This window comes from Sceloporus occidentalis, unplaced genomic scaffold (genome assembly GCF_023333645.1).
Source record: "Sceloporus occidentalis isolate IW3139 unplaced genomic scaffold, rSceOcc1.0.p SCAF_6, whole genome shotgun sequence".
NCBI classification, from domain to species: Eukaryota; Metazoa; Chordata; class Lepidosauria; order Squamata; family Phrynosomatidae; genus Sceloporus; species Sceloporus occidentalis.
Genome location: NW_028316986.1, coordinates 95,249,551 through 95,318,089, shown reverse-complemented (window position 1 = coordinate 95,318,089; position 68,539 = coordinate 95,249,551). Strand labels below are relative to the sequence as shown.

At 41.6% G+C, this 68,539-nt stretch overlaps 2 protein-coding genes across 5 annotated transcripts; both read right to left on the bottom strand.

The window, feature by feature from the left end:
- Window positions 1-1,053: 1,053 nt before the first annotated feature.
- KIAA0408 (KIAA0408 ortholog) lies at window positions 1,054-26,627 on the bottom strand. Of its 3 annotated transcripts, none has more exons than XM_089530416.1 (6): window positions 26,505-26,627; window positions 22,173-22,407; window positions 18,375-18,683; window positions 16,520-16,599; window positions 10,336-11,656; window positions 1,057-3,947 (listed from the first exon to the last, which is right to left on the bottom strand). In XM_089530416.1, exons 2-6 carry the CDS (start codon window positions 22,308-22,310, stop codon window positions 3,801-3,803), a joined length of 1,995 nt encoding a protein of 664 aa, XP_089386542.1. In that variant the 5' UTR covers window positions 22,311-22,407; window positions 26,505-26,627; the 3' UTR covers window positions 1,057-3,800. The 3 variants fall into 3 exon arrangements, with proteins under 3 accessions (XP_089386545.1, XP_089386542.1, XP_089386543.1); XM_089530417.1 differs by lacking the exon at window positions 26,505-26,627 and adding an exon at window positions 23,512-23,639; XM_089530419.1 differs by lacking the exon at window positions 26,505-26,627 and having other exon boundaries at window positions 1,054-3,947; window positions 18,375-18,580; window positions 22,173-22,305.
- An 11,975-nt stretch (window positions 26,628-38,602) lies between these two features.
- Window positions 38,603-68,260, bottom strand: MTCL3 (MTCL family member 3). Of its 2 annotated transcripts, none has more exons than XM_089530414.1 (7): window positions 68,178-68,260; window positions 64,256-65,140; window positions 61,889-62,113; window positions 57,426-57,584; window positions 45,283-45,354; window positions 42,543-43,718; window positions 38,603-38,875 (listed from the first exon to the last, which is right to left on the bottom strand). In XM_089530414.1, the coding sequence occupies exons 1-7, from the start codon at window positions 68,178-68,180 to the stop codon at window positions 38,765-38,767; spliced, it is 2,631 nt and encodes an 876-aa protein (XP_089386540.1). In that variant the 5' UTR covers window positions 68,181-68,260; the 3' UTR covers window positions 38,603-38,764. The 2 variants fall into 2 exon arrangements, with proteins under 2 accessions (XP_089386540.1, XP_089386541.1); XM_089530415.1 differs by having other exon boundaries at window positions 42,552-43,718.
- Window positions 68,261-68,539: the final 279 nt, after the last annotated feature.

Sequence of the window (68,539 nt, the reverse complement as noted above, 5' to 3'; positions counted from 1 at the left end):
TACAGTGCAGTTCTATTTGTGCTTATTCAAGAGAAACTCCTATTGATTTCAGCAGGGATTACTCTCCAAGGAAGTTCTGATCTCCTGTCAGTCGTTCAAGGGAAAGTAGCGATATATTAGATATAAAATGAAGAATTTAATTACGAGATTGTTTTAAATAAGCTAATCAAAACATATTGCAAAAAATATGAGGCAATGAGGAAGGGGAGGAGGAAGGGGAAGGAAAGGGGAAGAGGAGAGGAAGGATGAACATTTAAGGAGATGAATAAGGAGAAAATAAGGAGTAGAGAATGAAAGAAGGTTGAAGGAGGCTGAGGAAGGTAGGGAGAAGAAAGGGGAAGTGAGAAAGAAGGAAGGAGAAAGAGAAATGTAAAGAATAAGTTAAGCAAAGTAAATAAAGTGTGATGGTATGAAGTAGGATTATTATTATTAATGATTTAGTAAGATATAATATGGTAAGAGTAATATGTGAATGATTATCTTTAAAAGTTTTTTAAATATATTAGAGTGTAATTGCATGTGGATATCTAGTTGTATATACTGTATGTATTTTTTTATTTATGTGCGTTTAAATTAAATAAACATAGTAAAAAAAAGTCAGTGTACTGAAAGATTTTACATACCTTGGCTCAGTCATAAATCGGTATGAAGACTGCACTCAAGAAATCAGAAGATGAGTAGGACTTGGAATGGCAGCTATGAAAGTAGTAGATAACATCCTGAACACCAAAGCCAGGATTATCAGTATCATCATGGATTTTTCCAATTTCTATGCATAGGTGTGAAAGCCAGGGAGTGATGAAAGCGAATAGGAAGAAAATCAACTCCTGTGAAATGTGGTGCAGAAGGAGAGTTCTATGGATAGCATGGATTGCCAAAAAGGGAAATAAATGGATCCAACAGGAAATCAAACCTGAAATCTCACTAAAAGTCAAGACGACTAAACTGAAACATTTATACTTTGGAATATAAGACATAACTTTTTTAAAAAAAAAGACAGCAATTTTTCATAAAGTAGAAAGCAGAAGCAAAGGAGGAAGACCACCTTACAGCTGGGCAGACTCAATCAATGAAGCCACAGCTCTGAGTTTGCAAGACACAAGTAGGGCTGTTGATAAAAAAAAAAAAGGTGATTTGAAGGTCTCTTATTCATAAGGTTGTCATAAGTTGAAATTGACTTTATGACAATTAACAACAAATCAAGGAAGGATTATAGTCTTAGAGAGCAATCCTATCAGAGGTGTGTGTGTGTGTGCTGAAGAGGGTGAAATACCACAAGAGAGCTATGACATCTTCCCATGCCCTGATGGATCTCTGAAGGCACGGTGAGTAGCAGCATAGGTGAGGTATTTTAAATGTCCTTTCCCACTGACTCCAATGGAAGGGAAATTGCTATACAATTCCTAAAGATGGCTATACTAAGGGAATGAAGACTCCACAGATGTGTAGAATCCTGCAGATATTTCACCATTCTTGACACACTAGATTTGGCCCTCACCAGCAAAATAAAATGTGCAAACCTTGCGGGGCAGCGGGGAGCAGAGTTTGAGGGTGTTCAAATTATGAAGGTTCACAGCTTCTCATCACCATCAGAAGCAGAATAAAATAAAAACATACACAAAGTTATTTGTTACATAATCTACACATCTTTCAGAATGCAGCTTTTGTTGGCATCAAATACAAGTTACTGTGGCACAGAATATTGATTTTTTTTCTCCCATTTTAATCATCTACTGCAGCATATACAAAGATCTATTCTCTGGCTTATATCAATGCAAAGGGTATTAGAATCAAGATTTCCTCTCAAGGGCATTACAATCACCTTACAAAACAAAACAGCAGACACTCTGTCTTTCTCTTTTTCCTTGCATCTATTAAAGAAAGAGTTATGGGAGAAGGAAAATGTAAGTGACAAAGCTGAGGCACCCAAATTGCCTCTTTGTTCATTGTACGCCTGGTAACTGATGTTCCATCCTCTCCTAAGCAATTCTAAGAGGAATGAAGATTCACAGAGAGGAAGAAGGCATTTTTATGACCCTTAACAAGGCAGCACAGCAAGATCTGTATTTCTTTCATTCAGACTGTTGGGAAGGGAAATAAGCCAGGCTACACACATAGCATACTAACAGCCAACAACACAGAGACAGATGAGGGTAAATACATACTTCTAATGCCATCCGTCTAGGATTTCTGGCACCATAGCAATCCTATCCTGATGCAATATTTATGTACTGTATGTCAGGTTTGTGCCAGAATGCAAGCAAACTTCATAACTGAGAGCCACTTGTATCATTCACAGGAGCAGAATGACTTGGATAGCCTTGGCTATCCAAATAGCAAGCAAGTTTACTTCAGAGGACTACACTTATTCTTTTGCTGTCTTCTGAAAAACAAACTGGTGAACAGTGTCTTGCCAGGCTGAAGCCTCTGACTGCAACAATTATAACAGGTGAGGAAAACTGATCAAATCTATACACATTAGCTCAAGACCTGACACTTGGAAAGCTCTCATATTAGTTTGGTATATATCCCATTTACTTCTCTAAAGACAGTAATGTTGAGAAAGGAAAAGGAAAAAATGCTTAAAGGTGGAATGAAACATTACAAAAACCATGAGGTTGGCATCCCCATTAAGTTACCACCTTACCTCCATATTATGTAGCTCATCTTATTTCAGAACTGGATACATCACTACAATGCATTTCTCCACCCCAGCTATAGATAGCAGTGTAAACGGCAGACAGAGAAAGAAGTGGGAAACTTGTATAAGATGTGTTGTGCATCTTGTCAGGTTTAGTTCATCTTAAAGGCATCTGTACCACTTTTTCCCTTCTACACAAGACATAAAGCTGATTAGAAGTCTATTGAATGCCTATCTCTAAGCTATGTTTCAATGAACAGAACACACACACTCATTTTAAGACCATTAAAATGAGCTGACTATTTTAAGGAATGTCTGTACACTGTGAAAAAGACTAATGCAGTTATAAATTGTAAATATTTAATTCAAAAAAAATTATGTCCAGTTTGTTGGACCTAGCATTGTAAAGTTTAGAGTAATGAACAAAGAAAGAGAGAATATCAAGCTTGAATATGGAATCAGTCCACTAAGCTTTTGGTACATAGGTGCAAATGCCTTTTATCTATCATAGTTCCCCCCAAAAATGCCTATGTTAGTCTTTGTATATCAAATACTAGACCAGTGAAACCTGTAAAAGATATACAAAATATAATTATTACCAGAGCTATATATTTTCAAACCTTCGAATAAACCACAACAGTGTGTGTTTATGCATGTATATAGACATATGTTATAATTTCAGTGTCAACACTAGTATTGAATTTGCCTCTTCTAAATACAGACTGATATACATCCTATTCCAACACATGCATCTATAAACACATGATCATGCATACAGCATTTTTTTCCTGCTGTTTGCGGGAAAAGTCAGAATATAAAGAACATTTATGTGATTTAAATATAGGAAAAAAGTTTGGGGAGATGAATATTGGCATGTGTTATTCAAAGGAAAAATGCTACGAGCATTAACAAAATATATGTATATATGTACATGCACAAAAAAACATATTGGGGTTGGGAGGAGTCATCCTTTTCTAATTTATAAAAACACTGAAGACTGTAACAATGACCTAAGGATCAAAACTGTTTTTCCTGCAAGTCAAAAACAACAGGGTATTATTGACCAACATACAATTGGTTCTTGTCAGGAACATAGAAAAGAGAGTTCAGAGGAGATATAGTGCATTTGCAACACCACCAAATGCACCTCAACAGAAGTTCAAGAGAGTTCATTCTGAGTTGTTCCTTTCACTACAGGTGGTGCTGAGGGTGACCTGGAGGCCCATCTGGAAGGTAAACGTCTGTTTGCTGGTCGAGCTGGCCGAGAGAAGCCTTTTCCATTTGACTGTTTTGCTGGCACAGAGACCTACAATACAAATGGGGCTGCTTGGGTTAAACAGTCAGAACAAAAACTCTCAAAAAAGCATCCATGGTATTTCAAGAGAATGGCATAATATACACTGGTTAGCCTGACAACAGGTGGCCGTGGCTATTAAAAAGGCCCTGAGAATATTATTTACTGCTGACATAGCAATGTAAAGATGTAATAGGAAAAGAAGTCTTGCATGTGTTGAAGAAATATGTGGTATGTAAGTATGACATAAAATGCCAAAGAGACATGGCCTCTTGTGCTGTCACATGGGTGGGAGTTCTGGTGATGAGGCAGCTCACCATTTCCCAATGCTTCATTTTTCAGAGGCCTGGTGAGAACTGCAATTTGAGGAGGAGGAGGAGAGGTGTCCAGGCAGACCCCTAGCAAATCTACAGTAGCTGCTCCAAAGCAACCCACAGCCATTGGTTTTAGTATACTGCTTTTAAAAAATAAAATAAAATCCAATTCAGTGTCTTGCCATGAGATTGCTCTCCTCACCCTGAGGTCTGTAAAAGAGGAATCTGGCCCTGAGGGTAACCCTGAAATCTGGAATCTTTAGCTGTTGAACATCTGGAATTAATAACTAGAATTTAAATTTGTATATTCAAAGAAAAACGTAAATCTACCATTGTGATGCTGATATGCCATTCTCGAGTGGCAATAACCAGTTAAAACTATTTTAAAAAATCCAATTATTGCATGCACTCTGAATCCAAAAGGCCTCTAGACTCTAAATGCATCTGAGAAAGTAGACTTAAGTCTACAAAAGCTCCTGCTGCCAATTTCTTTCTTTCAGCTAGTCTCAAAGGTGCTGCAAGATCTCTTCATATCTGGACGCCACTGGAGTCCTAAGAGAGTGCTTGAAACCTCCTAACTGCATGCTTCATTGCTACCCTTTCCCCCTGGCTTATCAAGATCGCTATTAGCAAGGACTCATGGAAACCTTCACTCTAGGGGCCTCAAGCTTCAGGTAGGGGAATGCTAAGAATGCTTGGAAGTGTATTTCCCTACAATTCCTGGCACCAAGCATGAAGCCCTACCACCTCAATACTATGCTGCTTGGAAGCAAAGAGGAGACTTTGGAACATTTTGTGGGCTGAACCAGATCCATTTCTCAATAATAATAATAATAATAATAATGCAGTGCGAGCTTTACAGCCACTTTGATTGCTCCTGTAGCAGAAAAGCAAGATATTATTATTATTATTATTATTATTATTTAAAAATAAAAATAGTAACATTTATTTTGATCTCAACCCTCTATGCAAGGCAATCAGGGCAGCGTACAGCCTTAAAATATACATTCCATATCCCTAACCCCCCCCCCCCCCAAAAAAAAACCCACTATTAAAGAGTTTACAATATAAAATATATTTTTAAAAAATAATAAAACATCGGCAACAGTGGCTGCAGCAAAAATCAGGGCCCAACAATTTAGATATTCTTTCTGGTGGCTGGGTATCTATTCTGGGAAGGCCTGCCAGAAGTGATCCGTCTTAACAGCTTTTTTAAAGCTGTTTAAGGTGGTTATGTGACGGATCTCATCTGGCAGGCCGTTCCATAATCTGGCAGTGGTAGCCAAAAATATCCTCCGGGCCGTCGCAGATAGCCTAGTTTTTAAAGGTTGCAGCAGACTCCTCCCAGAGGACCTGAGTGTGTGGATTGTATGGAAGGAGGCGGTCCTGAAGATAGGTTGGGCCCAGCCCATTTAGGGCTTTAAAGGTGATAAGCAACACCTTGTACTGGGCCCGGAAACTAATGAGCAGCCAGTGTAGTGATCTTAAGATCAGTTTTATATGGTCTCTTCTGGTTGTACCTGAGACCAATCTGGCTGCCATATTCTGAACTAGTTGAAGTTTCCGGACCAAGCACGAGAGTAGCCCCATATAAAGTGCAATACAGAAATCCAGACGAGAGGTTACCAGCGTGTGTACCATGATTTCAAGATCCCTGACTTTCAGGAAAGGACACAGCTGGTGTATCAGCCAAAGCTGACTGTTGCATTTACCTAGTTCGTCATCTGAAGCGATGGGTCCAGGAGCACCCCCAGATTGCGAACACAGTCCTTGGAGCAGAATGTGACCCCTTCCAGGACTGGAGTTTGTATCCCAATACCTGGGTTTGGAGCTGCTACCGTGAGTACCTCCGTTTTGTCTGGATTAGGTTTTAATCTGTTTTCCCTCATCCAGTCCATTATTGCTTTAAGACAATCATTGAGAGGAGAGACGCCATCTGAAGTCAAAGCCGAAGACCAAGACATGGAGAAATATATCTAGGCATCATCAGCGCACTGATAACACCCCACCCCATGTGTTATCAATAGCTCCAGCCTTCAAGCAGTCTAAAATGGAAATGGAAGTGAATACGAGAAATCTGGTGTGTAAACTCTTCCATTCTTCAGAATGTATGATTTCAGTATTTACAAAGTCAGTTGTTACAGGGACTGAAATTATTACTCTCCTTTGTTTATGTACCTTTGGGGCTGTACAAACAACCCATAAGGGGTGGCTCTATGCCTCGCCTTGAAGCGCGGTGATGGGGACATGGCAACTGCATGCCATGAACCCAACCTAGTCTGTACACCCTTTGTGAACAATCTGTATCAGTTGCTGCAAATATCATTCACAAACAAAACAGTAATTATGTAGTTAGATCCTATTCATTTTACTACTTGCCTGCATCGTACTATCTTAGGAGATTGTACTGCAAAGATTTTAAGTGGCATATAAAAGTGTCTTGGCTTTATCTAACTGATTTATGACTACAAAGCCATGTAAAACAACACCTGTACAAAGTACTTGAAAAAGTATGAGCACATGCAAAGGCAGACTGTGTTTTGAGTATCTATTGTACAGCCAAATTCAGATTAAGTTAAATTTAGGCCTTTCACCACTTAAGGTTAAACTATGTTACATGCAAAAGCATATAATGGTAGCCTGATTCATCTCCCTAAGGCAACCCTATCATGGGGTTTTCTTGGAAAGATTTGTTCAGAAAGGGTGGCCTTTGCTTTCTTCTGAATCTGAGGGAGTGCGATTTACCCAAGGTCAACCAGTACACTTCCATGGCTGAGTAAGGATTCGAACTCTGGTGTCCAGAGTCACAGTGCTCATACAATCATAGAATCATAGAGTTGGAAGAGACTGCAAGGGCCATCCAGTCCAACCCCCTGCCATGCAGGAAATTTAAATCAAAGCATCCCCGACAGATGGCCATCCAGCCTCTGTTTAAAGACATCTAAGGAAGGAGTCTCCACTACACTCCGAGAGAGTGTGTTCTACTGTCGAACAGCCCTCACTGTCAGGAAGTTCCTCCTAATGTTGAGGTGGAATCTCTTTTCCTGGAGCTTGCATCCATTGCTCCTGGTCCTAGCCTCTGGAGCAGCAGAAAACAAGCAAGCTCCCTCCTCAATGTGACATACCTTCAAGTATTTAAACAGGGCTATCATTTCATCCCTTAACCTTCTCTTCTCCAGGCTAAACATCCCCAGCTCCCTTAGTCGTTCCTCATAAGACATGGTTTCCAGACCCTTTACCATTTTAATTGCCCTCCTTTGGACATGCTCCAGTTTCTCCACATCCTTTTAAAATTGTGGTGACCAGAACTGGACACAGTATTCCAGGTGGGGCCTGACCAGAGCAGAATATAGTGGCACTGTTACTTCTCTTGATCTAGACACTATACTTCTATCGATGCAGCCTAAAATCGCATTGGCCTTGTTAGCTGCCGCATCACACTGAACTCATGTTCAATTTGTGGTCTACTTGGACTCCCAGATCCCATTCACATGTAGTCTCATTCAGCCAGGTGTCCCCCATCCTATATCTGTGCATTTTGTTTTTCCGCCCTAAGTGCAGTACCTTACATTTCTCTGTGTTGAAATTCATTTTGTTAGCTTTGGCCCAGCTTTCTAATCTATTAAGGTCATTCTGCTGAAACCATTACACCACACTGACACTCGTATGCAGTGTGTGATATGTATGTATGTATGCATGCATGCATATACAGTCTAGCTTGGCCCTGTCTAATTTGGCACTAAAAATCTTATGTGCAATATGCCTGGTAGCCTGACTATTGTAGAAGCTCATTTTTCTCCTCAGAAGCCCAGACTTCTGAAAAGGTGATACACTGGAATACAACCAAAGCAATACAGCAAATACACTGCACACTGGGAATCCTCTTTCCTCTCCTCCCACCTGTACCATCACTCCCCTGTCATCCGATGCCACTGTTCCAGACGATTCAGAGTAAATTTTGGAAATAGGCAGGAAAGGCAAGGAAAATGTCAACAGCCCAACTACCACCCCTGAAATGTAAATATGAAGGAAGAGAGTAGAGAGTTGAAAGAAAGGATGGATATTTGACAACTGGAATCAGCCTCATATGCCTATGTCATGTGCAGACCTGTGCCCTGTTTCCTACTGTGCTGCCACCTCCCCTAATCTTCAATGGCTTCTGATAGCAATTTGGCTGTACTGGGTTTTCAGGCCCTAAGACAGGCCTTCACATGAGGCCTTCTGCAAAGGAGAAAATCTCCATAATGATAATTGGTTAATTTATAAATTACTTTTGAAAAAAGAAAAGGATTTTTTTTCTAAAATCGAGAGAAGAATTGGTCATTGAAAATATAATTGTTATTGGTATATGCATTATCAAACAGTACAGATTTTTTTAGAAGACAAAAAGCTGTGACTAGAGAATACCAAGACCAAATTGGACAAATTACAGTGTACCCTTGTTTTACACTGGGGTTTGGTTCCAAGATTCCCCCGTGTATAACAAAATCCGTGTATGCTCAAATCCCATTGAATATAATGACATAGCAAAAAGGTGTCCTTTATAAAAAATGGAAAATCAAGGTTTGATATTTGAAATGTATACTTTTTTTGAACATTTTCAAACCGTGGATGCTTGAATCCGTGTATAAAAAATCAGTGTATAAGAAGGGTCGACTGTACTCAGTTCAGGTAACAAAAAATGTAATATCTAAATTCTATAAGTTATTAATGGAAATCGAAACAGAAGACAAAGTAGTTAAATCAAATATGGTCTTATGTGCTCAAAATATAGGCGAAGTAATAACAATGGACCAATGGGAGAGAGTTTGGAGGAAAATTTAAAGTTTAAGGAACATTTTTATAAATTATTTTGTAGGTGCTTCTTAACACCGGCTAAGATAGCCAAATTCAGAAAAAATCTGCAAGATACATTAGGAAATGTAAAACAATGACAGGCACATTCTACCACATGTGATGGCAATGCCCCAAAGCAAGAAGAATCCTGGGAATTGTGATTTATTATGGCACCAAAGCTCTCTGACAGAGAAGGCTAAGTGTCTCACAAAACTACAAATCCCAGAATCCCAATGTTGAGACATGGCAAAGTGGCATCACACTGGCTTATTTCTGCAGTGTGGATGCAGCCTATGTGCTTCTTCAAGCTGCCTGGAAGGAAGGAGAGATAAAAATATGAATTTTTAAAAAGTGAATGGCCAAGATCCTGTATCAGGAGATGTATGGGTATTATGGCCCGTTACAAACGGGCAACCTAGTACGCGACGAGCACGTACTAGGGTTAGAAAGGGGCGTCACTTCTTGATGCCCCTAACCCTACAATGGACCCAGTCCGTACAAAATGGTGGCGCCCTATACAGATTGGCGCCGCCATGATTATGTCACCACTGCGCCGCCTCCAAATGAGGCAGCACGGTTGTGACGTCGCCACACGAGGGCACCTACAGCACCCTTTCCGCGGCGCGAGAAGGAGCTCCGAAACGGAGCTCCTTCTGCGGTTTGCGTCACTGGCGCAGCCTTTAGACAGCTGCGCCAGGGACGCAAGGGAGAAAGGGGCCGAGCGGCCCCTTTCTCCTCCTCCCCACTGCCATCGGGTGTCCTTGGGGCATGAAGCCCCAAGGACACCCCTTTCCAGGCTGCGGGGAAGTGATCTTTTGCTGCTTCCCCGCGGCCTGGAAAGTGGAGGATTGGGGCCTCAGAGGCTGCTGTTGTGTCAGCTGAGGCTCCGATACAGCGGGGAAAGGGCCGGTTACAGGCCTCCCAAAGGGGCGGTCTGTAACACGCCTATGTCGACTTGCAACATCTCTCATTGCTCTCCCTACCACCGCAAAAGCCCACATGTAAGCAGTGCAGCCTTCCCCTTTCTGTGTTGTTGGAGAACAGGGACATCAGCATGTACATGTTCAGACCTTTTTTCATGACTACTGTTCCAGCATATCCAGCAACAGAAAAAGAGCAGAATGTCCCTTCGTATCTCCCTGCTCTTCCATAACACAGCAATAGCCATGTTGGGAGGACTGCAGATAAGCTCTGGGGGAGCAATGATTCACTAATATGGTGCCAACTGATGATCATTTTAAAATGATTACCTCAGGAATCTGTTTCTCCTTGCCATATTTGGTGTAAAGTCCAATGGGCTTGACTGTCTTCTGCAGCTCCTGCTTTCCTTGGTCAGTCTGAAGCATTTCAAAATAATGGCTCAATTTTTCACAGCCACCCTCAGTAAATTCAGCTTTTGATGGCACCCACTGCTCTTGATGGAACTTTGAGTTCCACAAGGAGGCCGATCTCTCATAGTTCTTCAGAAGCTTTTCAACAACACCATAGTTGGACCGAGAATCAGCTGATCGTGGGCGACCAGACAAATTACTTGGCCTCCAGTCATGCTCATGAAGCATATGATGGTAGCCACTGAGAAGCCCATTCAGTTGCTTTTGTTGCTCTGTTGTTTTGACATTTTTCCTGGGTTTGCATGGCTTTTCTTCTTTCTTGGAAGACAGTCTGGGATTCAGAACACCTGCTGACTCTTCATTTTGTGTTCTGCAGGGCTGACCATCTTGCAGGAGACAATGAGGTTTGGGATCCCCAGGTGGTACTGAAAGCATCTGGTTCGGTTGCAGGCACTTTTGACCTTTATCTGTATGAAACACAGTTCTGTTGAACTCATCAATTTTTGCTTCCAGCGTTTCATTGCGCTGAGTTTTTCCAGTTCCATATCCAGAATCCCCTAGGGTGTCACATGCAGGGGTGTAAATGTCCCTGGCATAATGTACACTGTTTTGCAATTGAGGATGCTGTTTTGAAGGCCCCATGTTCCCGTCAGAACAGCTTTTCTGGACAGAGTGTGGAGAAGAGTCATTCTGAGCACAACTCCCAACCCTGCTTGCATCACAGGACCATGTGTTGTGACATAATCCTGACAGAGACTTGCATTCAAGGGATGGATCTGTGTTCTCTGTGGGTTCTGTGCCTGCAGGGGTATTAGCAACACTCAGGGACACTGGAGCATCACACTGCTTGGACAAAAAGGGATGACTAAATACATTTCCATCCTGATCATCTTGGATCTTACAGCTGCTCTGGTACCCTATATCTCTGACAAATGCTTCAGAAACGTGGGACAAAGAGCTTGTCAAATGCCGAGAAGTGCTTCTAGGAGGAACAGGAGGTGCTTCTTTTGTTTGCCAGGGGGAAAAGGCACTTTTATCCAGCCCAGCAAGAGCACTGGATGGATTCTCCTTCAAGCTCCTGTTGTTGCCCATCAAATTCTTATTATTATTTTGTTCCTCTGTTTCAATTAAAATTGAAGCTGGTTGTGGATCACTTTTATGCACATGGTTCATCTCTTTTGTTTTAATTGGTGTGACTTCTGTTTCTTCAGATTCTCCCAGGAAAGGAAACAACTTCTTTCTGGCATAGACAAGAAAGAAAAACATGGAAGAGATAACTAGTAATGTTATATTGTTTCTCCTCTCTCCTCTAATCAGCCCTGCAACCATATGTAATATTGGTATACCTCAGTTAATGACGTGGATGTGTTTCTTAGCATTACTTCTTTCATAGAAAATTTGCTATCAGAGGCAGAAATAACATGGAAAGAATAGAGGCAGGTTCCTACACCATAAAAAAGAAGAGCAGTTCAGCATGTTTCATGCTGCCAGGTAAGCCCTACATAAGTAGAGCACACCCACATTTTATGCAAGTGTATCGTACGTGGCTTTTAGGATACGTTGAAAGCCACGCTGGAAGAGCCCGTTGTGTGCCCGTTAGTAATAATGGGGTGTGCGCCATTGCCAGGCACACAGGCGTGAGCCCCATTTACTTCCTATGGGGCTTCAGCATACGCTGATTTTCCCTTATGCAGACGGATCCAGAATGGATCCCCACGTAAGGGGAGGGCACACTATAAACCAAAATGTTCTGAACCTTCTAGAAACCACTTGAAAACACTTTTTAAATTCAATCAAGGGATTCCACCACCACCCCTTTCAACAGCCTCTACTTTTCTTATAATTTTCATTTTGATGATCCATGGCGGGTTACAGACGGGCAAAAAGGGGTGTGTTCATGACGTCATGAAGGTGTAGCCTTTAGACGGGCCTTACCTGAATGCCGCCATGAACGCGCCGCCTGCACGCCCCAAGCGGGAAGAAGCGGCATTAAAAAGGTGCCGCTTTTTCCTGCTTCTTTTTGATAAGCGGCGTACGTGCGCATCTCCGTATGTAAGCCGCTGCACCGATACGCCAGAATTGTTACGCCGCTAATTTAAGTTGCCCATTTAAAAGCTCCGTGTCTGCTGCGTCACATAATGAGTCGGGGTCCTGGGACATGCGCGGTTTGCAGTCAGGCTTTAATTGCAGCGTCAGATGCCAGGCAGCTGTGGAAGCTGCGGCACAGCTGCACTCTATTTTAATGCTCGTAACCCTAACCCTAGAGTAACATGTACGCATGCGCTGCTAGAATTGTGGAAAGTTTGGAATTTAAAGTGAACCCCTACACACATTCCTGCGCCATTTTCACCTAACAATAAAAAAACACTAAAACTTTAAATATTTACATATGTACAAGGGAGGTGATGGGGGATGGCAGGGGGACAGCAGTGGCAGTGGTGGCAGCTGTGGCTGTGCATTGCAGATTCAGCAAGAGCACGGGGACCAAAGGAGAGGAGGCATCCATGATGCCAGTGAGACTGGCAACGTACAAGCGGACAAGGATGCCATCACCAGCTGGCAGGAGGCCACCTTTGTAGGGCGGGGGAAAAAGTTTAAAGGGGCCTGGGCGCTTTAAATGTGCACATACGCTTTCTGCCGCCGGTGCTGACCGCCGCAGCTGCGCAGCTGCGCATCCGCCAGCCGGCAAAAGAAAAAAAAAGCTGCGTTTTTGGCCGCCCGTGCGGAAGCTGCCTCTCTCTTTGCATCGTCCTGCAAGGTGGCGGTATGGAAGCTGCGGGTAAGAAACGGCCCCAGGTGAGGCGTCTTCACTACCCCCAGTGTGGAAGCCCCATCCACCTTAGCCACGCCCCCGGGGCGGGCGGTCTGGAGGCTCCATATTCAGGTGAAGACACCTTCAAGACGTCTTCCCCTTCCCGTCTGTAGCCCATCCATGTTTTTATAACATGGTGGGGTTTGCTGGTGAGGCAGGCTTATCTGCTTTCCTCTCTTCTCTGTTAGTTGTTCATGCAAGTTAAGAAAGGGATACTAGAGGCAGTTGCTGTTTACGTTGCCTGTTGTGCGTAAGGACACACAGCTACTGTAAGAGTGACCAGAGAAGAATCCCATTCTTTCCAGGCTGGAACTTTATTACATTTTTTACTTCAAGAAAGCTTCTGCATCCTGACACAGAAATTCTGTGTTCTTCCAGCCCTCCTTCACCATTTTCCCAGTGCTTGTACTACTAAAAATATTCCAACTAGACAAGGACAAAGAAGAAAAGGCAAGGCTTAATGGGCACAAAACAACTTTGTAAAAAAAAAGCTTCTTTGACAGAGGTCTTGTGAACTGAGGTATGCCAGTACTTGGAGGAGTACAAGTTCTCTATTTTATTCATTGATAAGAGCAGTTCCAAACCATTACAATATCACTGAGAAGTGCAACGTCATTCAAGACAGCAATTATTCTAAAATTTACTCTAACACACCATGCATCCTGAGAGTAACTGATAAACTGAAAAAAACAATGGTACGTAATTGTTTTTAAGTCTCTTACAAGGCTCTCTCTGGCCCTTAAAATGTGTTGGACTACAATGTTCATCAGACATCACTGCAGTCTAACACATCAGATGGATACCCGGTTGGGAAAGGTTGTTTTAAAGGAACTATACTAAGATCCCACCAGCACCTCCTGGGAAAGCAGCCTAACTTCTGCCTAACCTGGCTGATGAATGCTGTTTTTTATATTTTTTTATAAAATATCATTTCAGGGGGGAGAATTTTAATCAGATGCATCAATAAATAGCCTCTGTTAGATTATAGAGCTACTGCCCAGTACCTTGTAAACCAAATCTTCTGTCCATTCTGTGGGCAGGTTATGGTGAAGGCAGGAGGACGACCAGTTTAATTGGCCCATGTAGACATGCCCTGAGTAGGGAAAACTACCAGGCAGCTGAACAAAAAGTTATAGTACATCTCGTATTCATTTTTTAAAAAAACTTTATAGTGAAGCCATTGGGCTATCCATTGCACTGGGTCATGTCTGTAAAAATGTTTTCCTTCCTGTCACATGTTAAGTAAAGTGGTTAGGAGAAAAGAGCAAGTGGCCAGGATAGTGGCAAGAAAATGCCACAACATCCTGATGGGAGGTGGATGAAAAGAAAGATTATATTATTTATTAAAATAGTTATCTCATAAGCTCTCACAGTGGCTTACAAATAATATTAAAACAAGATAAATATTGTTTAAAACTATTGCAATAATTTAAATAAGCTAAAAGCATATTAAACATTGTAGTGAGTTACAAAAAGATTTTAAAGGATTTGACTGCTCCAACACAAACTCCAGAAATAATCTAGTTTGAGACTGCTTTAACTGCCCTGGCTTAATGCTAGGGAATTCTAAGAACTGTACTTTTGTGAGACATTTAGCTTTCTCTGTCAGAGAGCTCTGGTGCCACAATAAACTACAATTCTCAGGATTCCCTAGCATTGAGCCAGGGCAGTTAAAGCAGTCTCAAACCAGATTATTTCTGCAGTGTGTTTTGGACCACTGTTTTTAAAACTGTGAACAACAGGATTTCAAAGGAAGTATCTTTTATGTGTTGCAAATGGATGTTAAATTTCTCAGACTTTGAGAATTTCCCAGCAGCCACATGGCCAGGAGGAGGAGGTGCAAGCCTGCAAGTCATACCCCTCCATACCATCTGAACTGAGAACAGCAGGTATATGACTAACATCTTCAACATTTTTCTCCTGTATGTTTTTTAACATCTTGCCTGATTAAGAAGCCAGTGGAGCTTTGAAAGCTTGTAACATGTATATCATGCATTTTGGTTGGCCAATAAAGATATCACTATTTGGTGGATTTTTGATGTTATTGGGTTTGCTATATGGCCAATACAGCTACTCCTGGATGTTTTATGAACAACAGGATTTGGGATGATGAATGAGGCCCAAAAGCCACTGTTGGTACACATTTCAGATAAACCATGGTGGTATCCAGACCAGCGCAAAGCGCCGGCCTGGATACATGCTAGGGTTGCCTCGGAGCGTCCTTTACAGATGCCCCACAACCCTAGCACATAACCGCGGCGTTGTAATGGCGGTGCCCTGTCTACATGGGCGCCACCATTACAACGTCACGGCTGCGCTGCAGCCAAACAGCGCGGCGCGGACATGACATCCTGGCACCGCTGCTGGGCACTTCTGGCACCCTTTCAGCGGTGCCAGAAGGAGCTCCATTTTGGAGCTCCTTCCACCTTGCGTATCGCTGGCGTGGCCTTTAAACAGCTGTGCCAGCGATACAGAGAGAAAGGGGCCCCCTTTCTCCCTTTCCCTACCACTGTCGGGGTGTCCTTGGGGCATGAAGCCCCAAGGACACCCCTTTCCAGGCTGTGGGGAAGCGGCATTTTGCTGCTTACCTGAGGCCAGGAAAAGCGGCGGATCAGGGCCTCTGGGGCTGCCGCTGTGGCAGCTGAAGCCCCGATCCGTCAAGGAAAGGGGTGGGTCCAGGCCTATATGTATCCTGCCTATATTTGTTAAAATCCAAGTTTTCATCTGGTGCCTAAATGAAATTAGTGTTGGTGTCAGTCGGGCCTCCAGGAGGAGGGCATTCCAAATTGGGGTTGAGATCCAGCTGACAAGGCTTTTTCCTATATCCCAACGCAGTGTATTGACCTCACTGGTGGGACACAGAGGAGGGCCTGCCCAGCAGACCTCAATCCTTGGACATACACATATGGGTGAAATACCCAGAACACTGCTGAGGGCATTTTAGTGATGCCACTGTCGGTACACATTTCAGATAAACTATATTTGTTAAAATTGGGCCAATCTTATATTAACTTACCATAGTCACTAACAATTTGTCTGAGCATTTTCTTCTTTTCTTTGTTCTTAAAAAAAAGAGCTCAGCTGACACACATGGGAGTAGGAGTGATGTTCTTCCCTGCCTCCTGGCTGCATTCCTTGGAGTGACAGAGTACTCCCAGGAATGATGCCACATTCCTGTGATGGGGAGCCACACCCAAGTCTGAGATTATAGGAATGGGGGGAAAAAAACTTGCAAAAATGGGACCCTTCATTCCACATATTCCAAATGTAAAATTTCTGACATAGTTTTACCTTCTGTTGTTTGACTTCTTACGGATTTCTTCTTGGTAGCTGCACAGGTCCTCACTCACTTTAGCAAGTTCTTTAAGAGCCTTTGTAAAATTAAAAAGGTGTGGGTTTAGAGAAGTTAAGTTCTTTTTACATTGTTGAAAAGCTGTGAACACATGTATGACATACTCTGATATTCTATATAGAGGATGTTAACAATAGTGTACAGGTTGAGTCTCCCTTATCCAAAATGTTTGAGACCAGAAGTGTTTTGGATTCTAAATTTCTTTGGATGTTGGAATATTTGTATATTCCAAATGAGATATCATGGAGATGGGACTCAAGTCTAAACATGAAATTCATTTCACTTTTGTATATACCTTATGCACATAGCCCAAAGGTAATATTATACACAATATTTTTAATAATTTTGTGCATGAAACAAAGTTTGTGTACATTGAATCATCAGAAAGCCACCCTATCTTCAGCCACCCACAAGAATAATTTTGGATTTTAGAATATTTTGAATTTTCGAATTCAGAATAAGGGAGATTCAACTTGTACTTCATCAAGATAATTGAGATACAGATCTAATACAGCTGCTAATTTCTGTTAAAGGCAGTGTTTTCTTATATATGTGACTTTGAGCCTGTACAGACCCTGCAAGCGAACTAGGGCTCAGGTAGGGATGAGCACTCACACACTCAAAACCCTACTTGCACAGCCCAGGGGCCATCTTGGCATGCGCCTGTCCATACAGTGCACACCATGATGACGTCCCTCATGCAGAGTGCCCAAACAGTGCTGTGCATGAGGGGCAGCATAATGCCACACTGGAGCACTTATAGCATCCCTTCTATGGCGCAAATAGGAGCAGCATTTCGCGGCTGCTTTTTAAACCAGGTTGGGGTCATGGTGTGCAGTTGCTGCATCCCTAACCCAGCACTTCCAGGGGTGGCATAGAGCCGCCTCTTACCAGGTTGTATGTACAGCCCCTTTATTATTCTATTTAGTCTATTTCTTATATGCCTTTATTATTCTATTTCAATGTCAGCCCCCTTACAAACAATACAAATTACTGAAATAGTGAATACATAATTTTTTTAAACAAAAGCAGCACCTGCCATAATGTGTTTTGCCTTTCAGGAGGCAAATTCATGGGTGCAGATGACTTCATCCTTTCCTCCTCCTCTTTCTGAAAGTCATTTTCTCTCTCCACTGCTAAAATGGTTTTGTGTGGCAGGGGAACTAACACAAGCATTAATAAATGCAAACACATATCTGTTTGTTAACCAGAAACTGTAATGAGGATTCCTAGTAATCCATGGTTATGAAGATGGCTGGGTTACCTTAATCATGGTTTACATAAATTCCAGGTAATGGAAAACAATTATTAATGTCAAGAAAGGAATAATGAAAGGAAATTGTTGCAGACAGAACAGAAGCAGGGGATAGAGAGCGTACACACACAAGGCAGCCTCCCATTTTACTGATAATAGTTTTCAGTGTTTTGTCTACACCAGGACAATGGTTGCGGGAAAGGTTCTGTTATCAAATATATTTGGCAAGCAGAAGAGTGGAGAAGCCTGCTTTAGTTGACAAATTATTGCATCCTTATTATTTAGGGGGAGCTATTTTGGATACAGAGGAGAGGGTGATGTTCATTCCATGTGTCTGTAATTAGCATCAAGTCAGGCTGACCTGATCTTGTTACCTTTCAGATGCCTTGGAACATACTCAGATATGGTGAATGCATCAAGTCTATAGATATTAAGCAGCCAATAACACTAATTTGTTATCATTTTGATGGTTGAAAGCTGGGTTTCCTCTGCCCTCAATGAAATGCCAATTCCAATATAAACAGCATGAGTGTACTCACAATATTGAGGTCCTGAGTGTAATTTTTGGTTGTTTTCATGCCTGGGCAATCTTTGGATTCTTTGCAGCTCCCAGAGGCAAGATGATCTTTTGCAGAAACATGATTTCTCCTCTTGTTTCTTGTGTCCTTGTTTTCCTTTTCTGCTTTGCTAGGCAAACTTTCTTTGGCTGGTGCAGAACTGTTGCTTTCTGGGGTTTTACTCCATTCTGAAGTGGGGGAATGAGACTGTAGTGGTGCCTTGCAATGAATAGCCTTATTCTCAAATGCATTCATATTGCTCTCACGCCTTAATTTTACCTCCTGGTAAAGCTGGAAAGAAAACAAAAGCCCTCCTATTAAACTACACTGAGCTTACAAAGCTGATAAACAAAGGGTGATATTTATTTCCACTCAGAATTTGTGTCATTGGACCCTTAAAGTTTGGAATCCATTCACTGTATGAAATATCTGGAGTTTGTTTTTAGAAAGAGCTGTCAAACCAATGGCTGTGGCATTTTAAAATCTTTTTCACAAGATTCAAGGGGTATACTGTATTATGATTTTTAAAATGCTGTGGTTGTATTTTTACCATAAACGCAGATGACCGTATAGCTCTTGCATGCTAGGACACGGCCTAGAAAACCATACTAGCTCCCAACTCATAGGCAGCTGTTAATTGGTTCAAAAACCAATTGTGTGCCACCATGGAGGATGATAATTAGCAGGGGAATATTAACTCTGTGGTTCAGAATACACAGAATCTAGGAAACAGAGTGAAAGAGTCTTAGGGACCACATTGCTCAAGCTGGCAAGTGTTTGGGGGTGAATTAGAACAGAAGGCTCACTTAAATTTTTATTATGTAAGAGTAAAAATTATCTGCCCTCAAAAGAACCCAAACTAGATACATGGATACGGATCCAGACTCACCTTCGAACTGCAAAGATGCAGTCCCAGATCAATGACTTACTTGAGTATTGTTGGTCTGCCCCATCTGAAAGCTGGTAATTTGCCATATTTGTGCATCAGAAGTTATCAAATCATTCAATTAAACCTGATGTCAAAATTATGGCAAAATTATGCTTCCTAATTAGAATTTTATTGCACTTTTCAGAGGTTCCAACTTTCAGAGAGTCAGTGGAATCTACTGTACCTGCAAGCATGTTAATTAACACAAACATCTAGGATGAATGTGCAAAACAAATAATCCTGTGCATTGGTACCATTCACTCACAACTGTGTTATGAGAACACAAGAAGTAAATAAACGAAACATGCTGTTGACTGGATTTGTGTGAAGGCTGGCAGATGAGAGCCGAGTGGTATAAATACAATCTGTGTCTAGGCTCTGGCATGTTGTTTATTGTAATCCCTTTGCTACTGAATGTCATCAATAAATATAGCAAGGCTGAGCCAAAATAATGTGTTCTGTCCTTGTGCCACTTCCCTCTAGATGCAGGACACTGCTTTTCATTGAAGTGGGAATTGTGAGGCCTTCCAGATTGAACTACAATCTCCAGCCTTCCTCACCATTTGTTATGCAGCCTAGGGTTGCTGGCAGTTGTAGTTCAGTAACATCTGCAGACCCATAAGGTTCCCACTCCTGATTTACATGTTAATAAACCAGATTGCTCCTCATTTTTCTCAGGATGCCATGTCCATAAAGGTACAGGTGCACTGTGTACTTTTTGTAAATTAAGCCTGCACTGCTACTCTCTAACATGTGAGTCTGCTCAAGGCCAAGGACACCACATATTTTGCCAAGAGCCTTCAACAGCCATTTGCTGACATCGATATTACATTAGCATTGACAAAAGCATCATGGCTTCATAGTCATGTCCTAAGCTCTGGTGGTTTCTAATCAATTTTTATATAAGAAAAGGTGCCTTAAATGCACTTCACTGACACCTGCTGTCATTGTATGTGCACATTATCCTTGTCACTAAAAAGGAAGAAAGGTGAATATTAAGTACAGGAGGATGCAAAACAGAATTGTGTTTAGATATTTAAAAATATCTCAGAAACTAGGGATTGTCAATCATCAGATCAATTGAGTGCAAAAATCAATGGCTATGTATGGAAGGATGGATAATGATACATATTTACAAACCCTACTGAATAATAAGAGCAGTTTAACAATGGAAGGAAACAGCCTACAAAGGTTGAAAAAGTTCTTTCCAAATATAAAGAGCAATATGTCAGGTTACAACTACAACACCTCAGCCAGGTGATACAACTAATGGTAGATCCACCATATTATTAAAAAAAAAAAGCCTTGGCTGTAACCAGAGGCACTGCCAGTAAAATGCAAAATGGATCTGCCTCAGCAAGTGGAAAGCTACTCCTAGGCCCGTTACAAACGGGCCTAAAAGTGTGCACTCTGCGCGTGCTAGGGTTAGAAAGGGGTGTCCTTTCCGGACGCCCCTAACCCTAGCACGCGCGGAGCGCGCACAAAATGGCGGCAGCCATTGCACATGGCCACCGCCATTACAACGTTACAACCGCGCTGCCTCTATACGGGGCGGAGCGGACGTGACATTGTCACGCCGCACCAGGGCGCATAGTGCGTCCTTCCCCGGCCGCAAAAGGAGCTCCGAAACAGAGCTCCTTTTGCCGTTTGCGCCGCTGAGCGCAGCCTTCAGACGGCTGCGCCCAGTGACGCAGAGGAGAAAGGGGCCAAGCGGCCCCTTTCTCCTCCTCCCCACCGCCACGGGGTGTCCTTGGGGCTTGAAGCCCCAAGGACACCCCTTTCCAGGCTGCGGGGAAGGGGCCTTTTGCCACTTCTCCGCAGCCTGGAAAGCGGCGGATCGGGGCCTCAGCGGCTGCCACTCTAGCCACTGAGGCCCCGATCTGGCTGGGAAAGGGGCGGGTGCAGGCGCCACTTTTCGGCAGTCTGTAACTCGCCCTAGTTAGAATAGATAGTACAAGTCTAGATGGCTCAATTAACTGATGCAGTATAAAGCAATCCTGCTTCAGAATATGGACTTGATCAGAACAGGATTGTACCTACACAAAGAGCAAAATAAAAATTTAGCCCCAATATGAATTTTGCTCTCTCCCCACAAAATTTTTTCTTCGTTTCCCAAATTTCTAGCATTGCAGAGAATGGAAACAGTTCATGTCTAGAATTCTTACATTGGCTGTGTTCAAATTCTCTAGGTGACCTTGCCTGCCCTTTTCTTTAATTTCCTAAATTGTATTAATGAATGCTCAACTGAAGTTTTAAATTACTCAAATGCTAGAAATTTGGGGACTGGTGGAAAATTTCACCTGAGGAAGCAGAATTCTTGTTTGTCGCCCCACATAGCTACACTCCTGGATCATAACAGGTGATTCTTTCCAACAACAACAATATGACTCTGTGGAAAACTCTATGAAGCCTTGACCTTGCTTAACATGTTATCATTACATTAGCTTTTATACCACTGGCAGCCAAAATAATAAACCCTCCAACATTTCACAGATTAAAACAACGGGATATGTTTCCAAGCAACATGAGAATGTGGTCAAGATGGCAAAAGTTATTAAAGAGGAAGAAAACCCAAGCTAGGAGAGGCTGCAGCAGTTTGCTTTTGCCTGAGCCTATTGGGAGGGGCACAATTCCACCTCGTTCACTCCTCACTTCTGTGTTTACTGAGTGTAAACATCTTCTGCACTTTGAACTCAGTTACTGCAATTGGACTAAGCTGAACACAAAGGGGGAAATGGGAGGAGAAAGAGATGGGACATTTTAAAAGCTGAAAAACTGGGTAAGAGTGGGTTATTAAGGACTTTTCCTTGCCAAATCAGGACAGTTGGAGGGTATGAAATAATCCAGAATACCTCTTCTATTTTCTTCTGCATGACTTTCCATTGACATTCCCACTCTTTCCTCTCATTGTCAAAACGCTCCAGTAATTCCATCTTCTCTTTATTCCAGTCCCTCTCAGTTGTGCTCTCCAGCTGGGTATGTAGGGCCATGGCTGCAGCGGTTCAACTGAGTCTTCCCTGAATCTTCCTTGGGGTAGGGAAGTGGTTAAACCAGGATGAATGTTACTTCCTTTCGGTACCACCTTTTCTGTTGTGGTGATGGTGGGGAGAAAAAGAGAACAGAAGAAAAACTGAGAAATCACCGTATGTCTTTTGCACTAAATACTGATTTCAGACTATTGCTTTTTAAAAAGGAAAGTCCCAACACAATACATCTGCATCTACACTGCAGTTAATGCAGTTTGACACTGCATTAACTGCCACAGCTGAATGCTATGAAATTTTGGGATTTGTAGTTTTGTGAGTTATTTAGTGAGAGAGCTCTGGTGCCACACTGCAAAGAGGAAATTCAAAATCTAATCACAGACTATCTGTACAACACACCCTCAATTTCAATGCATTTACTTCTTTACTGATCTGTTAGACAACCTACTAAAGGCAATTAATAATAATAAATGAATGAAATAAATGTTTGCTGTAGCACTCACAAAATGTGTTTACAAGATTTATTTTAAAATGCACAGTACTACCTCTGGGGGGGAGGTTGAAAATGGTACGCTAAAGATGCTGATATTTTATATTTCTGGTGATTTTGCAAAACCATACACTGTTTTGGAAAGATATGTTGCATACTTTCAAAGACAAAACAGGAGCTTCATAATGAGATTTGCACAGTTTAATTAATGAAGAAGTACAAGATATCAGTCAATAATTTATAACCAACTACAAGGATGCTTATCATACAAAAGGGAGTGCCATAAAAGACCATCTGTAGACGATTGGCACAAAACACTTTGGAATATGATATGAGAAAATTAATTACCACACCAATATTAAGACAAGGTTCAGTGATGAAGCTACAATTAGCTTTATAGATGCCTGGGAAAGCATATACTACACTGGAATTTAAATCATCCGTACAAAAATATGCATCTACAGATTTTGAATGCTGGAAAATATTTTATAAGTAAGAACAGCTGATAGACTTAACATACATTGCATTTGTTTTTTTAAAATTGTAATTGAAACTTTACTTTCCCCTTTTATATTTTAAATATCGTTTAAAAAATAAAACTACCATATGCAAAAAAAGGTGTAATAAGATAACCAGTGACCTATGCGGCCATTATTTTGCTAAGCAGCAGTAAAAAGCAACCTGCATATATAAAAAACAAACATGCATATAAATAACAGGCAGAGAGTATTCATGAAAATAAGATGTACGTGGTCATCTTCAGGATCACAATATCCAGTCCTGTAGAGTAATGCAGGACTGCTACAGATTGCTGAGCCATCTCTGTCCCTCCTGAACTGCTGGACTGTTGAAACTAAAACTTTGACACCTTTGCAAAGCCTAAGACACTGCTCACGTCCTACTTGCTCAGTTTGTTGACAAGACAGCCCTAGTGAATCTAAAGATAGCAGGTTTGCTAATCAAGATGATTTTACACTGACACAATCTTTCTGTCCACCCTCTTTTTCCAATAGGTAAATATAAATACTGTACACATACAAGCTACTCTACAACAGTAGTGGGCTAAATTCATTTTTTGATATCTTTGGAGTTTATCAGGCAAGGGAAATTGGAAGTATAATCCAATGGCAATCTGAATGCAATCCTGGGGTTTAATGTTATTGCGTGATAGACTGCCACATGCAATTTCGGGCAATGGCATGCATTTTTCGGGCAATGGGAAGTCAGTTTAAATGCAATTCCAATTCACATAAATTCGTTGAAATAGCGAATTCACATGAATGCATTCTAAGTCAAACCAATTCTGATGGCGTATTGGTTTATTTCTAGCAGAATTACTTTTGGTAACTGTTAATAGTGGTTGAAGAGAACTAATTAAAGTATTATAATTAGACAGTATTTCAGAGTCCAAGTTAGCATCTGCTATTGTGAAAGAAAGCCGCTTGATTGATTCACTAGAAAGAAACTTAGTGAGGGTATCAGACAGTTGAGGGGACCATTTAACTCGGGTTAAACTGATATCGTTAGTGAAAATTGAGATCTTATCAAGAGGCAGGGTAACATTGTCATAGAATTTTAAGCACAGGAGGGCTGGAAAATGGTCGCTGTCAGGTCTGCTAACAATAGAAAACTTAGAAATGTGGGATATTAAATTTAGAGAGACCCCTACATAATCAAGAACCGATGGTCTGGCACCGACCCAATGGGTAAATTCGGCTGGGTGGTCATCCTTAAAACTACCATTCATGATAATCAGATTTAGTTCATTGAAGGTGCGAGCCAAACAAAGACCCTTGAAATCACAAAACATATCTTTAGATTTATGACACATTGTCGGGGGAATAACTGTAGGGGAAGGTGGTTGGCAATTGTATTTTGCGTACAGAGACACATCATCAGCACCAATTCTAGCATTGAAATCCCCTGCAACAATGAGGTTAGCTGTTGGAGCTTCAAACATCAAATCTTTAACAAAAGAATTAAGCTTGTTCCATACACTTTCTATCTTAGCACGGCCTTGAAGTAATGCGTTCTGGCCCCACTTTCTTTTCATTCGAAATTAAGAGAAATTCCTCCTATGTGATAAGCTCCACTGTCTTTCTTCATGAATCCCAACGGTCCACCCACTTGTATTAAATGTACAAAGCAGAGTGGAAAATCAAGATTTTTTAACAGTTAGACTTTAATGCATCTGCTTTAGGTGCTCACTGTAGTTTAGGAATACATGCAGGACAAACCAAATTCCATCACTGCTTCTGGCACCCAGAGCTTGGGAATGTTATATTTTAACTACAGCTCCCAGAATCCCCTGGCTAGCATGGACAAGCAAGCTGCAGGATTATGAAAGTCATAGATCATGAAAGCTGTACTTCCCATGTTCAAAAGTATTTTTTTCATAGTTTTCAAGAATCCTGCTTTATTCAGTGGCAACTGGGGGGAGGGGGGTAGTTGTTGATTTTTTAAAAAAAACCTCTTTAGTTGATCTTACTAATTCTTTCTCTTCTTTATTGCTTCACCCCAAAATTGGCACCGTTTGTTTGTTATCAAGTGAAATGCACATTTTTGATATCATTTTGATCATTAGAAATGGGAATGTTCTTAAATATTGTTCTCAAATAGTAGTGGATGTTGGTTGTGCACCCTTTTGAATTTTCTCTATCTCCTTCTTTTTCTTTTAGGCTATAAGGTAATTAGTAACAGAGGTAGGCAACTGTTGGAACTTAGGGGGCTGCATTGGCTTCCCAGGAGACCTTCTCTTCTGCCAAAAAAAGGAAGGAAGGAAGGAGGTGAGAAGGAAGAAAAAAAATTTCCCCCTCTTAATGTCCCCCAACACCTGCTAGAGTGGGTGTGATGCTTTTTTATTTTTTATAATAGGAAGTGATCTAGAAGTCATTGCCAGGTTACTTGCTGTTTCTTTTTAAAAGACTCTCTTTAGCCTAAAATGGTCCAGGGGCATCAAACATGGTGAAATTGCCCCCCCCACACACACACACCCAAGACCATTTTAGAATTTTAAAAGAAGTTATAATCCCGCTCCCCACATTGATATCCCCCAGGGGTCCACAAAAACTGCTCTAGGGCTGCATGCAGCCTGTGAGTCACACTGCCTATCCCTGATAGAGGCCGGTTACAAACCGGCACTTGGGATGTCCGCAGGACGTCCCATTTTAAAAAGGGGGCATCTCTTCTAGACGCCCCTGGCTCTAGTACGGACTCTGTCTGTACAATATGGTGCCGGCCGTTCCACACGGCTGGCGCCATCTTTACGTATCGGACGCTGTGCGTCCGAACGTGTTGCGGCGCCTGTGACATCACGAGTGCGCCAGCGGCGCCTCGCGACGTCACAGAGGTGCTGCAGAAAGAAGCTCCATTTTGGAGCTTCTTTTTTGCTCCGCAAAGGAGCCGCGCGGTGTGGCTGCGACGGCTCCCTTACGGAGCAAGCGGCGGCGGCGGCAGACCGCCTCAAAGCGGCAGTCTATAACCCGCCTTAGACTATTTGTTCAATACTAGCCCAATATTGCCAACTCTTACAGAAGTGGCTCTCCAGAGTTCTGGCCAGGATACTTTCCTAGCTTTCCCAAACCCAGATGAAAACAGCTGTATCCAGGGTGGCATAGCAGAATGTAATTTTTAAAAGCACAATAAAATATGGAAAAAAAATGGATAGACTCCCAATCATTCTAACCACTGAAAGCCACTGAATAATATACCTGTCCAACATAGCAATCACCTCCTTCTCTCTCCAGTTCTCTTCCCGGCCTGTCATTGGACTCTGAAGCTCCAAATGGCTTGGTCTTTTTTCCCTTCTCAGTTTTGCTCCAAAAAGACTCTCCAAAACTAATTCTGGATCAAACACATTATTTCCTGTTTATACCTGCCTGGAAAAAATCAGGACAGCTTTATTACAAATTAGGGTCATGTCAAGTTAACAGAGCTGTTCTAAGACAACACAGCAGCCTTCAAAAAGGAGGCCAAGAGGGAATGATTGTTTAAGCAAAGGGCCTGGCTTTCATGTAGCAAGCAGCCAGCTGACTCACTTCTAGTGCCAATGTCCCAGCCCACTGCCAGGGACTACAGTGACTATTGTTAAAAACAACTTCTTACTTAAAGTTTCCACTGTAGTGAAAGCTCTTTCACACTATAAATGCTATTTTTCAAAAGAGCCATTTCAATATTTCCAAAACTTTGCCCCAAATCTTGAATTTGCTTTTACATTTAAAAAAAAAATATATGGTATTCTGGAAGGGCATTTACATTTACTTTCAAACTAACTTAATCAAACAGACTTCAGAATAATTAAAAGAGCAATGCCTTCTCTTTGTCCATCTGATTTGAACAATGTGAAGATTAACCTCTTTGCATATGTCTATATAAAGGGATAAAATAAGGAAAAGCAAAAGATCTTTTTAATGCAATCGTTCAGTGAGAAGCAGACTATGCATAACTGTTAAAGAACATGCATGGATATAATACCTTTTCCCTTAATCTGTTTTGTAAACCATGTATTTACAAAAGAGTCTAGTGAGTTAATAAAGGATAAAGCATAGAACATTTTAAAATTATTACATGGTAAACCAATCTTTTCAATGTACAATCTGTTTCCCACAAAACTACATTTCCAAAACCACACTGGAGATAATCCAAATGCAATCAAGTTTTGGAAGAGCACAGCTGGAGTCACTGCATTATATGTAAAGTAGAATGAGGTGGCTGGGAGGGAACTCAGGGTCACATAATTCAAGGTCTTACCCTGTGACAGGCTCTTCCTTACTCACATGTTCCTAACAGAACAGCACCTATCAACCAGACTGTAATGTATTTCATGAAGAACAGAAAGCATGGGCAGGTAGTTAAAAGAATTGGCATGGACCCAGAAAATCTGGACTCAAGTCCTTGTATACCATGGCTTCATTCTGTCACAAGTCAGCTTGTGACACTCTTCTCCTCTATAAAATAGGAATAGCCACAGGGCTTAGCCATCACAACAATACAGTTATGCAAATTATTCCCTTTAAACTACTAGCAGACTTTAGAAAAGCATCCTCTGAACAGCCAGACCTGTAAAGCAAAGGTATATTTTACTGAGACCCATTAAACTGTACCAACCAAGCAACATCCTGCCAATCTGTTTCCCTTTCATTCATGCTCCCTTTGTTTGTTCGTTCTGCTGCTTTTGGTTTGACCACATTTTCTTGTTGATTGTTTCTGTGGATACTGAACTCCAGCTGATGTTTACATACAGAGAACTGGGTCACTGATTAATTTTGCTCAAGCTGGTATTATGGTGTTGAAACGCCTTTGAGGACCTTGGTTTCCCATCTCTGTCTCATCTCAAATGATTCCAGTCTTCCCTAGGAGACTAGAACTAAATTTCCTTTTTACACATAATGGCCAGAGGAGAATCCCCCCCTCTCTCTCTCACACACACGGTTTATATATGAAAGGTTACTTCTGCATGTTAATTGAGACCTTTTCCATTTTAGAAGAAAATACTTTTCAAGCCCAGAGGAAGAACATCCCACTAGCAGCGATCCCCCCTGACACTTCTCCCACCTGCAGCTACCCCAAACTCAGCTACCTGAAAACTGGTTCAGTGGATCTGAAAGGAGGTTATCTGGGGTGCACCTCAATTCTTTTGGAATGTTTCATTCCATTTTCAAAGGTCTAAGAGTTAGATACTGCCTTTGGTTTGCCTTAGAAAACAGCAAATTATCTGTCCTTTTGCTGCCCTGACACTTCTCAACAGTGTCCTAGACAAGGTCAGAAGCTCAATACTGAAGTAAACTTCATGTAAACAATCAATGCTATTTGCATCAGCTGGATTTTGCCCCCTTCTATAAAACAAGCAAGCTTTCCTTTTTTTAAAAAAAAATGCTGCATGTCACAATGCTTTTTAAGATCTCATTCCATCTGCACACAAATACATACCCATCAGTCGAAATAGTTTATAATAAATACCCTTCTGTGGTATGGAAAGCAGCTACTAAAAATAACAGGGAGTGACATCAGTCAAGGAGGTGTTGTTATAACAGAGAGGAACAAAAGTGGTTGCACAGGGCAGCGCTTGAGATAGGCATTGCCTTCTTGTGATTTATAGGCATCTCTGTCATTCAGCTGTGCCAGATTTTGAGCATACATCACAAAACCGTTAAGGTTTGATCACAACGGCAGCAGCAAGCTTTTGTGCTAGTGTGCTTACACATGTAAGATCCTCTTATGCTGAGAAAATTAAAATCAAATGCCTTTTTAAAAATGTACTGTCAATTCTCTCTCATTGCTTACGAAAAGCTCATTGTGCCTCTCGTCAAATAATCCATTTCTAACTGAAATGATTACTGACCTACATTCAGATCTGGGATAGAGGAGAACTAGACAGATGTCTGAACAACCCTTTTGAAACAACCTTTAAGCCCATCTCATTCTGAAAATATTCCCATTATCTTCAAATAAGGAAAAAGATCAATAAGGGTTAAAATGAAGAGAAAAGTATAAACCTACCTTTTGTAGCAGAAGAATCCCTTTGCGTGTATGTCAGTCCAAAAGTAAAGTTGTAGTGAAAACAGTGAGGTGGGGAAAAGACTTCCAGTTCTGAAGTTACTGATCCTTCAAAGAAAGGAAAATCATCAGCTTCTCAACCAAGACAAGTTTATTAGTTCAAGTTTGCAACTTTTAGCAAACTGAAAAAGAGTTCCGTTTAGCATCATCCCAGCAGTTGGTTTCCATGTGACGTCAGCAACACGGAGGATGGTTTTAGAAGGCTCTTCCAATCCCCAGCCCTGTAACTTTATATCTTCTCATATTTTATGTAAACAACTTCATGTCCAGGACATTTTTAGGTTTTATAGTGAAGCCCAGTTTTAAACCTTGCCAAAGCTGTCTGTGTAAGTACTAAAGCTGTTAACAATAGCCAGTATTACATTTCTTTTGCAATAGACAATAGTCTTTCTTTCCTTTTTCTAAACAAGTATTCTTTTGCTGGAAAAGTCATGTATAATTTTCAGAGTTACAGTTATGGTAGAAAACTTCACTTAATTCATAGCTATTTTCCTCTTCAAAATAATAATAGTTAATCAGATAAAAACAAATAATCTCTTTTAAAAAAGGCTTCATTCCATCAAGAACACTTGACAAATATCCAACTCCATCTGGCAAGACGACTCATTTTAAACAAAAATCCAGCCTAACAATCTCCATCAATGCCTGTGCATTCTGTTTATGACCGCCGTGGAAGACTATTCAACAGCTGCAGCTTCAGTGGAATGCAGTCACCCCACATCATGATGAGTGAGGGTCACTTGGAGCACACAAAACCCACAATATTCCAAATTTCCATGGGCTGCCTCTTCCTGGCTATCTCAACATGATTTAAGGGGCAAGTTTAGATTTTTAAGGTGTGCCATTTTATACCTTTTGTATTTTGAAATTACTTCTATTCTGCCAAATAAACATTACCAAAATAATCATTCTTCTGGTATTACTGCGAAGCAACACAGATGTGGCAGGGCTGTCACTGGAGGAAAGCAATAACGCCAGAGCAGGATTACCCCTTTAACCATGCCTCCAAACCACTTCCTAGCTCCCTGTATGATTTCTGCAGTGGAAAGAACTTGGCAGTGATAAAAGGTTACTTTGATGCCTTCAACTCTCATAAACTCGTGCTGACTGGGGATTCTGGGGGTTGTGGTTAAACTAAGCAGAGGGATTTTGATCTTTTGTAGTTATAGATTGCAGAGGGTAGCTCCAATGCGGTGACCTTGGGCATGCCACATGCTCCCAACCTCAGGTCATGGCAAACCTCCTCTGAACAAATCTTGCCCAGAAAATCCCATGATATGGTCGCTTAGGGTCACCATAAGTTAGAAACAACTTAAAAGCACACAACAGCAACAACCAATCCCCAAAGACAGAAAAGGGTCCACTCTGGAGCCAACTATGCATGTGCAGCCAAGAGTAGCTGTGTAACCTCAATGGTAGGAATGAACATAGAGTCTTCAGCCCTGCTGAATTTATGTAGACTCTTCAGTAACACACAAGAAGGGCTACAGGGCTTCAAGCACATATTGAACGTGAGTACATGCTACATACAGGCAATATAAGCCTATGCTAGGTGCTCTTAAATATATCTCATGGTTTCTATGGACACTATTCAGCCTTCATGCATTCCCCTAATTGTCTTTCCCTTTACAACTTCCTTCAGAGCAGGCTCTTCCGACAACTTACTTAGGCCTGTTACAGACTGCCAAAATAAAGCTGCTTCGGGTCTCTTTGGAGGTGTGCTATTTAAATGATGCATGCTTCCTAAGAATCCGGAAGCTGCACCAAAAGCTGCACTCCGGTACTTAGGAATGGAGTGTGGCTTTGGTGTGACCTCCGGACTCTTAGGACCCATGCATCATTTAAATAGCATACCTCCAAAGAGACCCGAAGCAGCTTTATTTTGGCAGTCTGTCACAGGCCTTGGTGACTACTCTGCATCTTCAAAAGTCTTTCCATTTCACTACAGTGTAAGCCTGGACCATTACAGAAAGCATCTTTTTAAAGCATAAATGATAATAGTAATGAGTTCTCAGGAAGATGTTTTTGGGATTCTTTTTTAAATTCAAACAAATAAATGTTCTTGCCCTTAAAGGCCAGTGATTTCAGACTAAATTTTGAAGCTATTCAAGGTGTTGAAACTATTATGGGGATTAAAACCTGTAGTGAATCTACCACCTCACCAAAATGGAAAACACCCCATCGTGGCACTGAGATTGCCTTTGCATTAGGAAATGCTTCTACCTCAACATCTGCTGAAAAAGGCAGTCCACCTGCTGTGAAATCCCTAAGCACTATATTGCATTCTGGATGACCACTCATTTCACAGTACACTGTGATGAGGCTGGTTGGGTCTCACTGCAGGTTGGTCTTTTTGAACTCTGTATTATGGAGATACTTTTACATGCTTGCATGCCATGACTTAGAAACCAATGACAACCTTTTGGGAACACCAGAATTCCCTGGACTTCAGTATGAAAACCATCATTTTAATATAAGAATTTAAACCTGCATTTCAGTATATTTTATGTTTTGTTGTTCTTACTGCTGTGTGTTTAAGTTTCTGATTCACAGGGGCTCTATCATGGATTTACTTGGAAAGATTGCTTCAGAGGAGGTTTGCCATTGCCTTCCCCTGAGGCTGAGTGTGTGAGACTTGCCCAAGCTCACCCAGTGGGTTTCATGGTTAAGCTGGGAATCAAACCCTGGTCCCTAGAGTCATGAGGAATTCCTCAGGGATGGGGGAAAACCTATCTAATGTTGCTACTGATCTAATTAAAGTTAATCATAACAATATAATACATTGGTTAATATACCAGCAGTTTTTAATCTTACGTTGTCACTGTTGTTAGGCAAAGCAGATCAAAAGCAGGCTAAACTGGAGTAAACAAACATTTTACAAAAAGCTGAACTTAAATATGTTGAACAGATGAAGCAAGAATTTACCAGTCTTTCCCACAGTAATTGAGACACCTGCATCATCTTCATCTCGGATTGGCATTGTTTTTTCTTAGCAAGACACCTGTCCTTTTAATGGTTCCATGACCATGTCCTTTAAATCAAACCCCAGTCTCCAGAGTTGTAGTTCAATGCTCAAACCACTATGCCAACACTGGCTCCCATAATTTATAAAATAACTGGATTGATCATTTTAAATGACCATAGTCATTACTTCAGAAATGCATTTTAGGAATCACTGAAAATTACTAGCTGAAAGAATGTGTGATCGAATAGTTATTCCTTTCCCCAGCTAGTTAAGTTTCTAGAACTGTTGTTAGCTAGGAAGTGGGTTGTTTTTTTTTGACAAAGCAAAATTTATTTTTTTAAATAAAGTTCCTAAGCTAAACTGAAAATAACTTAATGGAAGGCCACTTTGGCTGCACCAGGGTGGGAAAATTTCTTTCTTTTTATGCTCAATTGTCAAGAAAGAAATTATCTGAAGGATGCTGTCTCAGTGATTTAAGCCCAAAGGATACACAGTTATAGTACAGCTCTGCTATCAAAAACACCCTTCAATACAATCTCTGTTTGTTTTACTTTCTATGGGTTCAGTTTGCTGCGGTTCCTTTCCACACATTCAGCCTATGTCTAGCTGCCATATTTTGTCTCACTGAGACTTATCTTGCTTCAAATCGTCATCTCAGAAATCTCTACTCAGGCATCCCTCTTCAGTTGGCTCTGGCAAGGATTTGAAAATGGAATTGTATGCTGATATAATTCATTCTTCCACACACATTATGCTGTGTTCTCAATGGAAAATCTGAGACCACAGCTGGTACCATAGGGTCTCATGTTCATCTAACAATTGCCCATCACACACCTTTTCCTCACCCTTGTTGTTACCTGGGGTGTAGCTTGCTGCCATTTCCACCCTTTCCATGAGTGATCTCCAGTGTGACAGACAGAAGCAGGGTCCCTATCTCAATTTCCTCTTGCAGCGGAGAACTTTCATGCAAGGGGGCTAGAAATATCAGTCAGCTGCTTCCCAAGCAACAGGAGAACAGACTGCCCCCCCCCCCCTCACATTGATCTCAGTTGCTGCCACCCAGTAACTGGGGATTAGGAGGCTTTCACGATCACTATGCATCACCTAAACTACTGGTTATGTAGGGATCCTGAATGTGATATAGTTACTAGTCCATAACTCTAGGTTATGCATTTGTAACTACCCAATAGGATTCCAGCCAAAGTTCTTATCGACATCTTCTTTTAGTCTTATTATAAGCTACCTCCAGTTGAGAGAAAGACAAATAAGTGTGTGTGTGTGTGTGTGTGTGTGTGTGTATGCCAGAATTCAGGATCAGACTTATGGATGCTTAACCTGGAATTACACATCATGGTCCCTATGTAGTCACAATTTTTGGCACTACTGCCATGATAATAACTGCTTCCCTAGACGTACTTTAGCAGAGAGAAAGGGGTCCATCCTGCTGGTAATTGGGGTGTGGGTGGATGACATTTCTACCCCCCTCCCAGCAGCCAGTGAACTTGTATGATCAGAAGCAGGACCCCTTTCCACAACTTCACTGGCTGGTGGGATGAGTTTGAGGCTGCAGTAAAGGAAGGAAGTCAATGCCTCAGTTACTGTCGTGGTGATAGCAGCGTGAAAAAGTAAACTCACTTCTAGATTTCCAGAATGCAGATAGGAGGTGGAGGCATTGACTATCCCTCATTTACCTCTTCCCCACACTGAACATGCATGATTAGCATGTCAGGGAGAACAGATCCAGTATCACTTTCAAGAAATATGAATTTAAAGACAAGAAGCTGAAGGGAACATGAAAGTGAAAAAGACTGCAACCACTGCAAATCCTTTCTGGCCCATGACATGCTATATTTTCTGCACTGTCATTGTTTCTCTGCAATAGCTCAGGATTCTGCATATACAGTAAAATCATGCCAAGACATTTTATATATTAAACTGTGCACTATATTGCATACACTGTGTTTTACAGGCATTGGCTAATACAACTTTAAGAGCACAATAGGACTATTATAATCAAATAAAACCTGCAGCAGCTGGAGAAACTCACATCAAGTATCCACTAATAATGTAGACATTTGCAAACAAGCAAATCTGTCAGCCAATTCTCTCCAACTGCTTCATCAGCATGGGCAAGAAGTCAGGAAAGTCTGAGAATTTTATGGGGTTATTTTGCATAGAACATGCAGCTTTGCTGTTAGAAATGATAGACCCTCTCAATGCAAGGATCTAGAAATGCCTAGAGAGGTGTCCTGTCAGCTTAAAAAAGTAGTTTATTTGAGGTTTTCTTTCTTTCTTTCATAGGAATCCTGTGCCCCTAACCCCAGAGAATGTGGAGGAAGAAGTGTATATGTAAACTTTGAAAATTGTTTGTTCAACAACTTTCACATTTTAAATTAGGCTTTTTAGTTCTTTTAAGCTAGACTCCCCAAAACTTGGTGCCTCCCAGGTGTGTTGGAACTACAGCTCCCATCATTCCAAGCCAGTCTGTAATGTTATGAATTGAAAGCTAAAGGGTACTTGGCTGTGGATAGTTGTTTTAAATGTTTGGAAGCAGTGCTTTTACTGTGGGCTAGGGGTACATATGGCCCTTAGAACCCCTACACACATCCCCTGAAATTCAAATGTTCTCCAAAGTTCCCAGACCCAAGTTAAAAAGAAAACCAAACAATTCCATAACATAGTTTTTGTGGGTTTTTTGGGCTATGTGGCCATGTTCTAGAAGAGTTTATTACTTCTTGTTCCTTAGAAATAGTTTTTAAATTACAACAGCTACTTAGCTCTGTTTTACTCACTGTTTGTCCTTTAAATTTGGGGCTCCATTCAAGCCCCTAAAATAACAAAAGGGATCAACTTAAAGATAAATATACCACTGTAATAGCACATGGGTCAGATTGGTGGGGTGCTGCCACAAATAAATTCAATAGCAATATGAAGGCTATCGTTCAAGGGCAGGGATATTTCTTTCCTCTGAAAATATGTGAGCTCAGAGGTCCTGGTTATAGATATAATAAGACAAGGATCTGGTGACATGTGTCGCCAGCACTTAGGAATCAGAGCGGAAGAAAGCAGGTGCTTCTGCAAAGCAGAAATATACTCAGCCATTGGAAAATAGAAAATTTGCCAGAAACAGTGACTTAATGTGTCATTAAAAAGCATGAGACAGAGAGAGAAAGAAAGATGGATGAACTACAGATGACCTTCAGGAGTTGTTTACAACTTGTGCAGAGCCTTAAGAACATCACACTCCAGTTCCTTTGCTTGGAATAGACTGGATTAATTTTGTGCTGCTACTATGACAAGGGAAAACAAAATGTAGGGCTGGATTTTCTTTGTAGATACAAAATGTTTACCACCAGATGATGATGTGCGGATGCTGGAACTAAGCACAAATGAAAATAACCATCCATTTCCAATAAGGCTGAATACAAACTTCACTTCGGTCCACACCTAGAAGTGTACACTGTTTGACTCTTTTTCCCACTTGTCTTTTCCTATTTTAGAATTGGGATTTTCAAGCAGGAGATCTGGAGGTGAGCTTGGCTTATGAATATTTGTTGTGAAAATGGCACATAACAGCAGAACTCTGTGGTCAACATCTGCCAGAATGTTGCAGGACTTATAATTGCCTAGAGAAGCGTTTTCTCTAGGAATCTTTAGGTCTTCCACTGCAACTCTATGGTCAACTTCCAGCAGAATTTCTCTGGAGGACCTAGAGATTCTTAGGGAGAAAGCATAGTAATCAAATCTGCAAATGATCAGATCCGCAAAAGTCAAAGCAGCAACTGTGTGTACTTCCCTTTGCTTCCAGCATCTGTACGATTAACTTTCCCTTGCGGGATTGGATATTTAGGGCCCAGAGTTCTTTAGTTTCTTACCAAAAAAATGTCTGTGCTTGCCCTGCATCAGTGTGTGGAAAAGCTATTTTTCTGGATGACCACTCCCAGCATGTAAGCATGGCCACTGCTATGACCCCTCATGACTAGAAAGGACTCCCACTGCCCATGCTTGGCCAGCGGATTCTGAGTGTTGTCTCTCCCCCCCCCCACACACACACACACACAAAAGTAACTTTTCCAGTCTCTATCTCCTTCTAGCTTCTTCCCTAAAACTTCAAAGTTTTCACTATAGCAATGAAACATCACTTTTGATTCAAAGGTGGGATAAAAGTACTCTGTAGATGTTCAGTACATCTTCCCAGCTATTGTGATCCAAATGCATACAATGGAGATACAGTATATCAGAAATAAATGATGCTGTACAACAAGAGACAAGCATAAATAAGCCTGGCTAAGAAGTGCCTTAAGCAGTGGATATGGGTAGGCAAAACAGGGAAGCGTTCCTTTACCTTCGGCCACACATCCCTTTTGTTGTAAAGTTATACATCCATCCCCTTACCCTGCTTTATTAATGCTTAAGCAGACATTTGAATGAACAAACAAAGCTATTCCCTCCATGTGTAATGAGTTTTTAAAGTTGGAATAACAACAGGTGGTTTCAGACCTTTCTCTGGGCTGTGCCAAATACAGGACTAGTGCAAGCCCGGGGCCTTGGATCAGCCCAAGGTCTGGTGGAGCTATACTGGTTGTGTATCTCTGAAACCCACCATGAAGGCCTATAATGAGAGTTATAGTAGGATCTTGCACTATTGGAAAATTATAGCAGTTACATTCATCTCACAAATTGTGGGTGTGAGTAATCCACCCTTCTCTATTTAATGGTATCTTTACTAAGGGGGGAAAACACTGAGAATTACCACATTATTCCGGCACAGTTCTATCATTAATGTTCAAATTTTATGAGTTTGAGTAAGCAACTCTTAAAAACTGATCTTTTCCCCTCAAGGGAATGATGAAAAATACACTAAAAACCAATTCAATCTGTGCTACAAATTTATATGACAATTTTTGGCTGGAAGGGGCTGTGGGGTGGGGTGTTCAACCAGTTTGCTCCTTGCATTCACTGTTACCCTGGATCTGCAACAGCAGTGGGGCTGTCACTCTGCACTCTGCTCAGTGGACTTTCTGTACTGACATGCAGAAGTTAAAAAGCGTTCTGGTAGTCAAAGTCGGCTGTCCCAGCCCAGGATTTTCTCTGCCCCATCTAGGATTCGCCCTTTTCACTTGCTGCCCCTCACTCCTGGAACCTTCTTCCCTCGCGAGCAAGGGCCATCACTTCTTTAACCAACTTCAAAACGGAGTTGAAAACCATCCTGTTCAGAGACGCCTTCCCAGGCATTGGGTGATTGTCACTTGCTATCTGATGTTCTTTTTGTTGCCTGTTTTGTTGAACAATTTCCTGTATTGCTATGTGTTTTGTTTGTATTATCCTATCATTTCTTAGATTGTACGCCATAGGCAGGTTTACTCTTTTATATTTGTTGTTTTTATGTACAGCGCTGTGCAAATCTACAGCGCTATATAAATTATTATTATTATTATTATTATTATTAACCAATTTCTATGTCTGTCATGAAAGCTATGTTTGACTTATAAAAACCAGATCTCTACTTATGTTTTAACTGCATATTCTTCTTGTTTGGGCTTCTCTATCCCATCATTAAAAAAACCCCCAATGTATTAGAGAAGTGAACTGCAGGGAAAAAAATTCAGGCCCAAATGGTGACATATGGTTTGGAGGGTTAATATAAAAATAGCTGATAAGGAAAACAGAAGAATATCTGCTAAGTGATCAGTGAGTGAAATCACCACAAATAGGCATACCACTTTGATATTTGCCATGGCATTTCATATGTTTCCAACCACTAAATGTAATATGCATTCACTACCAAGATAGCAATTTGATGTGCAGGTTAAATGACTTTGGACTCAGAAGATGTCAGGAGCAGCTCTGTGTCAGGAGCAGAATCAGGCAAGTACAATTCTGAATTCAGCTCAATACCCTGTTCTGAACATTTCTATTTGTTATCTGTACAAAGAACTGTGCACGTGTATGTGTGAGTAGATTATTGTGATTATTTTTTCTATGTATCTGTACATCTTTAGATATATAACTATACAAAAATATTTGTAGTACCCTGAACTTTCATGAGCTGACGGCATTATTCTGCAGTTGAAAATACAGAGGAAAAGCAACATTTTTACTAGAATTGTTGTAAAAGCTCCTATTAGCTTAAAATCTGTGCCTTCATTTTTATCCCAAATAAAAACTAATAGAGAGAAAGAGAGACAAAAAGACTTTGGTATGCTTACCTAGCATTTCTGAAGAGCAGAGTTTTGATTCATTTGTGGAATTTTTGCTCCTTTTGTAATTTATTTTTTGGCATCTAAACATGGCTGATTTCCCTTCTTTCAAATGAGTAGTCTTCAGTGTTTTTACAGCAGTGATTACTACAGAAACTATAGCTCTTGAACTTCTTATCTTGGGAGGATGAACAAAATTAAACAAACTGAAAATAATGCTACAATGAATGGTAAAAACAATGAAAAAGATCTACAGCACAAAGAACAATGTGAACAGGAAGACAAGTTTAAATATTGTTGTGTAAGAAAGGGATGAAAATAATACAAGGATGAGAATAAGTAAAATGATAGGCTGGAACATCTGGGAAAGCAAATACAAAGACAAGATAATTCTAGGTTAATGAAATTGCAAATGTAATATTACAAGAGGAAAAACAGCAGCATTGCTTGGATCTAAAAGTAAATGCTGTCATGCTTTTGGGGTTCTGACAGCTTCTATATTCAATTTTACCGTTCAGTTTCATCCATTTCGTATGCAGAAACTGAGCAATATTATACCCGCAGAGTCTATTATTTACTAGGAGAAAATTAAGTATGCAGCTTTGGGCTACTGTAGTTCAAACTGCTAGTTCCACTGGAAACTGGATGGTTTGGTGGTCCACTGGGCAAAGTTTGCTAAAAGGGACTCCCTCCATGTATAAAATGCAACATGGTTCCTTAGATATGCTTGCGTACAGTTTTACTTGTCTACAAACAATTTTTGTTATCCTTTCTCATTTTCTGAGGTCAAAGGAGTTTGTAAATGGCACCTGCATCTATTTGCCTCACCTCCATCAATGCCCATTGCCCTATCATGCATAAGAACTTTACAGTGGGTGACTGTGAGCCAGTCCTAATTTAAAAATGTTTATTTGGATATGGCAACAAAGGCTATATTCAAATGTCATAATAAATTACAGTTTTACCATGATGGAAATTAGTCCACTCTCCCCTGGGAATGGCTAGGAGTGCATAGAAAGTTTTTGCTTCTGATTTCAATTAGCCAAACTCTAAGCTCTGGATAACCCTAACTACATTTTGTTGAAATAAGGCAGCATTCTAACCCAGGGTTTGAAGCAAGCCCGTTTCAAACAAAACACAGGTAAAAACTATCCATAGTTTGTCAGGTCTGACAATTATGATAAACCATGGGGCAAAACAGGCCAGCAGTAAGAGCCGGTTTGGGGGTGGCATGGGACTGTGGTAACCACATGCCGCATTCCTGACCAGGCGGCAGGCAGCATGGGAATGCTGCTACAGCACAGAGATTAGAGTTGACGCTGCACGTCGCAGGAGTAGAGAAGAGCCACTCCATTTTGGGCCAGGAAAAGGTCAGATTGGGGCCACACCCCAATCCGGTGCACAAAGAAGTGGCATGACGCTGCCCCTTTAGGGCTGTCTGTTTTCAGCCTGTGTTTCATACAGACCAAAAACCTTTCAGCTCCACACCAAAGGAGAATTACCTGGGAGGACTCCTTCACACATTTATTGCTTGATTCTAAACAATAGGTTAGCATGGTGTCCAGACACACACAGAGCACTGATTTTTTTACAAATCAAAATAGGGATTTCAGAGTGGATTAGAGATTAAATACTATTGCAATCCAAGGAATCCTAAGTATTACATAAAGATGCATTTATGCTACTGCATAAAGATGCAGAGCTCAAAAGTTATTGAACAGTCTTCTGCAAGAGGATGTCATGTAATTTGGCCTCTAGTACTGGTTCCTGGGCATGGGTCCCTTTCTCCTGTCCCACCTGAACTAGATTTGGCACATGTAATAAACTAGACCCATAAACAGGAACCTTTCCAGGATGTACACTGCATTCTCTGGCGGACCATCTAACCATCATCTGGAATGACCCAAGTGTACCGTGACTGCTACCAAAGAGCTGTGAATGACCAAAACAGCCAAGATAAAAGAGTCCATGGCAGACTATATATAGCAAAAATATTGCTTTCTTTTTGGTTGCAGTGCATGTGAAAAAGTTATACACAAATTTCTCAACAGGATCAGGCCAGATGTTTATCCAATCCAGTTCCTGAAAACATATTAGAAAGGCCCAAGACAAAGAGCTCACCTCTGTCAGTTGTCCTGAGTTTCTGGTGTTCAGAAGGACACAGCATCTGAACATGGTGGCTTTATATAGTCGTCAAAGCCCATTGAGAAGCCTATCTTGAAAAACTGGTATGATCATTTAAAAGAGCCATCAACCACATCTTGTGGATGGAAATTCTCTAACTATGTAATACTAGAAACATTACTCCTTTAGACTGCTTGGACTTACCTTTCTGTTTCTCTTAATAAACTAAGGTCTAATCTGCACTGAAGAAATGATGCAGTTGACACCACTTTAACTGCCATGGCCCAATCCTATGGAATTATAGGATTTGTAGTCTGTTGTGGCACAAGAGATCTCTGATGGAGGAGGCTGAATAGCTCACAAAACGACAAATCCCAGAATCCCATAGTATTGAGCCACGGAAGTTAAAGCAGTGTCAAACGGCATTATTTCTGCAGTGGAGATTAGACCCACGTTACACCATTAGTAAAGAGGGGAAAACTGTGTTTGAAAATAGTTAGCTTTATGCAAAATAAATTCCCATCACTTAATATATTATTATTATTATTATTATTATTATTATTATATTAATATTAGGGAACAACTTTTTTTGGTACCTAACAGGCATGTTTACCAGTAAGTGGTGTTTTTTAAAGAGTGGAGAGAATGATTTAATAGTAATGATTAAAAGACTCATACAGTAGCAATACTCCACATATCTTTATACCACATAGTTCTGTGTAATTCAATGACCTCTTTTTAGCTGAAGTTGTAATTATTCACACATTTCAAACATCTATTAAACAATTACTGTTTTAAGAGGAACTGTAGTTTGAATGTTAGAAGAAGTGAAGGAGGAGGAAAACAAATGGCCCTTGCTTACAGGTTCATATTCTGGGACAAACAAGATTAAAATATCTAGCTGAGCCCTCTCATTCTTAGACAGTTCTGCAATTTGCTAAAGTATTAATGATGATGATTTTGCAAAATATTTTTTCCTGGTTTTGCTTCTGCAGTTCTATGGGCAAGATACAGTACTTTTAATGGAGCGGCGACCCTTTTCACTGAAAAACCGCTTCTGCTGTTCCTTCTCATCATTACTGTATGCTTCCTTTCCAGGATGAAATCAGTGCCAGCTTGTGGCTCTCACGGTAGGAAGGGGCATGCCTCTGCTTTGGGTTTTATTCTGAACTTCATAATGGAAACATCTAAAATGCTGAACTATGATAGTGTAATTAACTCCTTTAAAGGGTTAATTACAACACAGAGCACTTTCTCCACCCAACTAACACCGAAGGCAACAGCTACCTGTGGATGAAAAGGTCCAGAGGGAGCAAACAATGGCAGCAAGAAAGAGGAATTGTTGCTACTGCCTGCCTACTTACTTGCCAGGTGTGGGATGGGGTCAAGTGAATGGACAATCAGTACTAACAGTTCTTCCTTCTTGCTGCCACCCTTTCCTCCCTCTTTCCCATGGGAAAGGGCAGGCAAGCAAGATTATGTTCAAGATAAATTGGAGCAGCACAGGAGCTAGGTGGTTTTGGCAACAGGCTTACTGCAAAGTTGTGGTCCCTATAGAGCTTGGATTTTTTTTTTAAATTGGTATTACATCTTCCTGAACCCCCAGCCAGCAGGTAGTCCAAAATAGAAAGAAAAAGTGATTATTTCTACCTGGGGGGGGGGGGGGGGCAGCTGGTGCTCAGGCATACTAACTTCAAACAGCAGCCCTGTTTAGCTGTCAAATGACCCCAATATTCGAATTAGGTTGCAAATTATGATTAAGAAGATTTAAAATTAAGTCACAGAAATTTAAGCCCTCATCCCATATCATATCATAAGCCTTTTAAGAAACAGTTGATGGAATATCCACAATGTATCTTGGGCTGAAACATTTTACCTAATTGCCTTGCCAAGTAAAAATCTACCTGACTCACTGACAAAGGTTCATCTGCAGTCTGATTATCCGAAGATTTTGGAACTTCCAATCTGTCAATGAAGGCCTGGAGCTCTTTTCTAAATGCCTTCATCTGGGCATTTATCCGGTAGAGAAGTTCATGCTCTCGGATCCTACTGCCATCATCTTCCTCATCCATAAGTCCAAAGAAGTCCCCATTGGCCACAAAAATTCTCGCTTCACTTATGATGGTGCTGGTGTCCGAAATCAGGCGATCTATCGTCTTGCCCAGGCGTTCTGCTTCCGATCGGATGTCCTTCATTTGCTGCCTGTCTGTGAAGCTTTTCTGCCATCCTGCTGGGGGAGGATAGAAGGATCTCGTTGGGGTCAAGCAACGGATGTTTCGGACCTCCTCCGAGTCACTTTCTCCACCAATGGGCCCTTCTCTTTTGCGATGTGGGGGACGTGAATCATCGTCACTTTCCTTTTTCCCTGCATCACTTTCAGCATCACTATCTCTGGGGCTGCCTCGGATCCCCAAATGAGAAGCCAGGTCGTAGCGCTGCATGTTAGACATCAGAATTTTGTTCTCATACTGCAGCTGCATGACTTTACCACTGAGTTCGTTGATCTGCATGCGTGCAGCTTTCAGCTCCTCTTGCAGGGCTTCCATCTTGGCACTGTCATGGTGCCTTGATGTGTCATGAGCCCCTGTCTTGTATTTATATTTGTTCAGCTCTGCTGTGATGCGCTTGTTTTGTTCTTCTGCATCAGCTAAGTTCCTCCGCAGCAGTTCAGTTTCATCCTCAACCAGCTGCAGATGCTGTCGTAACTCGGACAGAGATTCATTCTGCTCCCCCATGAGAGGGTTTGTTGTCCCTGAGAAATCCTCTCCTCTTAAGTCATCAAGCTCTGCCTTTAACCCTCTGTTTTCAACTTCCAGTTCCACAATTTTCCTTCCCAGAATATTGGCTTCTTCCTCGACTAACCTTAAACGAAGCTTGAGTTCTGATTCTCTTGTGGTAGGTGGGCCTCCTGCTTCCCCTTTTGGCAAGGGACTGTCTAGATCACCATAAAATGACCTATACTTTTGAAGCTCATGTTCAAATCTGTCCTTCTCTTTGTCTATTTTGGCCAATTTTTTCCTCATCAGGGCAGCCTCTTCTTTAGCAAACTGCAACTGACATTTCAGGTCTTCACTGTCCTCCTTATAAAAGGAAAGAATATTTGATACTGCTTTATATATAACTTGAGAACATCTGACAATTCAACAAAATGTGCAGCACACATGCCCCAAGGAATTTAATGAGAGCACTCCTATCAATTTCTTGAGGCCTATTTTGTACTAAACATCTGTGTAGTACCACAAAGGCAAAGTCTATAGAAAATTCAAGATTAGGTACATTATAAAAAAGATTGTGCTGGCACCCTATTAGTGAAATACACAGACATACATTTAACGTTCATATATCTTATTTCCCCTTAGGGGTGGGGCATTCTCTTCCTCTCTCATGTGATAGTCAAAACCTCCCCCAAACCCCACTCTCTTATATTACGTATGCTACCTCTATTAATATGGTCATTTACTGGTTGATGGAGAGAGGGAAGGGAGGTGATGGTGAAGCTTTTGGCTATGTGCTTATAGCTGCATGCACTGTGATGATGTCTACTCAGAGTCCTTCCAAGGTGTGGGAGAATCATATTGTCCCTCTGCATTCAGTTACAGTTATATAGTTGGATGCTTCACTTCTGCTGTCCCATTCTCTCCATTAGCCAGTAAATGGCCACACTGGGGCAGAGTGGGAGTCAAGCATGTAAAAGGTAGAAGAAAGGAGAGAGTTCCAATTCTGCCTGGAACATTGTGCTGTAAAACATGATATCCAAGTAATGTTCAGCACAGTAACAATAACAGTACTAATAAGGTGGCCCAGTGTTCAGTTTTTCTAACAAGAGTAAATGCATACTTTAAATGAAAGCAAATTTCAGTTTGCTATCAAATATATTACCACGTGCAGCACAACTCCCCAAACAGTTCCCACGTCTATTAGCTGCATTTACATATTGCATTTTATGTATGTGATGATCCTAGCCCTATTCAAACATTGAGATAACAACAAAAGTATAAGAAGGATGGCCAATGAGTATGACAGCTCACAATGATGAGAAAGGGGGCAGAGCTAGCATGCTCATCCTCCTCTTCCCTCCTAGTGTGTTGTTACTCAAATGCTTCAATGAAACACCAGTTTGGGATGCCCAAACAGGGTACCTCATTGTCTATTAGGCTTCCTTGAGAGACTGACCAAGAGATTCTGAAGAAAAAAAGGCATCAATATCACAGAAGTATGACTTGCGATATCTTTTCAAGATACACTAACGGAAATAGTGATCAATAGGCCACAAGTTAAATCTAAAGAGTACGGATTCTAACATCACCTCTACAATTAACCACCAAAATATAAACGGATACCTACAGGTGCCTTTAGGCATGATACTGTATAGTTTCATAGCTAAATGCACTGCTTTAGTTGTTAAAGCACATTTATTTATTGAGCCATTAACTAGAAAATGCTGCCATTAAACATCCATGACTTCCCCACTGTTGACTAATGAACAGCTTGCACTCATGACTGCAGTTCTCATCCTGCTTTACCACAGGCTGTGCTGACTAGAGCTGATAAAGTTGCAGTCCAGCAACACCTGGAGAAACATATGTTGCCCACCTCTGGTTTACAGAATTGTACAACAGCATAGACAGAGACATTTGAGCTCACTTCAGTGGGTGTCTGCTGTGACTTTTTTTCCGATTTCTGCAGGTCTTTGCTTCCTCTTCTTTTCATTGACTGCTGTAAAAGAAAGATCAAATGTTGTAAATATGTGTATGAAAAATGATCTATCAAACCACAATTTAAAAAGCACATGTACTTTTTAAAAAGGCATTTCGTTGTTTTCTTGCTGCTGTTGTTGTCCTGCCTTTAGGCAAAAGAAGAGGTGCTGTAAGCAAGTAATTATCCTAAAATGCAGTTTAAAATACAAAGTCTTAATTTAAGTAAAATATAAATGTGAGGAATATATTATAAACATTGTGTAAAATAACATTTTTTGTTATTTCTGGCCAAGGTGAGTGGGTGATTCTGGAAAATATAATGTTAATGTAACTGTAATGTAAAAATAATGTTTCCAATCTGTAGTTTATATGCTGCTATAGCTAGGAACTCTTTAAATATTAAAAATATTTCACAAACAGGCAAAAAAAATCCTTCCCAAACAAATGGGGCCAGGTAATACATTTAATTGTGATCAGGATGACATAAGAACTAAGCTCATGTAACTGACCCAAGACCAAAGAGAAGCTGAAATAATTAACTTCAAGTTTTATAAATTTATCATTATTCTTGTTGTGTGTGCCTTCAGGTTATTTTCAATTTATGAGTGTCCTAAGGGAAATCCTAAGGCAAATCTATCACAGGCTTTTCTTGGCAGTAATTGTTTAGAGGGGGTTTGCCTTTGTGTTCCCCTGAGGCTGAGAATGTATGATTTGCCAAAGGTTACCAGTGAGTTTCCATGGCTGAGTGAAGATTCCAAGAGTAGAAGTCCAATGTTGAAACCAGTACACCTCACTGGCTGCCTTACCATTATTTAGCTTACCAATAGTCAATAAAAAATCATTTCCAAAATGGTATCAAAATCAAAAGATGATTATAACTGCCATCCACCGGCCTGAGAGGGTGTTCATCAGGCAGGTCCAGCTCCATCAGGACTAGCCTGAAGGAAGGAGACTCCGCCCTCCATAACTGCCATCCGCCGGCCTGAGAGGGAATTCACCAGGCAGGTCCAGCTCCATCAGGACTAGCCTGAAGGAAGGAGACTCCGCCCTCCATAACTGCCATCCACCGGCCTGAGAGGGAGTTCACCAGGCAGGTCCAGCTCCATCTGGACTAGCCAGAAGGAAGGAGACTCCGCCCTCCATAACTGCCATCCGCCGGCCTGAGAGGGAATTCACCAGGCAGGTCCAGTTCCATCAGGACTAGCCTGAAGGAAGGAGACTCCGCCCTCCATAACTGCCATCTGCCAGCCTGAGAGGGAGTTCGCCAGGCAGGGCCAACTCCATCAGGGCCAGCCTGAAGGAAGGAGACTCCGCCCTCCATAACTGCCATCCGCCGGCCTGAGAGGGAGTTCGCCAGGCAGGTCCAGCTCCATCAGGACTAGCCTGAAGGAAGGAGACTCCGCCCTCCATAACTGCCATCCGCCGGCCTGAGAGGGAGTTCGCCAGGCAGGTCTAGCTCCATCAGGACTAGCCTGGAAGATGGAAGAGCCCTCCCTCCAATCCATCTGCCTTGGTCCAGGCCTCAGAGGGAGAGAAGAACCACTGGACCTCATCCCCTTTCCCTCCATCATTCCATTCTCCTTTTGTGCCGTGTCTTTTAGCTTGTAAGCCTGAGGGCAGGGAACTGTCTGATTAAAAATAATAATTGTAAGCCGCCCTGAGAGCCATTAGGGCTGAAGGGCGGGATATAAATACCTAAATAAATAAATAAATAAATTTCCAAAATGACTCTTCTCTCATAAAATAACTGTTTTTAATCAACCTCTAGAGATTTACACAGAACTCTTACATTTTTAAAGAGCTTCAAATGCATTCAAAATGGTCCTGGGTTAGCTTTTCCACTGATACAGAAACTTCTTTGGACTTCTGAGAGATTCTCAAATTCGGAAATCAGGATTGTTAAGGGAAAATAAGCTGTTTAGTTTAAGTTGTAGAGCTCTCGCAGAAATATTCCCCCTCCCTGTTTAGAAGCCCTTGCCTTCTATATCATAGATATTGGCTTGTTACAGACTGCCAAAATAAAGCTGCTTCGGGTCTCTTTGGAGGTATGCTATTTAAATGATGCATGCATCCTAAGAATCCGGAAGCTGCACCAAAAGCTGCACTCCGGTGCTTATGAATGGAGTGTGGCTTTGGTGCGACCTCCGGACTCTTAGGACCCATGCATCATTTAAATAGCATACCTCTAAAGAGACCCGACGCAGCTTTATTTTGGCAGTCTGTAACAGGACATTATGTTTAACTGTTGTCTCTTTTTAGAGGATTCAGACAGATACATCTGTGTTGGCTCCTTAATTGGCTACAACGCTGTTAACAATCATCCTATCTGTGTATTCTGCATTCCAGGTGCAAAAACAAGAAACCTGCTTCCCAAATAAAACAGGTAAGACTGGAATAGCACAGGTTGGTTGAACACCTGGACCAATCAGACATCTAAGAGTTAACAGCTTCTTTTAATAACATGACTCAGCAAATTTTAGCTGGAATTCTATTGCAGCATTACTCCAGCATAACTCTGGGTTACACTGGCAGTGATAGTTTTTACATAGTTGCCTAAGAAGCTATAGTAAATAGTAGATTGTAAGCTGAGATGCATCCTCACCCTTGAAAGGGGACTGCTGGACAATTCCAGGGTCTTGATTATTCTCTTCCCCAGGAATTATGTTCTTGCTTCTGTGTTTATCAAATAAATGGTCAGTGGTCCCTCTCGGGAGGGCTGAGGCTGCCAATTGCTGATCTTGAAATGTGAATATTTGAGTTTATCATGGGCTGCTGTTACACTGCAGAATTAATGCAGTTTGACACTGCTTTAACTGTCATGGCACTATCCTATAGAATCATGGGATTTGTAGTTTGTTACGGCACCAGAGTTCTCTGACAGAGAAAGTTAAAATATCTCACAAAATTACAAACCCCAGAATTCCATAATATTGAGCCATGACTGTTAAAGTAGTGTCAAACTACATTAATTCTGCAGTGCAGATGCAGCCTTCAATACTAGGATAGAAGATAGCCCCTTGGAACACAGGTGCCCACATTCCTCAGAAAGCTATGCCTAAATCCTATTATTAGGCTCAACTAACATAGATTCACTGAATGAATGAGAACTTCGTAAATCTACATTTTAGTAAATTTCAGTGTATGTGTTTGGAACTTAAAACTACATTTAAGTCTAATTTTCCAGGATATTCGCTGTCAATTATGGTTTAAACTGACATAAATTTATTATAGGTATTGATAGGAGTTGCACAGCTGATATTGCTTTAACATGACACATAAGCCAATAAAATGGTATTTCAAGATTCTCCATCTGGCAAGTGTAGTAAAATTTATATTTCATAGCAATTCAATGGAATATATGGGGAGAGGGAGACTCCCAGAATCTAAGCGCTGCTTTAAATTGTAGTGAACATCTCCATTGGGAGGTATCTGAACAATAAGGGTGCAGCTACATCCAGGAAGAAATATCTGACCTCACACAATCACAGATGCAGCCATGACCTCTGGAAGGTGACTCATGCATGTGGGCAGATAAAAAATGTGCCCCTTGTACTCTTGCAAATTGCTACCGGAGAAGAAGCAGCTGTAGCTCTGCATTCACTTCATCGGCTAGTATTGCTTCCATAGTCCCTGGAGCTTCTCAGGCTGCTTACATTTGGAACAATTTAGTATGATATGAATCATTCTTAAACATTTTTCAAAGGACAAAGTTTGGAGGGTCCTACCAGATTTGTTAACAGGCTTTGCATAGATCGAGGAAATCTGAAATCTACAACATCCAACAATGGCATGATTGGTTTCTCTCCTTCCCTCTATCACTGTCTTAGCACATACATGGAACCAGCTGGCACATTCCAGCCTCCCAAATTTGGAAGGTACCAGGTTGAGGGAGGTGATACCAAAATGGCAAACTAGTCAAAATTGACAAATGTTTCCATTCTGGGATCTTGATGAAATGAATAATCCTAATGTTAGAAAAGAAAGTAAGAGTGTTATGTTAACTACAGACAGGATTATTTATAGATCCTGGATCAGGAAAATAGGAGATTCTGTAGCTTTAATAGTTGACAGATTCTGGATAAAGAAGAGATGAGATTCTGTAAGGTTGGACTACAGCATGTCTCCTCCTTCATGCCACAAAATTCACACTTTAGCTGCTGCTAAAACATCCCAGCTATGTATTGGCCAATAGAAAGCATGAAGAAGTGTCTAGCTCTGTTCCTGCAGCTGGATGCACAGGGATAACCTTGCCTTCTCCATGATCCCTTTGTTGTCTACTGGCTATCTTAGGTGCGGAGGGAGTAGTTGAAATGTGTGTTTTGGGAGCGAGGGGGAGGAGTTATGCCATAATGGAACTTTCTGATACCTCTTCTCGATCCAAGATTTGTTAACAATAAAAGCTAAAAGAACCCCATCCTATGTTGAGCCTAACAACCTTAAAAGGAAGTCTAATGGAAACTGAAGGTTGAAATCTACTAGACAATCAGTCTACATTGCACCAGACTGGTCTTTATTTGGGGTGGGATACATCTTCATTTATGGTGTTGGATGTGCTCCAGACCAAGTGCACTTTTATATCAAGAATATCTCAAAAATTTCTAAACTTAATCTGAAATACAAAGTTTCCATAAAAATGCCGCTCCTTTCCTGGTTACCTGCACCTCTATTGGACATGAAAACACACAAATGATAATAATCGGAAAACTAACCCTCACAGTGCATGCATTGTTTTGTGCCTATATGGCCCTTGGCCAGGCTCAAGGCAATGTACAGCAAATCTACCTAACCAGTTGCACAAACAAGGCATCTACACACAGAAAAGCAAGTCTTGAGATTTTAACTGGACTAACAATCACTGGTGAAACTGACAAGAATGCTATTTACTTATTCATTTTAATCTTCTTTGCAAGCTCCTTAATTGCAACCCAATTGTCCCCAGTTGTTCACTAAACTAAGCTTCATCCAAATCTGGGAGAAGAGTAGCAATGCCCATCCCTTGCACTTAGTAGGAGGGGGTGTTCTGTTTCTTACAATTGCAAGTACTGAAAGAGAAGAAACTCTTTTCTTGTCTAGGTATAAAAACTGGAGCAAGTGTTCAAGTCCCTCCCCATCCCCAGTACTGACCGCAGGTTCTGTTCCACATTCCCTCTCAATATTGCTTTCTCTTAAAACAACAACAACAACAATCCCTCATAGACATTTGCATATCCCCGCTCATGCAAGGAATTCAATATACTGCTGAGTGATCTCATCTCCATTCAAGTCTGGAATATACTGACAGTTGTTGAGGAAGTCTTTCTGAACACTGATTCCACTGCTGTGATCACATGCCTCACTCATTACACTGAAATGAGAACAACTTCCAACTCCTGTCTTAATTACTGTTAGCTGTACAAACATAAACAACAGAGAAACCACTAATAAAGGGGAGGAAATATTACCAATTATAGACATATTCCTGAATACATCTGTATGTTACATTTAATCCTGCATGAAATAAGCCATGTCTGGATATTGCTTGAAAAACCCATTGGTTATGGTAGTATGGCCTCATCTTGTCCTTTTACTACTCCCAATCACAAAGGAAGATGAAAACATACTACGTTGCTACCCAGAGGTTTCCTCTATTACTCTGGATTTTTGAAAGGATAATAATTTCATTTATTTCTAAGTAATATGTATAGAATCAGAATGATCAGTTCTAGTGTAAAATAGCAGCTAGAATACTGAACTAGGTCTGGAGAAATTTGTGTTCAAATCTCCACTGGTTGTGAAGCTCTTTCAACTTATATTGCAAGAATCATATACTTTACTGGATGAACAATGGGATAAAATGAAACAAATAATTGTACTACCAAGCCTCCAGTTCATTTCTGGACACAATTCGAAGTGCTCATCATGACTTATAAAACCCTAAATAGCTTAGGTCCAGACTATCTGAAAGACTGTATTTCCCCATACAAACCTGCAAGAATGCTAAGATCTTCAGAGGAAGGCTTTCTCTCAGTCCTATGAACATCATAGGCTTAGGCGCTATACAGACCGCCCAAAAAGGGCGGTCTGCCCGCGCCTTGTTTTGCTGCACGAGGGAGCTGCAGCGGACAAACCACGTGGCTCCCTCGTGCAGCAAAAAGAATCCGCAAAAAACGGGTTCTTTCTGCGGTCCCATAAGGACATCGCAGTGCGCCAATGGCGCACTCATGACTTCATTATGGGGGCATGATGTACGGACGCTAAGTGTCCATTGCGTCAAAATGGCGGCGCCCATGTGTATAGGGTGCCACCATTTTGACGCCCTCGTCACATGCTAGGAGTGAGGTCAGTATGGGTGGTGCGCCCTCAGCCAACCCCTAGCACATGACGGGGGCACCGAAAAAGCCCATCTGGATCGGGCTTTACTTGGTGAGGACATGAGAGAAAGCCTTCTCACTGGCTGCTCCCACCCTCTGTAATGCCTTTTCATAGGCGGCTAGGCTGGTCTCCATGCTTTCCTTTCGCTGGCAGGCAATGACATTTTTGTTTAAACAAGCGTTTAATGGCTAAGCAGGGAAGGTTTTTATTTATTTGTGTGTTCTGTTTATTTTTAACTTTTGCATGGCTTTAAAAAGTGTTTTTATAGTATTTAATATGAGGATTTTTAATTGTTTTAAAAATTTTCTTGTAAACATTCTAACTTTTTAATTTGCTGTTTTCAGAAGTTGGGTTCTACTTATGGAGAAAGGCAACCTATAAATGAAGCAAATAAATAAATTAAATATGTTTGATTAGTGCTACAAATGCAGATGAAGAATTTTTCTTTCTCCTCTGCCACAGCAAAAATCTATAGTAATTCCTAATAGTATAAAAATGGTCCTAGATTTATGTTTATATATTTTATTGTTGTTATTTAAATATTGTGTCAAGCATGCAATGAATAGAAGGGTAATCAAGAACTGTTCTCAATCAGCTTCACCAACTAGGTGCCATTCAGATGGTTTGAATTATAACTCCCTTCTAATGAAGACTGCATGGCCAATGGCAGCCATAATGGAAATTGTAGTCAAAAACATCTGGAAGGCGTCAGGTTAGGGGAAGCTCTTGCAAATGAATATTTTTTTCAAACAACATAATTTATATCTGTTCTATTAAAAAGCTGACAGAATTCCAGAGAGAACTTTTTAAAAGGTAAGAAATAAACTGAAACAATTGATATGTCCAAAACCAATATTTTAATAAGATTACCACTCCCCTCTCATCCTAACAACAAGTGGAAAAGGGAAAAGTTGGGAGACAAACAAGAAGTATAGATATTCAAAACGGCAGCTACTTTAATGTCACAGAAAGAGCACCAGAAAAAAAAGATAGTTAATTAGTAGCATTAATGATGTTAACACGATAAAGAGGAGCATCAGAGGAAATACACCTAGTCTACAAAAGCTTATGTTACAACGTCTTTCACACAGTTAGTCTCAAAGGTGCTGCAAGATCCCTTTGCATAATTAAAAGAGAGAAAAGATGCTTCTGTAATCACATAGAATTAAAGACTGAGGGGCTTATCGCTTGGTATTTTAAATTGGCTCCAGCCTCCCAGGTTGCAGCTGGGATGCAGGATGGAGGCAGGGATTATCACACTCTAAATCACTGCTGAATCACTGACCGCTATCAGTCCGGGTCCAAGCTGCACTCCGCCAGCACTTTTTAGAAGGTGGAAAGCACTGGTGTAGTGTGGCTTGAAACCAGACAGACGGCGGTCGGCAATTCAGAGGTGATTTAGTGTGCAATAATCCCCGACTCCATCCTGCATCCTGGCTGCAGCCTGATTTAAGAGGCCAAGCGATAAGCTCCTAAGGCCCATCTCAAACATTCCCTTTATGGCTACTGGAGGAGGGGGAAGGGAAGAGGAGCAATGAAGCACAATGGCCCAAACCCAGTTGCTAGCCCAAGCTAGACTAGCCCTAATGAATCAGTTTCTGAATGTGAATCCACTCATAATTGGGACCAGCAATTGTATTTTAGGTCAATGTGACTGAGACATAACAGCACAATCAAGGCAGCATTATAATCAACTTTCAAACATGCATTCCAGCCCCCTTTATTATCACCTGGGTTTTCTATAGACTTATAACTAGCGTAGTGAGCTGGAGCTCTGCCAGACAGATGGGTTTTGAAGTCCTTGTTAGCATCATGGCCAAATGTTAACAGCTATCCAGTGGCATGTAAGAGTTAATTTATATTAATGAACTTGTTTTGGATACTCTTTGCAGTCTGAGGCTGGAAAAACATGGTGATGGGGTTAATTTTCCTCCTTTGCTAACCTGCTTGTACAGATTTTGTTTGTTTGCTTCTATAATATATAATCCTTAGGAGCCCATCTTCCATTGGTCTTGCCTTGTGTGGGTGCATCCCAGTCCAAGGGCTTCCTACGTATGCATCAATGGAGTTTCAGTCTGATTGCCAACCAAGGAATAATTTGGATATAATTTGTTTGGAAGCCTAAACAACCATTGACTGTGAGGCGATGCTGGCCCCCATCAGTGAAAGTGGATCCCGAAATGCCATAAAATATGACATACTAATATACAAAGCTGCCTCTTACCAAATCAGACCCTTATTCCCTTTAACTCAACAGTGTGTGCAGTGATTGGTATAAGTTCTTGAGGACTTTCAGTGATAGGTGTTTCTCAGCTACCGTATTCTAGAGATAAAAATTCTGCTCACTAAGCATGTGCTCTGCCACTGAGCTGCAGTGTTTATTAATGTGCTAACTATGTTCATAGCCTCTTTTTTGCACTACATTATTATTTTTGCTAGTAGTATTTCTACTTGCCTTTCAATATACAGGGGGCCCTTTTTGGTTCCAGGACTCCCTGCGGATACTAAAATCCATGTCCAAGTCCAAGTCCCATTAAATACAATATCATAGTAAAATGGTGTCCCTTATATAAAATGGCAAAATCAAGGTTTGCTTTTGGAGTGTGTGTGTGTGTGTGTGTGTGTGTATTCAAGCATGGATAGTTGAATCTGTGGATAAAAGAATCTGTGGATACAGAGGCCAACTGTATAAGATCTTCAAATTTACAGAACCCAGATGTATTACACAATATGTAAGTTACATTAAGAAGGGGGAATCTAATGGACTGAGACTTAATTCTTCAAGTTAAGCAAAGGTAAAACTCTTCAATTGGACTACAATTGGCAGGTTTTATCTATACAACACTTAAGGTGTTTTTTTCAGATGTAACAATATAGACTTCTTGAGAAATTCAATGTTCACTGCCTAAGAACCAGTTAGTTTCACACAGGACAACTGGGTTTCAAGGGAAGTTACTTTTCTGTTGCTAATAGAATTGAAATTTTATTGCCTGTCTTTTATTGCCCTTTGTCCCTGGTCCCCACGTGGCCAAGAAGGGGATATGCCTGCATTGAGATCCCTCCAGAACAAGTGAACTATAACAGAAACAATCTGTATTATGAAATGTAGGCCTGTGACTCTACCATTGTCATTTTTCTTGTCTTGTATTTTTTAAACATCTTTTGCCTGATGAAGAATCCAGTGGAGCTTCAAAAACTTGCACAATGTATTTTGTGCATTTTAGTTGCTCCTGTAAGGGTATCACTGTTTTGTAGATATTGGATTTTGTTATATTTTGCTGCATGGCCAACATAGTTACACCTGATAATGATTCTGTCTTTTCTTATAAACAGGAGGAAGTATTTGTGTGAGCATTTCAAATAAGAAGCTTTCAGATTTCCATATTATCCTTATATAATGACCTCCCATGAAAATGATATAGTAAAATGCAGATTGTGAGTGATAAACCCCATTGTGCTTCATCCAGCCCTTGGTCTTCCCATATTTCAGAGGAATGACTTTTGTACATGTTATGTCTGAAATTATCCTGCTCAAGCATGCAGCTATGGCCCTGTGACTCTACTATCACCACCTTTCCTCACCTGTATGGTTTTTTAAAACATATTTTGCATGATGAAGAATCCAGTGGAGCTTTGAAAGCTTTGAGCTATTTTGTGCATTTCAGTAAGAAATAAATATACTGTTCTTTTGTGGATTTTGGATTTTGTCATATTTTGTTGGATAACCAACATCTGAATATGTATGCAAAGTATGATCAATATTTTTCCCCACGGGGGGGGGGGGGGGGGAACCTACCCTGTTGAGGATACCATCTTTTGCCCTTTTTTTCAAGGGCACATCTTAATTTTCAGAGTATGCTGTGACCAAACTTAATTTATCTCAATATAAGCAAACTATTTGTACTGCCACAAAAAGAAGGGTAGGCAAATATGTTGACGAATGACCAGCTCTACACAAGGGAACCAAAACAAATAGATGATCAACTAAGCCAAATTTACTCAGCAGCCTGCCCACTTCATGTGAATGATCAAAATCAAACAAATGTGACTCAACAATGAATTGATGAATGAATGCTGAAATTCTGTAAATTAATATTCTGAATGTTAAAACGCCTTTGATGTTGCGCAGTGCGTGAGGCAAGACATCAACGTTTGGCACCAGATTTTCCACCTTCGTGACTGTAGTCAGCAGCTTGTGAGCTGGAGAAACACCTCTCCCTTTCTCAATGAGCAAAGAGACACTGGAGTTTATTGCAAACAGCATTCTCAGAAATGGCGCCCTCTGGGTTGGAATGGGGACGCAATTGGAACGCCCGGCAGCAAAGGCGGCATTCCACTGTGCAGTAAAATGGGGTTCTTTGCCCCATCCCATTCCATGCGCACCACGCACGTGCACATTTTAGAACGCAGGGCCAGTGCGATAAACTCCACTGTAAACTTCTCTCAGAGGAGGCTTTTATTCTTAGAAGTTTCACTGTGTACAACAATATATACATCGACACCACCCACCATCCACACTAGTAACAACCCTCTCTGAGGTCAGATGCTCGTCACTAAGCAAAGGCTCCGTGAGGCTACTAGGCTTTGCCTCTCCCTCTGGTGCCATAAGGATCCAGCCACCCTCCTGAGTGGCTTTTCAGACTGGCAGCATCCTACAGTACTTTACAGCACTTCTTGACTATCTTTTTGATGCCACCTCCTGTTTAAATGCCTAATCATTATGGCTCACAGTAACCCTTTAATGCCTGGTTACTATTAAAAGTCACATTGTACATTTTCCTTGGCACTCTATATCCCAACACTGAATGCTATACTTTTGGTAGGCTTCTAGAAGCATGCAGAGTCTGATGCATATTATCAGTTCATAATATGGATGAGCCTTTCGGTTTTATTCTTTAAAAAACATACATGTATTGAGTAGTTACTTTGTTAAAGTTAGAAAAATGTTACTACAGTCATCCCCCCCCCCTTTCTCACGAACTTGAGATCATTGCTCTTGATTACTCACGGAAGGGTAACCTCCATTATTCTCAATGCGGCACGCTCTGTGGCATGTGCCTTGCATGTGCTCATGGGCACGCGCCTCATTCTAGCCTATGGGGCTTGAATATCTGTGAGTCTCCATTTCGGGGGGGGGACAGAATGGATCCCCCGCAAAATGGAGGGCCAACAGTAGTTTCCACCGTCTTAAAAACCATGAAACATAGGTGGTGACTACAACAAATATGACAGCAGAGGAAGCATATGCTAATATAAATCCTGTGTCAGACTTGTTTGAGCAAAAGCTAGGGACAACATAACTAAAGGAATAACTGGGGGGAGATACATATTAAAGTCCTCCATATATTGTTATGCCCTAACCAGACAGTTAGGGATTTCATGAATTTCATGAATTTATAGAATGAAAGAAAAAGCAAAGGTCTGATTGCTAGTTTGCATACTATTCAATAAAACAAACACAATATGCAAGAACATAGTCCTTCATGTTTCCATCATTGTCTTCTTAGAAATACTTACAGTTTATCAAAATTATGTTCTTCTTTCCAGTAACTGAACTATTTGGTTCATTTTAGAATCTTCATGGCTTAGTTAAGAGTTCTGGCATCTTCTAAGACTGGCATCTTCTATCATGAAGCACACTAGTTCCTCCTACAATACTGGCATTCCTACTACAATACTGACAGGTTGGGAAAAGGAAACCTGACAATATCCCCCAGTTCCCCTAAAGTGAACACTAACCTCTTTCAACTTCTCAAGTTCATTCTGCAGAGCCTGCTTAGCGATCTCTGCTTCTATCAGCTGTTGTCGTAACTTGTCATTTTCATCTTCTGTGGTAGTACGTTTTTCTTCCACATTTTCCAACTCATTGTGAAGTCTCACTGAAACATCCTTTGCCACCTAAATGGAACAATATTTTGAATGTTTAGAAAAACAATACAGGAACACAGTTAGCTGCTTTATACTGAGTCAAACCATTCTCTATCTAGCCCTGCATTCTCAACTCTTGCCTAGTTAGAGCAAAATGTTGTTCCATAGCCTGGACACAACTACAGAGAAGGCTCTCTCCCAAGTACTCACCAAACGTGCCTGTGAAGGTGGTGGAATAAAGAGAAACTCTCACAGATCTTAAAGCTTGCACTAGCATGTATAAGGAGACGCCGGCCCTGTACAGACTGGCGAAAAGCGCCGGCCTGTGGGTGGAGCCACGGTGCAGCATCTGCACACTGGATGCCATGACCCCACCGCCAGGGTACCATTTTGGTGCATGCCAGTCCATGCAGCATGCGCCATGATAGCACACCACTGGCGCTGCATCCAAATGGCACACAGTGGCGGCTATGGTGCTCCTTCGAGGGCACAAAAATGAGCCAGTTTTTCTGGCTTCTTTTTGTGCTCTATGGAGGCTGGATCGGTGCTGCGGCATGCGTTTGCCATGGCACTGATCTGGCGCAGCTGCATGCTGCCCCAAAGAGGTGGTCTGTATAGCCCCACAGTCTTTCAGATATTCTGGACCCAAGCCATATACGTAGGGCATTTTAAAGGTCAAAACCAGCACTTTGCATTCTGCCTGAAATGAACCAGTAGTTAGTGGAGCTGTTTCAGCAGGGGAGTCACAGGGATATACAGCAATTGTATTACTGAAAAAGCTTGTATTTCTTTTTTTTAAATTCAAAAGCCAATTTCCTGGCAAGATAAAATTCCAACCAACAAATGGACCTAAACTGGCAAGACCTATGGTTCATTGTTGTTTTTTCCAGTAGAATCATCTCTTTCACATTAAGATTATAGTTGGGACTATAATTAGTTGATTAACCAAATGACTTTCAGGTGAGAGTGGGTGGCACTAACATAAATTTTTCAATGTTCCAAATTTTTGGAGTGCTCACCATCCTGTTGTTGCAACTTACTTTTACTTTTCTTAATGTGCGTTATATATGTGCTAGCAGCAGAAGCAAGAAACTGATAGCTAGAATGCAGTGCTGCTGGCCCTGTTCATTCACATTTCCTCACAACAACTGACATCCTGTTAGTAGCATCCCACTTACACCTGTGTATGTCTTTTTAATGGTGGTTGTTATTCTCTTCCAACTTTTGTTACAACCAAAGTGTTCCCAACTTACTGTTTAGCCACTGCATCCACTGCCCTCCATCAGCCATCTCCAGGGGACATCAGCATATCTCAGCAGATGAAGATAATGACGCTGCAACTGGCTACAGGAACCTAGCCAGATACACCTTTGATTTCCTCCCACAAACACTACTCTCCACCAGCTACGAAACAGGTGTGTACAGAGAATGCAGTAGCTCAACAGTGAGTAAAGGGGGTGTTGAATGGATGCTTGTAGTATGGTACCATATGCAATTTTAGGCTGCATCAATAAAAGTATAATGTCTAGATCAAGAGAAGTAATTGTGCCATTGTATTCTGCTCTGGTCAGGCCCCACCTGGAATATTGTGTCCAGTTCTGGGCACCACAATTCAAAAAGGACATTGAGAAACTGGAGCGTGTCCAAAGGAGGGCAACTAAAATGGTGAAAGGTCTGGAAACCTTGCCCTATGAGGAGCGACTCAGAGAGCTGGGGATGTTTAGCCTGGAGAAGAGAAGGTTAAGAGGTGATATGATAGTGATAGCTCTGTTTAAATATGTGAAAGGATGTCATACTGAGGAGGGAGCAAGCTTGTTTTCTGCTGCTCCAGAGAACAGGACCTGGAACAATGGATGCAAGCTCCAGGAAAAGAGATTCCACCTCAACATTAGGAAGAACTTCCTGACAGTAAGGGCTGTTTGACAGTGGAACACACTCCCTCGGAGTGTAGTGGAGTCTCCTTCCTTGGAGGTCTTTAAACAGAGGCTGGATGGCCATCTGTTGGGGATGCTTTGATTTGGATTTCCTGCATGGCAGGGGGTTGGACTGGATGGCTCTTGCGGTCTCTTCCAACTCTATGATTCTATGATTCTATGTAAAAATATGATACAGTGGACCAAACAAACCCTGGGGTTTGGTTCCAAGATCCCCTGTGGATAACAAAATCCATGGATGCTCAAGTCCCATTAAATACAATGACATAGCAAAATGGTGTCCCTTATAAAAAATGGAAAATCAAGGTTTGATATTTGAAATTTATACTTTTTTTGAACATTTTCAAACCACGGATGCTTGAATCCGTGTATAAAAAATCAGTGTATAAGAAGGGCCGACTATATTATGCTGTACCATACATGATCTCAGCCAATTTTTCCCATGTCTCCAACAGGGGATACAAGACAAAGTCACTCTACTATCAGACATTTAACAATTGAAATGACAGATGCCTGTAAACATTTTGCTCATTCTAGTACATATCTGCCCCATAGTAAAAGGTGTGAAGCTATTTCTGCTGCCTGGGAAGGGAAACGGAAGCAAAATGAGCAGAGGAGAGGTGAGTCAAAAGCAATGACCTCTACCCAAGAAAGAGTAAAATGAGTGGAGGTGAAGCCAGTCCCTATCTGGCAAGTGGGCTTTGCCACATCTGCTGCTCTGGAAGGAGGCTTTGTCTTTCCCACCCTCACTTCCAGGGGAAGATGCTTCTGAATCATTGTTCCTGGGGCCTGTCGCCTGCAAAAATAGTCAATGGTATTTCCAACCAAGGCATTAGCTGTAAATACTTCAGCAAATCAATTATAGCTCCTCATTTTTATTGGTTGGGATAAATTTACATAAGTTTTGAAAAGGACACACAAACAGAAGTGTTAAGTATCTTGCTAATGGTAAACTAAGTTCATGTAGCTGTGGTATAACCATTTTTAAAAAATTAAAACAGGCTCTGTTCTAAAATTGGAGACCTATAAATCCAATTATACATCATATTTGCATCCAGGAAGCCTTTTATTAGCATTGTCCAACAAGTCTAACAGTTTAAATAATTTCTTACTATATTTGCAGCAGCATCAGATTCAGAGTTTTTCAGAATTAAGCTCCACGTTTAATAATGTATACATAAGAAGTTAGGCTGGAGTTACCACAACTCAAAGGTAAAAAAGCATTGCCAGGAAGCAAGCTAGAAACCTATTATTTACCAGAAAAGAGCAAATGTGAGTGACTCACTGGGTCTTACAGGAAATGTAATTATCTATCAACTGCTGATAATCGTGAAAAATTTTTTAACCACATGATACCAACCTTGCAGTATCTTTCATAACACACATTCAGACACAAGCAAACAGTAGGTGCTGGTGGCTGTCAGTGGGCAGTGAACTGGTGTCAGGTTTTAGTCTCATGTGTAAAGGTGTTATCCAAGGTGACCCTAAGGTGAACCTATCACAGGGTTTTCTGGGGCTGAAAATGTATGACTCACCCATGGTCACCCAGTGGGTTCACATCACTAAGGAAATCAAATCCTGGTTACCAGGGTCATAATCCAATGCTCAGATCACTGCACTATGCTGGTGTAGCTTTACTTTTTCACATCTCTTAACTAGGAAAGACTGGGAGATGGACAACAAAGGCCAGCCAATAGACATAGCCTTCTTATCTTCTAGATAAGGCCTGGGCCCAACCTACTTAAGGGATCGCCTCCTTCCGTACAATCCGCCCCATACCCTCAGATCCTCTGGGAGGAATTTGTTACAGTCTACAAAGACCAGATTGACGGCAACCTCCCAGAGGACTTTTTCCACAATCGCTCCCACTTTATGGAATGACCTGCCGGATAAGATCCGTCAAATTGCCAACCTAGAGAGCTTCAAGAAAGCTATCAAGACGGATCTCTTCTGGCAGGCCTTTCCGGAATAGAACCCGGCCATGTAACGCTCCCCCCACAGACATATATAAGCAAAGACTCTGCCCACCATTATTTTATTATCATATTATTGTTTTTAAATTTTATTGTTTGTAATGTTAATGGTTAGAACTGTTTAATCCTTTTTAAGGGGGAGGATTTGTATATATTGTATTTTTTAAAGGTTGTACGCCACTTTGATTGTGGTAACAAAAAGCGGGATATAAATTAAAGTTTTATTTTATTTATTTATTTATTTATTTAGATAAAGGGCTGTTATAAAACCTTTAATAGTTTTATGCAGAGCATAAAGAAAAAAAACTGTCAAAACAAAAGGTTTTAAAGTACCAGTGAATTTGATGCCCAGTGATTTGGAAGTGCTAAATGAGGGGTGAAAAACCTTTGGTTTCCCACCTATTTGCAAACTCTGACCCTGTAGTACCTTGAGGTCCTGCTCCAGGCTACGCAGAAGCTCTCCATCAATTTCCCCCGTCTCTGCATAACGAAGCCTCTTGCGCTCTGCTTTGCGAAGACGATACTGAAGGATCCTGCAGTTTTTGTTGGCCCTCTCCAATTCATGGCGCATTTCCTGTAGCTGGCAGGCATCTTCTTCAAAGAAGCTGTCTCTCATCTCATCCATCTCTGTCCTTAGCTCATCTATCTCATTCTGGCATCCAGCGAGAAGGAGGAGCAGAAATGCACCAGATCAACATTAATTCAAATAAATTTAAGAAAAGGAAAGTGGAACACATAGCAGACACATCAGCAGCCTTAAACAGCAACCATCCCACCTAATCTCTCTCACATGCTAACGTGCATATCAACAAGCATCCTGGGAAACAAGGAGATACATTACAGTTAGACTGTATAGACACTAAAAGGAATTACCCGGCTTCACCACTATTTACATGCATTACAACACACAAGGTTCTTATGAGGATTTAAGAGTGTGTTGGAGTGGAGTCCTCCCCACACCTTCATCATCATCATGTTATAGTCAAATGAATTATGGTCTGCAACTCCTCACTATTTTACTACCCACTGCAAAGTACAGCAGTATTTTTAAATAGATATAGAACACTATCTTGCTGTGAGACATATTGTACAGGGATTCCCAGTGATTGGGCAGCATATAAATAAATCCTATTATTATTAAAATGTTACGATCTGGGGTGAAACAGCAATTGTGTCTATGAAAAATTTGGAAAGTTACTTTTAAGGAGTAACCCACTGCCATTACTCCATGCAGCTTAACTCACTGCATTTCTTGTTTTGTACTTGTTACGTTCTTTTACTTTTTAAAAAACAAAAGAATTTTAAGATTATTAAGAGAATGCCAATAAAATGGTCAAAATATCTCTCAAAATGCCCTTGAAGAGAAACTTTTGGAAGTACCTGGAAAACACTATTTCACGTCAATAAAATAACTTCACTGCTACAATGCTTTTGAAATGTGACTATTGTTACACTCTTGTTGCTTCCCTTCCTTGCATAACTAGTTACAGGGAACTATGTTGCTGGAAACCCATCACCTCCAAAGTCTGAGCATCCCTTTTAATGGTCTAGAACAGGACTATCAAAAACACATGTGTTCATGCAGCAAGACAGAACTGTTTTATATGCTGGAGCAGGGAGGCCCTGGCGTTTCTTAATACCTCCAATGAATGCATGATCTGTAGCATCTCAAAAGGGAAGCATCTATTTAGGATGGGAGAAGACTGGACAAAGGATTGATCATTTGGCAAACCATGCCCAACACAGAAGCACAACAGTGGGCCCTTAGTATCCCCTGGGGGTTGGTTCCAGGATCATCTGTGGATACAAAACCTGTGAATCCTCAAGCCCCATTATATAAAACGACATAGTAAAATGATGTCTCTTTCACAAAATGGCAAAATTGAGGTTTGCTCTTTGGAGTTAATATGTTTTTAAAAATATGTTCAAGCTGTGGATCGTTGAATTTGTGGATAAAGACTCTGTGGATATGGAGGGCCAGCTGTACTTAGAGGGGGGGACTCTAATGCAGCCAGCCCTCCATCTCCACAGTTTTTTGCATCCATGGATTCAACCACCAACGACTTGAGAATATTTTTTAAAATAGATAAAATAGATAAATTCAAAAGCAAACCGTGATTTTGCCATTTGATATGAAGGACACCATTTTACTATACCACTCTATTTAATGGGACTTGAGCATCCACAGATTTTGGGATCCATGGGGAATCCTGGAACCAAACCCCAGGGGATACTAAAGGCCCACTGTCAGGCTTCTGTGTTATGAATGGTCACTCCTTTGTCCAGTCTTCTCCCATCCCTAAATACATGTTTTTCTTTCAGATGCTACAGATCATGCATTTGTTGGAGGCTGAGGAAATGCCGAGGAAATGCCATATGCCCTGTTCTGGCATATGAAGCAGTTCTCATTTGCTGCGTTTTTGATAGTGCTGTATCTTTCCGGCAGCTGTGACCAGTTGCTTTGTCAGATTTCTCTGGACAACCCCAATATAGGGGAGGCCCTCTTGACATCATAGGATTACATCTGTCTAGAAGACGCCATGGCAAAACAACAGCAACACACACCGACACACACAGAGACAACCACAGCATCCCTCCCTTCTAGTGCTGTTGGCAGAGTCCAATCCCTGCCAAGGCCTAGGAGTCCTGCACATCCTGAAACCAGTGCAAGGGACAGATGTACTGTCTTAGGGTCTGTTTTCTCAGAAGGTCCTCAGAGAGGACCAAGAAGAATGGATGGTGCCCACATATTTGGGGGTCTGGATCCTGGGTGCCCCCTTCCCCCTGGACTCACCTTGAGGGCCTCGTTCTCCTCCCAGAGTTTCTCCAACTCTTCCTGCAGCTCCTCCTGCTGCTGCTGCTGCCTTGGGCTCAGGGCCTTGCTCTTCTCCTCCTTCTCCTCCCCGGGGTTCTCTGCAGTGGGGCCCATTGCTGAGGAGGGGCTGGAGGGGACCGCTGCCTTGCTGTCCCTTGCTCCTTCTCCGCCATCGCTGCCTTGGCCTTGGCTTTGCATCTGGGCCGCCGCCGCTGCAGCCAAGCCCTTCCGGAGGTGGAACTGGAGGAGCTCACTCTGGAGGCATCCCTCCTTCCAGAAGCCTTTGCTGGGGATGGCGCCCAGAGAGGACCCAGCCTCTGATCCTGCTGCTGCTGCTGCTGCTGCCTTGGAAGGGGGCCTCCCAGCTGCTTTCCCCCGGTTCCCTCCCTTGGAGCCTCCTCCTCCTCCTTCTCTTTCTCCTTCTCCTTCAGGGGCGGGATCCTCGTCTCTGGGCGGCGCTTCTGGCTTCTCCAGGCCGGGAGGTGGGTTCGAATGCTGCGCTTCAGCACCATCCCCGCCCTGGACAGCGCCCGGCGGCCACGAGGGCGGCTTCTCGCCTCCGCCTGCTCCTCCGCCTGCTCCTCCTTTGGCTCGAGGGTTTTTAGGGGCTTGCGTGGGGGTCTGCTTTGTTGCTTTGGAGCGGGAGGGCTGCCTGGCCTGAGCAGCAGCAGCAAGAGGAGGAGGCTGAGGCTCCTTGGGCCTCGCCGGGGAAGAGGCTCGAGTCTGAGAAGGCTGAGGCTTGGTCCTGCCGGTGCTGCCCTCCGGGAGCAAGCGAGGGGCCGCCCCGCTCGGCGTCTGGCTCATGGCTGGCTGGAGAGCTCCGTCTGGCTGGTGGTCATCGTCCTCCAGGCAGGGCTCCTGCTGCTGCAGCAAGAGAAGAGAAGAGGCGCGTGCAGCACAAAGGCAAAGGCAAAGGCGCGAGGACAAAATGTGCGCCGCCGAACGTTCGAAAGGGGCGGGGCTTCCCAGGCAGCTCTCCACGTGGGACTCAGAGAGAGAGAGAGAGAATGGCAAAATGGAGGGCCCTCCAGAATGGAGCACAGGAAAGCTCAAAATCCTCTAGAGAGGAGTGTAGGCATCAGGCTCTCTAGGCAAATGGCAGGACAAGGACCCAGTCAAAGCTATCTATCTATCATCTATCTATCTATCTATCTATCTATCTATCTATCTCCCTATCTATCACCCCTGCTATTACTTTATTTATTTATTATACCACTTTCTATGCTTCTTTTTTGCCACTTTCTATGCTTCTTTTTTAGCCAGGCTCAGAATGGAGACTTCTTCAGGAAATATGGTGGAGGGCGTCACCCGAGCAAAGCTCACAAAACATACATAGAAATGGAAAGCCATGCTTTTTTTAGACAGGCTTCCAAATGGAGGGCCTGCAAGAGGGATGGAGGGCAGGGTCAAATCAAAGCTATAAACACATATGAATATAAATTCATGCTGCATGGAGGGCCTTCAAGAAAAACAGAGGACAGGACCAAATAAAAGCTAAAACAAAAAACCAGAAATATAAACAGTAAATCAAAGCTAATATAAATTCATGCTTCCGAGCCAGGCTTTCGAATGGAGGGCCTTCAAGAAACATGGAGGACATGACCAAATAAAACCTAAAAAACCCCACTCATTCTTGATGTAAATTCTTAGGCTCAAAATGGAGGGCCTTCAAGAGAAATGGAGGTTATATCCAAAGAAAAGCTAAAAACACACATGTAATTGTAAATTCATGCTTTTTAGACTCAGAATGGAGGGCCTCCAAGAGGAATGGGGGACGTGACCAAATCAAAGCTCAAAACACACAGAAATGGAAATCTGGCTCAAAATGCAGGGCCTTCAGTAGCAATAGCAACAACATGCATACTTCTATACTGCTCCACAGTTAACTCAGCACTCTCTAAGTGGTTTACAGTCTGTAAGCCAATGGCCCCCAACAAGCTGGGTACTCAGAAGGGTTTCTCAACCAGGATGACCAAGACGTCCTCCATCTTCAAGAGAGATGGAGAGGAGGATCAAATCAAAGATAAAAACACTCATATATTAATATAAATTCATGCTTCTTGGGTAGACTCAAAATGGAGGGCCTTCAAGAAAAATGGTAGTCATATCCAAATAAAAGCTTAAAAACACTCATGTAAATGTAAATTCACACTTTCTTGGAGGGCCTTCAAGAAAAATGGAGGTCATGACCAAATCGAAGCTCAAAACACTAACATAAAATGTAAAGTCATGCTTCTTAGTCGTGCTCCAAATGGAAGGCATTTTGGAATTCCTCCTGGACAGAAGAGGGATGACATGTAGGACATGTCCTGGAAAAGGAGGACCTCAGGTCACCCTGAATAGACTGAAGTCTAGGAAAGCTCATGCTCCCAGCTTCTTTTGCAATTAGTCTCAAAGGGGCTACAAGATCCCTTGGCATACTGATAAGGAATTTTTCACACGATTCATACCTCACTACATTATTACATGCTATTATTCCCAGGGTGATCAGATATCCTCACTGTAAATGAGGACAAGGCATTGCAAAATGTAGGACACGACCAAATAAAAGCCAAAGACACTCATATAAATGTAAATTCATGCTCCTTAGTCCTGCTCAAAATGGAGGACATTTTGAAATTCCTCTTGAACAGAAGGTTGAAATGGATGCTGTAGACCAGAGTTCACTTTCCAGCTCAGCCATGAAAACCTCTGGGTGACCTGGAGCAAGTCACACTCTCTCAGCTTGAAGAGGATGGCTGAAGAAACTTGCCAGGAGAACACTTTCATTAGGTTGCCTTAGGGTCGCTGTAAGAGTTAGGAAATACTTGAAGGCCCACAAGACACACAGCTTCCTGACAGCCTGAGTTGAAGTGAACCACTTCCACAAGGAGTTCTTCTCAAAAGGGTTCCTCAACCAGGGTGACCAGACGTCCTCCTTTCCTGGGTCATGGCCTACATTTCAACCTTTTATCCCGGAGGATTTCCAAAATGTTCTACATTTTGAGTGTGACTAAGAAGCAAGAATTTATATTGATATTTATATAATAGTGTTTTTAGCTTTTATTTGGTAATGCCCTACCTTTTACAGTGCATTGTCCTCCTTTGTGGTTAGGACATCTTGCCACCTTCTTCTCAACCCACTCCCTCCCAAGCGAGTGATCTCTGGGTAAGCTAGGGCCAAATTCATCCCACTGCTTAGAATGGAGACCTTCCATGTTCATCCCACCCAGCTCTCTGTTGTGCACATCATGACACTTTTTACACCTGTTCCTCCCTCACTCTGCACCTGCAAGCTGCAATTGGAGGCTCTGTCCCCAGGAGAACAACTGTGATAAGGCCTATTTTGCACCTCTGGCACTCCCTAGGGCCCAAAGGAACTGCCAAAGTAAGAACACAGAAGCATCTGGAAGTCTATATTCACCTTTGGGGGGCAGGTGTTAAAAAAGGTTAAATGGTTTGTAACCAGCCCACAACCAATTTAAAAGGTGAATTGCTGGTTGTGGGGATTGGAGCATCCGCACTGCACAATTATAACAATTTCTTACTGGTGTAATTGCTGTGCTTTCACCCTATGGAATCTTGGGTTTTGTAGTTTGGTGAAGTGCTTAGAATTCTGTGCTGGAGAGCTTGGATGAACTCCCAAGGTGCCCTGAGAAGAAAAGGATTGAGAATCAAACCAGGGTATCTAGGGGGGTGTAGTTCATGAGAGTTCATCAGAGGTACCTTAACAGAGAATTCTAGGTACCTTATCGAACCACAGATCCCATACAGCCACAAGAGTTAAAGTGACACCATTCTACTGGAAAAGGTTCTATATGGAGAGTCTGGATAGTTTAATGGCCACAAAACCAACCTTGGAGGCCACATGTGGCTCCAGGGCTATATTCTGTTCTTCCATAAGCTACCTGATTATTCTTACCATACATACACGCTCCAAAGCAGGGGAGGAAGGGGTCCTCTTTCCTGGTCTTTCCACACACCAGAGATGTTTTCTGCGATTGATGTAAACTACAGGAAAAGATTTCACATTAGGAGGAACTTTCTGAGCATAAGAGCTGTTTGACAGTGGAACACACTCCCTCAGAGTGTAGCGGAGTCTCCTTCTTTGGAGGTTTTTAAAATAGGGGCTGGATGACCATCTGTTGGGGGGTGCTTTGATTGTGAATTCCTGCATGGCAGGATGCCCTTGTGGTCTCTTCCAACTCTATGATTCTATGAAATAAATACATTACCCACATTACACTTAATTTATTGTAAACTGTTTTCTTCTACATAATAAAA

Coding starts and splice junctions, on each gene's coding strand:
- KIAA0408 (XM_089530416.1), bottom strand. CDS start 22,310: ATGGCCCTACATACCCAGCTGGAGAGCACAACTGAGAGGGACTGGAAT. Junction 16,600..18,374: donor ACACTCAGGACCTCAATATT/GTGAGTACACTC, acceptor AATTTTACAAAG/GCTCTTAAAGAACTTGCTAA. Junction 3,948..10,335: donor AGGAGAAACAGATTCCTGAG/GTAATCATTTTA, acceptor TTTGTATTGTAG/GTCTCTGTGCCAGCAAAACA.
- MTCL3 (XM_089530414.1), bottom strand. Junction 57,585..61,888: donor GCCTGGAGCAGGACCTCAAG/GTACTACAGGGT, acceptor TGTTCCATTTAG/GTGGCAAAGGATGTTTCAGT. Junction 43,719..45,282: donor CACAGCAGACACCCACTGAA/GTGAGCTCAAAT, acceptor TCCTTTTATAAG/GAGGACAGTGAAGACCTGAA.